Source organism: Phoca vitulina, unplaced genomic scaffold (assembly GCF_004348235.1).
Source record: "Phoca vitulina isolate PV1807 unplaced genomic scaffold, GSC_HSeal_1.0 scaffold12, whole genome shotgun sequence".
Classification (NCBI taxonomy): Eukaryota; Metazoa; Chordata; class Mammalia; order Carnivora; family Phocidae; genus Phoca; species Phoca vitulina.
In genome coordinates, this window is record NW_022589715.1 from 11,428,371 (window position 1) to 11,500,078 (window position 71,708).

The 71,708-nt window shown below is 44.5% G+C and overlaps 1 protein-coding gene across 1 annotated transcript; it reads left to right on the forward strand.

Annotated features, from left to right (window-relative positions):
• Window positions 1–16,438: 16,438 nt before the first annotated feature.
• On the forward strand, window positions 16,439–32,769 carry SLC20A1 (solute carrier family 20 member 1). Its single transcript, XM_032410482.1, has 11 exons — window positions 16,439–16,734; window positions 17,203–17,827; window positions 17,973–18,113; window positions 18,296–18,381; window positions 23,447–23,543; window positions 26,017–26,136; window positions 27,643–27,912; window positions 28,036–28,594; window positions 29,647–29,832; window positions 30,598–30,682; window positions 31,807–32,769. Exons 2-11 carry the CDS (start codon window positions 17,482–17,484, stop codon window positions 31,966–31,968), a joined length of 2,052 nt encoding a protein of 683 aa, XP_032266373.1. The 5' UTR covers window positions 16,439–16,734; window positions 17,203–17,481; the 3' UTR covers window positions 31,969–32,769.
• Window positions 32,770–71,708: the final 38,939 nt, after the last annotated feature.

Below are 71,708 nucleotides of genomic sequence, written 5' to 3' on the forward strand. Positions count from 1 at the left end.
GAGTTCCTCCCATTGCACTCGCTGCCCCGGCTATATTTTGTGCAGTCCTCCATGATTGCTCTTATCACGCCGGACTGTAATGAAAGTCTGTTTTACGGGGCTGGCTGCTCGACCGAATTCCTGGACGGAGCCTGGCATGGGAAAGGCTGTCAAGAAGGGTTTGGTGTGTGGCTGAGAAGAGATGAATGGCTGCACTTTTGGGGTCTGCAGGCGCCCATCTCTTCCTCATTGTGGCCTGGGTAGGGGGTTGCCAGGGGCTCAGGAGGGTGAGAGCAGGGAGAAGCAGGCCAGGTCCAGCTACTTTGGAGCAGGATGGGCAGGTGCTACCCAGAGGCAGGAAGCAGTGGCTGGAATTCAACAGGGAATTTACAAAACCCACTTATCTCTTCCCTTTGTATAGAAACCTCACAATTTAAGAAAGGAAGATGATAAACCTGAGCTTTAGGGTAAACTTCTACACTCAAAAGCAGGCTCTTGGGACTAGAGTTGCTGAAGAACTAATTAGAATGGCAGGTGGCAGTCAACTCAGGGCCCAGCACTGAGAGTGCAAAGGTGACCCACCTGAGTCCCTTCCCGGCTGGTTAACCCAACCCCAGAGACTTCAGAGCTCCCGCCTCTTCTCTTCTCCGCTGTGCCTCACCCTGAGCAAGTAAGTGGAACACAGGGAGGGAAGGTGGTGAATGCTGCGCCCCCAACCTCTCAATCCAACATGCTAATTGTCCTGGTAGAAAATTTCCGTGTAACTGTTGGAAATGACACAGATCATGAAACATGAGTAGTACATAAATCACATTACATTGGGAAATGTAAGTTATGCTTCTGCTTGTCCTATGATAGCGGTAACCACACTTTCACAAAGCAAGAAACAGGGCGCCTGGGTGGCTCAGTCGGTTAGGCGTCTGCCTGCAGCTCAGGTCATGATCCCCAGGTCCTGGGATCGAGCTCTGAGTCGGGCTCCCTGCTCAGCGGAGAGCCTTCTCATGCTGGCTCTTGTGCGTTCTCTCTCTCAAAAAAAATAAAATAAAATCTTTTTTAAAAACCCAAACAAACAAAAAAACCAAAGCAAGAAACAACAAACATCTCCAGCTCCATTCTGTACAGGGCCCAATACCACAGAAGGGAAGCTGGAATCTGATTCTAGAACATTCCGGCAGGTTTCTGCCTGCCTCTGGGCCCCACTCCCTTTGTGTTTTTGTTCTTTCAACTTAACTGAATGCCTTCTAGCAGGATAGCATTGTGGTGTCTCCCACAGGGGAGGAAATTTACCTTGAAGAAGGATTTGAGCAAGCAACCCTGTAGGTTAAAAATAAACGAAAATGAATTCCTCTCAGCTCTTTGCCTAGTTCTGCTTTCTGTTACACACCCAAGTTACAACCCACCGTAAGCATTGTTTGTCACACGGGAAAGAGAACCTGGCCCTCGTTTCCCTGAGCTGACCTCTCCCACGTAACTAAGGTAAAGGGAGCCGGCCGTTGCCTGCAGAGGACAAAGGTCTGAGCGAGCACTGTGGTCTTGGGAGGAGACGGACTCCTTCTGCACCCGGTTTCTTCTCATCTGTAGAAGGAGGACCACTCTACTGCTCCCCAAGGCTTCTGAGAGGAGGGGAATGAGGGGAAATATGTGGGAACAGCTAACTTTCTGAGGTGACCACGCAAGCCCACTGGCTTCAGTGCACAGAAGGGAGACGGAGGTGACCAGCCAGCCTGGGCAGAGTAGGTTTTTCCTGTTGTGAATCAGTAGGATATGAAGCTGGATGGTCCGAGGGCCGCGTCACGGAAAACCTTCATCAGCCGGAGCCGGCTGCATTTGGTCCTGTAGGCCATGGTAGCCTGTGAAAGACTTCATGAAAGTAGTGGGTTGGCAGATTAGTCTGGCCTAAAGTCTGGTTGGAAGTGGGGTGAGACCGGAGGCTGGGAATAGGGGTGAGGCTCTGGACTTAGAAGGCTGGGGGGGAGCAGGTGTGAGAGGCAGACCCCCGGAGGAGTCCAAATTGGGTTTCCAATTGCTCTGTATGTTTCCCCCACTGCTTCTTTCCTCCCTGTCTTTGCTTTTTCTCCTCCTTGTCCTTCTGTCTCCACCCCTATCCCCACCTCCATTATCAGCCCTGTGTCCCTCTACCACCTAAGGAGGCCCGCAAATGCGGCTCAGCAAATGCTTCGGATGATAAAGATGCTGCCCAGTGGGCCTCCCTGGGTAAAGCTGGTCTGGCTGGCATTGATTGGGTCATGAGCGGGGAGGGCAGACCCATGTTTTCTTTGGTATCTGAGTGAGAAAAGCTACTGCAGGTTAGAACTCACCGGAAGCTAGAGCCAAGTGACAGCACCTGACATCAAGTGCAGCGCAGCTGGGTGGGTGAGGAGAGAGGTGACAGCTCTGGGCTGCGAGGCCCGTTGCTCCTTCTACTCCAGGCCAAGGAAATCAGGTCACCCGATTCACTAGCCAGACACCAAGGGAGTGACTGCTGCCTCTGGAAAATCAACCATACAGAAATAGTCATGGAAGAGTGGCCAGGACATGGCACCTGGGTGAGGATCTCAAACTGGTGGCCACAGGTCCGTTCACCCTGCAGATGGATTTTGTTTGGCCAACTCGGGCCCCCGCACCCTCTATTATGTTACACATTGCCCTTGCTCCCTCTCTGCCTCATATATTTGCCTTCCTAGTCTCACCCCTGAGCTTATGAATTTACCAATCCCATCCTGGAAGGCACAGAGAAACACAAAGATGTTCCAGGAGCTTCCAACATTGCTGGGAAAACAAAACAAATACACAGGCCAAGAGGCTAGGATGACAGACCCAAAGTGTGGGGCAGACACTTGTATTTTGGAGTTGAGTTTACGTAGGAGATCTTCTCCCACTAAGGTCATGAGAAAAGGGTGTGTAGAAGTCAGGGGCGACTTGCTGGAAGAGACAGGTCTCAATGGAGATGAGGTAGGGATGCTCCTGGGTGGGGACAGGCAGGGGGAGCCAGCCTGGAGAAGGTGCACACACAGCACAGGACCTCTGAGGTGTTTGCACAGGGCAGTGATGATGAAGGCACAACAATCCAGGAAAGGGAGCCGGTAGGCGGGAGCTGAATTAGGGAGAAATTTTTTTTTAAGATTTTATTTTCATTTTTTATTTTTTAAAAAAATATTTTATCCAGGGGTCCTTGGGTGGCTCAGTCAGTTAAGTGTCTGTTTTTGGCTTAGGTCATGATGCCAGGGTCCTGGGATGGAGCCCTGCATTGGGGGCCCCTGCTCGGTGGGGAGCCTACTTCTTTTTCCCTCTCCCTCTGCCGCTCCCCCTGCTTGTGCTCTCTCGCTCTCTCTCTGTCAAATAAATAAAATCTTTAAAAAAAATTTTTATCCATTTATTTGAGAGAGAGCGTGCAAGAGAGCTCAAGTGGGTGGGGGAGCAGAGGGAGAGGGACAAGCAGACTCCCCGCTGACTGAGCAGGGAGCCTGACGTGGGGCTCCATCCCAGGACCTCTAGATCACGACCTGAGCCAAAGGCAGATGCCTAACTGAGCCACCCAGGTGCCCCAAGATTTTATTTTTTTAAATATCTCTACACCCAACGTGGGGCTTGAACCTACAACCCCAATCAAGAGTCGCATGCTCTACCGCTTGAGCCAGCCAGGTGCCCCAGAAATTTTGAAGATGTAAAGACTGGTGCAGGGTGGGAGTCGAAGGATCCAAAGGGTACCAGGGAAGCTTCAAAGCATCTTAGAGACGCTGCTCTAGTCACTGCGACAGGGAAGTCATAAGAAGGCAGCTGCTTGGGGTGAGGTGTGAGAAGTTGAGAGAAATTTTGATTTAAATGTGTTACATTTGATGGAAGAAGTATGCAGCTGGCATCTAGGATGGAGACGGAGGTGGTGATGGAGGGCTGCAGTGGATTAAATGGGACTCCCAAGGGAGATGAAGTGGGACAAGGTGGGGAGAGAAACCAGGGAAGGAGACTAACATGGAATTGGAAACAGATGTCAGCAGAGGAAAACAAGGTCTGTTGGCATTATTAACTACAGCGGCTTCCAGAAGAACGGAGCAGAGAAAAGCCCAGGGTTTGAAGCTAGGAGGTGACGGGGATTTCTGCTGGCGTGGAGAAGGGGACAACATATTTCAGAGTCAAGGAGAGCAGGTGGAGGGGAAGCTAACAGGTAGAGGTCGTTATCTCAAGGAGCATGTAGCAGAAAGAAGCCACAAGTAGGAACAAAAGGAAACCCACGAAAGTTTGAAGGTAGAAGGAAGGATCCAGAGGTGAGAGAAGAACTGAATCCGCTCAGGAGAACAGATAAAATGAAGAAGACAGGACCCAGAGGAGGTCGATGGAGATGCTCATCTTGGATTTCACAACTTTTGCATCTCCTTGCCCCGCAATGTTGGGCTGGGTCCTCGGTCCCCTCGCTGACCATGGTCCTCATTCTTGTGGTTAAGCAGCAGAAGGAAGTCTGCAAATGGCGAGGGGGTTCTTCCCTGGGGACTGGGACCCAGAGCACCAGCAGTTATCCCTTTCCCCTTTGCCACGGATTCCCTCTCTTTTCTCTATCGGACCTGGTCAGTCCGGGTGGCTAGATACCGTCCAGAGGGCTGTACACAGTAGTGAAGCCTCCGGCCCCTGTTTTAGGTGCGCAGGCACAGGCAGGCAGACAGGAAGTGAAAGTGGGGTAACCACGAGGAAGAGAGGGTGAGGACTGGGTTAATCATCTGAATTCTCAGCCACAAGCTCCCAGCCAGGGCTGAGATGGTGAGTGAGTACCTACAGATACAGAGTTCTTAGCAGCACGGTCTGTGTCCCTTCAGGGTCTGGTCACCTGTGCTGAGCACAGAACCACCACCACCAGAGCGAGCTGGCGGAGGTGGGAGCATCACCAAGCAAGGAGGTGTCTGTGAGGGTGATCTCACCAGAAAAGCAAACACACCCCTGGAGGGGAAGGAGGTGCTTGCTCCCTGCTGGGCTGGGGCAGGCTGTTCTCGAGAGAGTATGGGGTGGGAAGACAGATCTAAGCTGGGAGGGACAGCATGAAAGGAAAAAGGCTGGTGCAGGGATGACAAGAGCGAAAGGGGAAGGGGGGAAAGCCCATTGCTGGGGCTGAGTCAGAAGGTTTCATTTTGACTGAGCGTGAAGACTCTCTGAAGGGGTAGCTTGTGTGGATGGAGGTCTGGGTGGGCTGTGAGGCCCTGACCACGTGTCATCTGAAGGAGATCTAAAGCATCCTGAGCCCCTAAACTGTCATTTTCCTTTATATGCTGGGTGGGTGTCGATATCATAGAAAATGAAAACATTCACATAGCCCATGGCCCAGCTACTCTACTAGGGCACACACACACACACACACACGCGCGCGCGCGCACACACACACACACACACTTTATAATGGACTATTATTCATATAAGAAAAGGAAAGAAACAAAGAGCTCTATCTGCAATGACATGCAAAAGTATGTAAGACGATGTTAAGTGAAAAGAACAAGTTGTATAATTGTGCATGGTAGTATTTCAACTGATTAAAAAAAGAAAAACGATGTATATTATGTATTATAGAAAAATATGAATACCTTATATGTTTTTGCATGTGTATCACCAGGAATTTTTTTTAAAACCACTTTATTGAAGTATGACTGACATACAAAAAGCTGTATATATTTATATATATAACTTGAACTGTTAGTTGTTATTTTGGGGATTAGATTAGAAAATTAGCATTCTACGGAGGGGCATTTTTAACTAGATAGTATTCTGTGTTAAAAAACAAAATTCAGGGGCGCCTGGGTGGCTCAGTCGGTTAAGCGTCTGCCTTTGGCTCAGGTCATGATCCCAGGGTCCTGGGATCGAGCCCTGCATAAGGCTTCCTGCTCAGCGGGGAGCCAGCTTCTGCCTCTCCCTGCTGCTCTGCCTACTTGTGCTCTCAATCTCTCTGTCTCTCTGTCAAATAAATAAATAAAATCTTTAAAAAAATTCATACAACCCCTCCCCAAACTTGGGGTGCCTGGCTGGCTCAGTCAGAAGAGCATGAGACTCTTGATCTTGGGGTTCAAGCCCCATGTTGGGCATAGAGATCACTAAAGAAAAATAAATCAACTTTAAAAAGTTCAAGATCAAATTGGCTTTGTTCATCAATTCCTGAATTAGGCAGAATCCCATCTAGCAAATAGAAAGGAGCTCCAAGCAGCTACACAAAATAGAAGGATTTTATAGGCAGAAACAGAGGCAGATGGGGGGCGGGGCGGTGAGGATAGAACAATTAGCAAAAGAAAAGAAAGGATATTTTCAGGCAAGGTCTTCTTAGGGGGAAGAGCAAGGGTCTTATTAGGTGGATTACCTCATCTTCCTTTGGGGGACGGACAGGGCCTCTGTACAGATGACCTCACGGGTGTTTACCAGAAAATTCCTGGCCAACCGGTTAAGACCACATTTCTGGGGAAAGTTGGAACTGCCATTAGGTTAAGGACTAAGCCCCAGTTTGGTGACTTGGCCTAGCATAAGTGACTCCATTTAGGGCCTGGATTTTCTTTTTAATATCTGCACGGTGTGGTTTTTAATGGGAGTACATATTATTTAGCTTGATAGTTTCAGTGACCACATTTTGTGAACTAGACAGTCAGAACACAAGGCTGATACATATGAATTTTTATGGGGACAATGGAACAGAATATTTGCAAATTGAGGTCATCCTAGGAAATGAAGTACATTCTCCTTTCCTTCTCTCTCCTTTATCTGGCCTGAAAGCCTCACTCCTGTAAACAGCTTCTCTGGTTTAAATCTGGAGGGAAGAACATTGGCCTTTGAGTTATTCATTCACTGAATCCCTGCCAGTGTCCACTGTGCCAGTGTTTCAGGCCCTAGTCTCCTACTCACTCTCTGGCTGTGGGCTCTTGGACTTTCATATCCCTGTAAGATGGGGCGGTAATACTTTTGCTCTGCCTATGAAACCACTTAAAAGCATAGAGTTGAACAAAACCCAAAATGGCTGCACTAATGCTTCAGCGAAGCTTGATTTTATTATTTTTATTTTTTTTTAGCGAAGCTTGATTTTTTTTTTTTAATTTTTTTTATTGTTATGTTAATCCCCATACATTACATCATTAGTTTTAGATATAGTGTTCCATGATTCATTGTTTGTGCATAACACCCAGTGCTCCATGCAGAACGTGCCCTCCTCAATACCCATCACCAGGCTAACCCATCCTCCCACCCCCCTCCCCTCTAGAACCCTCAGTTTGTTTTTCAGAGGCCATCGTCTCTCATGGTTCTTCTCCCCCTCCGATTTCCCCCCCTTCATTCTTCCCCTCCTGCTACATTCTTCTTCTTCTTTTTTTCTTTCTTAACATATATTGCATTATTTGTTTCAGAGGTACAGATCTGAGATTCAACAGTCCTGCACAATTCACAGCGTTAGCGAAGCTTGATTTTAAAGTAACCTTTTCCCTCTCTTCTTCAAACCTCCCCTCTTCCCTTCTTCGTCATTCATTTCAGGAACCTGGTAGCATCCTGAAAATGACTAATGACTAAGGAGGCTGGCAGCATATACACAAATTTTCCCTATACCCCAACCCCACGCCCTTTCCTCCAGGCAGGCTTGCAGTCTTTGAAGGCCATAGCCTGCTGCCAGGCAAAGCAATGAAGCTATTATTATTACTCTTTATCCCAACCTCTATCTTTGCATTATATTTTGGCTCCAAAGCATGAGGTCGGTTTTCAACAACATCTATATCACACAAATGTGAAGATGAAATGAAAAAGCTTTTGGAGGTATCTAGAATCAGGAGGATAAGAGCCTTATATACAGATTTGAGGTTTTTATGAGTCATCATCAGACCATTATCCAAGGTCACAGTTAAAAAAGTTAATTCCTGGGGCATCTGATTGGCTCAGTTGGGGGAGTGTGCAACTCTTGATCTCAGGGTTCTGAGTCTGAGCCCCACATTGCATGTAGTGAATACTTAAAAAAGAAATAAGCCCAAAAACTTCAATTCCCTGCAGTAGTTAGTATCCAAAATCTATACTTACACAACTCAACACACAAAAAACAGATAATCCAGTCAAAAATGGGCATGAACAGACATACTGATGGCCAACAGACATATAAAAAGATGATCACCATCACTCATGATCAGGGGAATGCAAATCAAAACTATAGTGAGGGTGGCTCAGTTGGTTAAGCATCTGCCTTTGGCTCAGGTCATGACCCCAGGGTCCTGGGATGGAGTCCGGCATCTGGCTCCCTGCTCAGCAGGGAGCCTGCTTCTCCCTCTGCCTGCCACTCCCCCTGCTTGTGTTCTCTCTCTCTCTCTCTGCCAAATAAATAAAATCTTAAAAAAAAAAAAGCTACAATGAGATATCACCTCTTACCTGTCAGAATGGCTAAAATCAACAACACAAAAAACAAGTGTTGGTGAGAATGCAGAGAAAAAGGAACCCTCTTGCACTGTTGGATGGAATGCAAACTGGTGCAGCCACTCTGGAGAACAGTATGGAGGTTCCTCAAAAAATTAAAACTAGAATTATGGAGGTGGGTGGGGCGATGGGTGAAATAGGGGAAAGGGAGGAAAAGTACACTTATCTTGAGCACTGAGTAATATATGGAACTGTTGAATCATTATATTTTACATCTGAAACATAACATTGTATGTTAACTACACTGTTAACTATATAAAATATAAATAAATAAATAAACAAATAAATAAATAATAAATAAATAAATAAAATAGACTCACCTTATGATCCAGTAATTCCACTAGTGGGTATTTATACAAAGAATATAAAAATACTAATTTGAAAAGATATGAGCACCCCTATGTTTATTGCAGCATTATTTACAATGGTCAAGTTATGGGAACAACCCATGTCCATCCATAGATGATGAATGAATAAAGAAGATGTGGTACACACACACACACACACACACACACACACGCACGCACACACCATGCACAATGGAATATTACTCAGTCATAAAAAGACTAAAATCTTGGGGCGCCTGGGTGGCTCAGTTGGTTAAGCGACTGCCTTCGACTCAGGTCATGATCCTGGAGTCCCGGGATCGAGTCCCACATTGGGCTCCCTGCTCAGTGGGGAGTCTGCTTCTCCCTCTGACCCTCGTGATCTCTCTCTCTATCTCATTCTCTCTCTCAAATAAATAAAATCTTAAAAAAAAAAAGACTAAAATCTTGCCATTTGCAATAACATGGATGGATCTAGACAGTATAATACTGAGTGAAATCAAATCAGAGTAAGACAAATACCACATGATTTCATTCATATGTAGAATTTAAGAAACAAAACACATGAAGGAAGAAAAAAACCTAGATAAACAAAAAAAAACAGACTTCTTTTTAAGATTTTATTTATAAATAAATAAATAAATTTGAGAGAGACAGAGGGAGAGAGATAGGGAGAGAGAGCACAAGTGGGGAGGAGAGGGAGAAGCAGGCTCCCCGCTGAGCAGGAAGCCCGACCCAGGGACTGGATCCCAGGACCCTGAGATCACGACATGAGCCAACGGCAGACACTTAACTGATGGAGTTACCCAGGCGCCCCAAAAAACCAGACTCTTAACTACAGAGAACAAACTGGTGGTTACCAGAGGGGGCAGGGGTGGGTGGGGGGATGGGTGAAGAGGGTGAGGAGGATTAAGAGCACACTTGTCATGATGAGCATCAAGTAATATATAGAATGGCTGAATCACTATATTGTACACCTGAAACTAATACAGCACTGTATGTGAACTATACTGGAATTAAAAAAAAAAGATGGAAAGAAAAGTTCAGTTCCCTGCAGATGGCAAGTATGGAATAAATTAAACGGACAGTCCTGAAACGGATGTATTTGGATTGACGGTAAGTTGCCCCCAGGAAATAAAGTCACCTTTGGAAAATAAAACTAGGAAGAATCTGTGCATAATAGATGAGACCATCAACTACGGAAGCATTTCAGCCTAAAAGATGGTAAATGTAGTGCGTAGGAAACTGGGGGACACCCAAATCCAATTAGTATCCCAATGTATTGCGTGCTTGCTAAATGCCAGGTACAGCACGAGCACTTTAGTTATTCCATCCTCATAACAACCCTATTATCTCCACTTTATAGAGAAGGAGTGTGAGGCACAGAGAAGTGATTTGCCCGTGGTCCTAGCAGGGAAATGGTAGAGGCTGGATTCTAATTTCAGATCGTCTGACCCCAGAGCCTCATCTGTGAACCACTCCTCAGGAAACTGAGACTTAATATAGAAAAAAAAGGGATGCCTTTCAACGTCCAACTGAAAAAGAATGTGTTAACATAATGTTTCTAAACTTACCAGGTAACAAGAATCATTATTCTTGCCGTAATTGCTTCTCAAGCTGTCATGTACATATGAATCACGTGGTGACCTTGTTAAAATGCAGATTCTGATTCAGTAGGTCTGGGTGGGGCCTGAGACTCTGCAAACCGCCCTGCTGAGGGTCTGTAGACCGCACTTTAAGGAGCAAGGCTCTAGGCAGAGGGCAAGAAGGTCCCCGTCACTGGAAATGGATTTGCCCACTGAAAACGAAGAAACTGGGTTCTGCTCAGATCCTCAGTCTCCCATGAGGCAGCTTCCACCAGCTGAAGCCCTTCTTTGAGTCCCCAACACCTGAATTTCTGGACCTTCCTAGGCTCTGATCTCTCCCCCAAGACAGACAGCTTTTTCTTCAGCTTCACCCACGGGGCCCTGTGGGGTTCTTCTTGGCCAGCTTTCTCTTGCTGAGGTGATTTGAAGACTGAGGGGCCCTGAGCCAGCTGAGGGGGGAGCCTATGGAGAGCAGGAGGCGGGGCAGTGTGGGGGTAGACTCTGGGATGAGTGACCTGGCACTCTCTTGGGCCCTGGAAATGTTCGCTGAGAGAACAATAATAAGGGTGTACTGGAAAAGGAGCCGTGTGAGCTGGGTACAGGAGTGGGAGGTCTGGCGGGGGATAGAAGGTTGACTTTGCCTCCTTGGCTGTTTTGTCTGTGGCCAGACCTCAGTGTGAAGTTCTAGATGTAAGAAGGAGTTTGTGTTTTGTGAGGGCATGCGCTGGTCAATCTTGTTGATCTGCCAGATCTAAGGCGAATTATTTGTTGAATGAATGAACGAACAAATGAAGAGCTAGGGGAAGCGACACAGTGCCTGGAGCCCTTACCCTCTACCTCGTCCTTGGAATGGCTATGTGGATGACTCACGTCCTGCTGCCCACTCACTTTCTCAGCCCAAAACCACATGTCCTGGGGTGTGGTGGCAGTGAGCTGACCTCCTTCCCCCCTTCTGCCACAGGATCTTCATGACATACAGTTCCTGAGTTTCCAGCAAGTTGCCTTTCCTCCCTGCTTTCCCGAGAAGAGCTGAGAAATTTGGGCCTTGGAGAAAATGGAGTCCCAGTTTAGGTCTCCAGAGAGAGGTGTTTCTGAAGAAGTGTTCAAAAACACTGGGCTGTCCTGAAAGCTGGCTCGAAGGAGAACTAGAGACTTCAGAACCATTTCAAGCTCTAAGAACTATACTTGTGCCCCCTCTGTCTGGGTCCTAGGCCCCATCACACCCAAATGTATGAACTCAAAACCAAGGAGAGACCAGGCGATGAGCAGTCAGGAGGAGGCACATAAAGTCTGGAGTGGGTGGCCCTGTCCTCCACTCCTTGGGTGGGCAGAGGAATGGACCCACCCATTTGCCTGAGGCAACCAAAATCTGGCTCTTTATTGCTGAGGGACACTGGCCTGAGACGGGTCTCAACCAGTGTCTCCACATCAGAGCTTGGCTGTCTGGGTGCTTGAAAGCACCCTTCCGCTACACTCCGTCTCTGTCTGGAACTTTCCCTGGACCTGCTGGGCAGAGCCATGGATACTGGGTGCCCAGTCCTACTTGATGGGGAATGAGGAAATGTTTGAAGGCGGTGGCCAGCCATTATCCACAGCAGGTGGGAAAGTGCTGGTGGTGATGGTGATCCGTGGTCCTTACTTTATTATTATTTATTATTCATTCATTCACTTATTATCATTATCAATTTATTTATTCTGAACCTATTACCTGTAGGAATTGACTACAGGTGGGTGCAAGATAGATTTCCTTTCTTTTTTTTTTTTTTTTTAAAGATTTTATTTATTTATTTGACAGAGAGAGACACAGCAAGAGAGGGAACACAAGCAGGGGGAGTGGGAGAGGGAGAAGCAGGCTTCCTGCAGAGCCGGGAGCCCGATGTGGGGCTCGATCCCAGGACCCGGGATCATGACCTGAGCCGAAGGCAGACACTTGACGACCGAGCCACCCAGGCGCCCCTAGATTTCCTTTCTTGAGAAGTCTCAAGAGAATGGAGTTTTCAGTAACTCTGAAACATGGTCAGGCTACTGCCTTGACTTTATTTCTGGAGAGAACCTGTGCCCTTGGCTTCCTGCCTCTTCTTATTCTGGGGAAACTGGGGACAGTCTTGGAGTCAGGTCTCCTAGAAATGCCCTTTCTCTTCCAACAGGACTTGAGGAGGCTTAAAATGCAGGCAGTAAAAGCAACAGAATTAATAAAAATAAGGAGGAAAGAAGGGGGAAGTAAACGTGTTAACTTAAGTGCAAATAAGAGTTAACACCTAAGGGCATCCCATTTGCCTCTGCACTTACTGACAGCCAGGGAAGAAGCACCTACAAGCTCACAGTTTGTTAGGTTCTTTACTGGTTTACCTGTTCCTTCATTCTCTGTGCCTCAATTTGTCTGTAAAATAAGGTATATCAACTAGAGGTTTATGGAGAGCTTCCCATGAGATGATACACACAGACCACCTGAAACAATGCTTGGCACATTGTAAACATTTAATCCCAACCCTAGATATTACAACCTCATTCATTTGTGACTGTAGCCAAGTGGAAGGGAGTGGTGGGTAGAAGGGAGGTGTTTTTCCTTTATTCAAAGGTTCCTACCTTCTCTTTCCTGCTCCATTCAAGTCCTAATGGACAGCCTCTGAAATTGCCTCTGATCCTAGTCTGGCTCCACAATGTTCCCATTCCCACTGTAGTCTCTGCCCCTCCAAGTAGATTATTTCCAGGATGCTTACTTCCTGCTCATTGAACAGTGACCTCAGATGCATTTCCTTGACTGCAAGCCTCTCAGGCTCAGGAAGTGCAAAAGTGGTGTTGCCTCCTTTTGTCCCACTTCGGCAGGTCTGGAGGGGCTGGTGGGTCTGCTTTCCCAGCTCTCAGAAGCTTAACTCCATCAGGTTAGGGAGAGATGGAGACATCTCCACGAAAACTCCAAACCCATGGTGCCCAAGTTGATGTTTAGCAGCAGGTAGTAGGCTTTCTCTGTCCTTTAATGATGAGGATGGGTGAGGGACCCTTGGGCTTGCGAGCTCAGTGATAGTGACCCTGATCTACCAAAGATCCTACGGGCAGTTGGGGCCTGCGCCAGGCCCAGGCCTCCCACTCCCAGGCCAGTGAGCCCACCATGTGTCCTCTGCCACACACTGCCCCTCCCCCTCTGGCAGCAGGTTCCAGTTTTATGTGGCCCCTCATTTTCTTTTTTTTTTTTTTTTTAAAGATTTTATTTATTTATTTGACAGAGAGAGACATAGTGAGAGCAGGAACACAAGCAGGGGGAGTGGGAGAGGGAGAAGCAGGCTTCCCGCAGAGCAGGGGGCCCGATGTGGGACTCGATCCCAGGACCCTGGGATCATGACCTGAGCCGAAGGCAGATGCTTAACGACTGAGCCACCCAGGCGCCCCGGCCCCTCATTTTCTATGAGCAGTGCGAGAAGTCTGAATGAGCTCTTGGCCCAGATGGCAGCTCTGACAGCTGACATACACATAGTAGGCCTTCAGCAGTTGAATAAAGAGAGTATGAATGCCTAAGTAGTGTCAGCCACGTGTGAGAACTTTAGAAGAGTTTTATATACCTTGAGTCCTCACAATGGCCCTATAGAGTAGGGACTCTCAACATCTCCCCTTTACAGATGAAGAAAATAAAGCAGAGAATTTATTTGTCCTTGGTCACATGACTAGTGAATAGCAGAATAGGTAGTTTGGCTTTATAGTCTGTGTGTTTAACCACCAGACCAAATGGCCTCACTCAGATCCTAGAGAGTGTGCACCAACACCTTGACTCTAACAGAGAGATGTTATCCTTAGGATCTCTGTCTTCTTTCCCAAGTTCAGCGATAAGGTCGGAACCAGTGCCATTTGTGTATGACTTGGCGGTCTTCCTACCTCCTCTTTCCATTTTTAGCGCACTGTAACTTCTCTTACAGGCAGAGTCCTACCTCTCCTCCCCCCTGGCAGGATGAAGGCATCAGGACCAAGCAACTCCAGGTCTCTAAGGGCTGTACCCCACTGATGCTCTCTCCACTGGTGAGGTGGTCAGGACCCACCCCAATCCCCAACTTCTCCCTCCTTGTAGCCTGGTTGGCAGAGGCACCCTGTTGTCCTAAGGAGGAAGGACAGGACCAGCCTAAAGATGTTGATGGAATTCACCTGTAATGCAAGGGGAAGTCTCTGAATCTCTGCCCCAGGGCTCTCCGACTCCCTGCAAACCCATCCCAAGGGCCTGGGCTGCGCTCTCTTACCCTGATGGCTACTCACCGTGGCTGCCCCACCCCCTGACTCAGAGGTTGTCCAGTTAAGTATCTGCGAACTTAAAGGGCTAATACCACTGACCAGAAAAAGTATGTCCATGGACAAAAAGAAACAAAAACAAAAACAAAACACACATGCTGTGACAAGTCCTAAGCAATTCCCTTACAAACAATTGCTTTGAAATTTATTGTTTTTAAAATTTTATTATTTTTTAAATTCAAATATAATTAACATACAGTGTTGTATCAGTTTTAGGTGTATGATGATTCAACAATTCATCACTCAGTACTCATCATGGTAAGTGTACTCTTAATCCCCTTCACCTATTTCACACACATCTCCCCCAACCCAAAATCATCGTTTTAAAATGGCAGAACACTAAGGACCTTTAACAGATCAGTCCTTTTATTCAATTTTTTCATAACCTTGGAATGAATTGAAGGAGGAGGGAGGAACACATTTTAAGGTGCCAGAATTACATCAGAATTGCATTCTAGGGTCATTGCTCCCAGACATGAACTTTCTGCTTCAGACATGACCTTGGGACCTAGAGCTTTGTAAGTTACTCACAGAACTCCATCAGATGTTCTAGATAGGTCAGAGAATACTCATGTGCAGTTTAAGCCTCCATAGATGTCCCAGACAGAGCAATGATTTACAGGATCTTTGCTTCTGCTCTTCAGTGCCCTGCTACTAGAGATGGCAAAAAGGTGGAAAGGACTCTAGAACATTCTAAGCCTGGTAAGTATTTCTGGTTGAAATGCTTCAATCTCACTACAACCCTGACAAGAAAGCACGACTTTAATCTCCCGGCATGATTAGTTTTGATCTTAAGCTGCACAATAGAATAAATGCCCCCAAATGTGCAGAGCAAATCTTATTAACATCAAAACTATATTATACACCCTGTAGGAGACCAGAAATCAATGTTTACATCAAAAGAATACGAAAGCTTCTCGGATGCACAGAGACCGTCCCCTTCCACCCTTTCCTACATCCTAAAACAGGTATTTTTACATTAAGAGCAAACCGGAAATTAGCATTCTGTGCCTACTGAGTGCTGGTCACATTCGCGTACGTTAATTTAAGTCCTGCCACAAAGTAGGTACTGATTATTACATTTTACATTAGTGACAATGCAGTCTGAGAGATCTGGAATTTGCTCAAGGTGACACACTGCAGCAAGTAGGAGTCAGGACTTGAATCCGAAGCAGTGTCCTTCCTCCCGCACCACAGCCACGACGTAGAAAACGCAGGTCTACAGGAAATTAATGACCCACAGCCTTCCTGAGGCTCTGCGCCATAAACGGGGAGACAACCTGGTTCTCGTGACTCTTCAGTCTTTCTGTTTTCACCCAAGTGCATGACTGCGGGAGCAAACCGACCACGTGAGCCTTCTCCCTCCCCCGGCCAGGGCCAGTGCCTGTCTGGCCAAGGGCAAGTCACAGGTGCGACAACGTGCCAGGACTGGATCCGGAGCCCGAGGGCTCGAGCTCTCCCGCAGCGTCACTGGACGGACGGGAGGGGAACTCGGCCAGGTGTGGCCTCTGGACGCGGCAGGTCACTAGTGCGCTCAAAGGCAGGCTGGAGAAGCGGTCAGCACCGTGAAACGGGGCCCGCGAGATAGGGGGACTAGGAACGACCTTGGTCGCGGCCTCTAAAACCCCGCATGACGACCTCCGGCGGCAGCGCTAGGGTCCCCCACGGTCTCCACCAGTAACTAACCGGTGCGGCCAGACTCTACACAGACGCCAGGGCGAGGCTGCAGAGTGGGGGCTACCCCTCCCCACGTGGACAAGCTCCCCTCTGGGGGCGTGGCCGCCGGCGTGAGTCCGGCCAATGAGCGCCGCCGTCGGGCTCACCCGGTTGGGCACGCCGGCCGGTGGGGGCTGCGCCATCCCGGGGGCGGGGCTCTGGGGCCGGGGCGAGGCGCGGCGGGTCACGCGGGTCGCGGCGCCGGGCTATAAGTAGCGGCCGGCGGCGTGTACCGCCAGAGTGATGGCTGCCGGCGCGGGCTGCGTGCTTGCTCTTCTCGGCCGCTGAGGGGCCCGCGGGTGCTTCCAGGGTGGGTCGCTAAGCCCCGCCGAGCCGTCCCCGGAGCCTCCGCCCCGGGCCGTCTCCTCGTCGACCACAGGTGCGTGCGTCCGTGGCTCCAACCCACCGCCGCAGCCTGCACCTCTCGTCTCCCGCTCGGCCCTTCGTTTCCTCTGGTGAGTGGTGGCGCCACCTTGGATAAGGCTTTCTTCTCCCCGGGGCCAGGCGCCGACGTCGTGGCGCCGGAGGCGGTCGGTTGGGCCGGTGCGGGCGGTGCGGCGAGATTCTGGCTTCGTTTCTGTTCGCCTCCCTCCCCCACCCCGCCCGCCCGCGGGCCTTTTTGGCGGTCCCCGGGCGGCGCGCGCGCGCGGGAACGGCCCTTTTCCGGTTTTCGTGGGGAGGGCGCGCGCGGGCGGGCGGCGGCGGCGGCGGCGGGCGGGGGGGCGCAGGCTGGGCGCGCGCCGGCCGAGGAGGTTCCCGGCGCCACGTGCCCACCGCCTCGCGAGCCCTGCTCGGGGCGGGGGACGGTGGGCTGCGGGCGGAGGACAAGGCCGGGTTCCCCAGCCGCGTGGGCCAGCGCGGGGTGCCGCACGCGCCCCCCCAAGGGCGCGCTGTTATTGTTATTTTCTTCCCCCTCCCCCCAGGATGAACTTGCGTCCTTTCTCTTCTCCGCCATGGAATTCTCCTTGCTTTTAGCCCTCCAGAGCCAAAGAAACCCCAGACAACAGATGCCCATACGCAGCGTATAGCAGTAACTCCCCAGCTCGGTTTCTGTGCCGTAGTTTACAGTATTTAATTTTATATAATATATATTATTTATTATAGCATTTTTGATACCTCATATTCTGTTTACACATCTTGAAAGCCGCTCAGTAATTCTCTTATAATTAAAAAAAAAAACAAACAAACCACTAGTCTAGAGAATGGAATCTACCGTGACAACGCTGCCTACCAGTACTTTTGCTGCTACTGCTGCTTCTGGTCCATTGGTGGACTACCTATGGATGCTGATCCTGGGCTTCATTATTGCATTTGTCTTGGCATTCTCCGTGGGAGCCAATGATGTAGCAAATTCGTTTGGTACAGCGGTGGGCTCAGGTGTAGTGACCCTCAAGCAAGCCTGCATCCTAGCGAGTATCTTTGAAACCGTGGGCTCTGTCCTACTGGGGGCCAAAGTGAGCGAAACAATCAGGAAGGGCTTAATCGACGTGGAGATGTACAATTCGACCCAACAGCTGTTGATGGCCGGCTCCGTCAGTGCGATGTTTGGTAAGTTCTTTCTATGTATGCTCCTTAGTGGCGGGTGAGCAAATGGGTAGTTCCGTTCCTGTGCCCTCCCTTTCAGATTTTCTTCTTCAGAATGCAGTGCATTCCTAAGAATTTTGCCATTTAATAAAACTTGCCTGTGTTTCAGGTTCTGCTGTGTGGCAACTAGTGGCTTCGTTTTTGAAGCTTCCCATTTCTGGAACCCATTGTATTGTTGGTGCAACCATTGGTTTCTCCCTTGTGGCAAAGGGGCAGGAGGGTGTCAAGTGGTCTGAACTGATAAAAATTGGTATGTTTAATTCTAAATAGTTTTTAAATTTTTATTCTTGTCATGTGCTACCATGGCATTATATGAAATATATGGTGTAAAATAGAAAATTTTGAAGATAGAATATTAAAATTTAAGGTTTTTTTTTTTGGGTTTCTGATTTTCATTAATAGACATTTTTTTTTTATTGTGTTCTGTTCCAGTGATGTCTTGGTTCATCTCTCCACTGCTTTCTGGTATTATGTCTGGAATTTTATTCTTCCTTGTTCGTGCATTCATCCTGCGTAAGGTAATCTTTCTCTCCCCTCTTTTATGACCTTTGATGGGTCATACTCACGTGGTATTCAGACTGTTAGCATTCTTCCAGATGTGATTGGTGTGGCCTTAGAAAGTTAAAAAATTTATGTTCTGTATATCTCTTGTATGTTGCTGAGTTCTCTGAAAGAAACAAATTTTCAATAACCAAGAACGAATGCATTCAGGAAGGAAAAATTGAATGAGTACTACGGTGTGCCAAGAAATAGGAGAGGCTGGGAATGAGAAAATAAGGAAATTTATTCAGGGTGGCTTTGTACAGGTGTTTGCTGATTACTGCTTTACCTAAACCATCATATGCAGACCAGTTTGACTTATAAGCCTGGGGTTCAATAAGTCACAATGTCTCTTGCGGCTTTTTTTTTAGCTGATAGTTAAATTGAGTAGTTTGGGTCTCCACGTAGTTACTTCTGTAGTGCTGATTATCATAACCAGTTTATAAGCTTCTAGGTGGGGACTCTACCTCTCACAGTGACTTGACTCTAATTTCTTAGGTAAAAAGAGCCAGTAAAGGTAGTTTTTGTTTTGTTTTGTTTTTCTTGGCAAAAAAAAGGTTTCCAGACAGTCATTTAATTTCCTGTCCCATTTGAAAATCCCTTTTGAGTGACCCAATAGCATTTCTTTTATCAAGAAGTCTGATGCTGGCTCCAAAATAAATGTAGACAACAAGGGATGTTGTCATTGGACTGAGTTACTTACTGAGTAAGAATAAATGCATTTTTCTCAGGAAACAAAGTTGTCCTTTTTCTGAGGGGACTGGCTCTTAACGGTCCATTGTAAGTTCTTAAAAATGCTCCTAAATGGTAGAAATCAGAGTGAACGGAGATAGGTAGCTTAATCGCAAGGGGTAAGAATATATTCAGACCCACTTGTTTGGTCTAGTTGTAAGCTTCTGTAGGGAAGGATTTGTACCTCTGTAGAAATACCGTTGATTCATTAATCACTTTTCCTCTGACCTGAGTCTGGCAGAATATAGCAGTTGAAAATTTGAAACATCTATAGGTTGATTATAATTTGAGAGTAAATAGTTCATTGTTACTACTAATGGCCTTGAAGTTTGGTATGGTTGTACTTAGCATACAGGTATGATGAGCACCTACCTCCCAATCCCCAGAACTGTTGTAGCATATGATAACATGATGCTTAGATTTGAGGTGTACCGGTAGTCACTGATCAGATTTTTCAGTCTTCTTATTAGAGCCATATAGCTTGCTCCATACCAGAGAACCAGAAGAATTAACAGGATCCCCTGTTAGGGATTCCTGCTTTATAAAAGTTTACATTGGGTCTTTGTTGATTACTGGGAAGCAGATTGTTCTGATTCTGGAGAGGCTTTGTGTGTCTCAAGACAAAACAAACTTGTCTTCTTTCTTGGAGGGGGAATGGTGGTGCTCTGAAGTGTGAGGAGGGATTTTTAGTGCCCAGAATCTCTGATTTGAGAAATGCATGGGCAGGTATTTTTTACCCACAGTTGAGAACTTGAGTTAAATATATTAACTTCTTAACTATATATTCTTTATGTGGGAATGAGGATGGACATGATTAAGAATGATTGGAATTGTGTTTATTTTTTTTTAAGATTTTATTTACTTATTTGACAGAGAGATAGCGAGAGCAGGAACACAAGCAGGGGGAGTGGGAGAGGGAGAAGCAGGCTTCCTGCCGAGCAGGGAGCCCGATGCGGGACTCGATCCCAGGACCCTGAGATCATGACCGGAGCCGAAGGCAGACACTTAACGACTGAGCCACCCAGGCGCCCTGGAATTGTGTTTAAAACAATACTGACTTTGAGAACCTTCTTGACCTCCAAACCCCCCTTTCCTCCCTATGACCCATATATATCCTTGTGCCCAATCTATCAGTGAGTCTTTAGGTGATGAATGTGAATAGTTCTGGTTACCTTAGGTTTTAAATCTCAAGAAGACATCCTTATGCTGGTAATCTTTGGGGGTCCTGGCTGTTAAAGTCTGAATATTAGATCATTAAGATGCTTTCCAACGTAAGATTCTGTTTTGGAAATTAACATTAAAATTTCTTTTTAAAAATTTTCTGTTTTCTCAATGTCTGTTTCAAGGGTATTGGGTGGTCTAGTAGGAAAAACCAGAGTGGAGGTGAGGTACTTCCCTTTTAAGGACTGGGGACAATAAACAAGGAATAGGGGATAAGGGAAAGTTTTCCTGTTGGGTATTTAAATGCTAGTTAGAGAAAACAGGTCCCTCTGCTTTCTCCCTTTTGTTAGGAATCACATTAAATCTAGGACATCTTTTCAAACTCAAGAGGAGCCTTTTTCTTTAGACAAAGGTTTATGGGAACATCCAGTATGTAAACAATGGACTATTGTGGTTAAAGATGGGGAGTTATGAAGACCCCCCTTTCACATCTCACATAACTGGATGGTGAGATATTACATTATTTCCAGGTAAAGATTCAAGTGTGTGTTACATGGGTCATACAGTAATAAAAATTTTATGAAGTTAGCCTTGGTTACCTCTTGCGAGTGACTGAGAGGAGTCTGGAGGGAGTTAAAGGGAGAACACAGTTTGTTTTATTCCCCCTGGCTGATTTATGAACCTAGCCTTTTTTTAGCCTATGAGCCTGTATTTCTTTCTTTCTTTCTTTTTTTAAAGATTTTATTTATTTATTTGATAGAACGCGAGCTGGGGGAAAGGGAGAGGCAGACTCCCCGCTGAGCAGGGAGCCCCACTAAATCCCAGGACCCTGGGGCCCCTGAGCCTGTATTTCATAATAAACCATTAGTAGCATCATTCATTCCCTACCTTCCCCCCAACTAATTAATTATTGGTTACCTTCAGGGAATACATAATTGGGCTATACAGAAAAATAAAAACATAAGCTACTTCCTCCCAACTCTAATTAGCTTGATTTGATACCATATTACCAAATAGTATTTGAAAATCTGTTAAGAGAAGTCCCTATATAATGTTTATAGAACCCTAATGGGTTTTGATTTTGGGGAGGATCTTAAAACCATGGATAGTTCTTAGAAGAAAAATACATATATGCATCAGGTTTATAACTTTATTGACTGCCCTTGGAGTGTGACACACGCTGTAGTTATTCCGGGATGCTTAACAGTTTCTGGGTGTAGAATATAGTTCGTAGGCATAAGCTATTGTTTTTATTTTGGCTATTTCTCTTTGTGTAGTGTTTGTTTGTTTGTTTGTTTATTTATTTATTTTAAAGATTTTATTTATTTATTTGACAGATAGAGACATAGCGAGAGAGGGAACACAAGCAGGGGCAATGGGAGAAGGAGAAGCAGGCTTCCCGCCGAGCAGGGAGCGTGATGCGGGGCTCGATCCCAGGACCCTGGGATCATGAGCTGAGCTGAAGGCAGACGCTTAACGACTGAGCCACCCAGGCGCCCCTGTGTAGTGTTTATTTATTTGTATATTTATATATTATATATTTAAAGTATAGCTAAAATTCAAAGTGGTTTTCAGTGAGGGCTCATCTCTACTGATTTGGAATGGCATCTTCTGTTGTGTTCATCTTCAGCCACTGCCTCCTTCTTCCCAATGAATTGATTGTCTGTGAAGCTGTATTTATTTATTTATATTTTAAAGATTTTATTTTTAAGTAATCTCTGTGCCCAGTGTAGGGCTCAGATTCACAACCAAGGTCAAGAGTCACGTGCTCCACCGACTGAGCCAGCCATGTACCCCTAGTCAGAAACTCCAGAATCACTTTGGGTCTTTCTCTTCTTTCTCAAGATTTTCTTTTGGATTGTGATCAAGACAGCATTAAACCTTTAGGGTAATAGCTTCATAGTTTAGTCTTCCCTGTATACTCAAATCTGTGTTCTCTTTAAGTGTTTGACTTCGATGTTTTCCTGTAGAATTAATACATATTTGTTGTAAGTGCAACTCTTCTTATTTCCAGTTACACTGGCCTTTGCAGTTCCTTAACCATCTGGAGTTTTTGCACTTGCTGGTATCTCTGTCTGGAATACAACACCCCCCCCCCCCCCCCCGCCCCCCCCCCCCCCCCACAGGTGGCTTGCTTTTTTTTCCACCCTTAGGAATGCACGTGGCTTGTTGGCTTACCACATTTGTGTCTGTGTTCCACTGATACTCCGCAGTGTACCCCTCCTTCCGTCACTGCCCCTTACCCTCCTTTATTTTCTTCATAGTATTTATTGCTACTTTTTTCTGTACTAGAATGTAAATGTCAGTTCTCTGAGGCCAGGAACTTTGTCTCATTCATTCCCACATTTTAGGGCCCACAGTAGTGTTTGGCACAGTCGTTGAATGAGGAGGTGACTTAGTGTACAGTTGATTTTTATCTTAGCACTTTGGTAAATTATTAATAATGACATATTTATTGATGTCTAGAAAAGATGGTTGTTGCAGGTAAATTCTGCATGTTTTGGTTTTAAGAAATCTTTCCAGGGGTGCCTGGGTGGCTCAGTGGTTAGGCGTCTGCCTTTGGCTCAGGTCATGGTCCCAGGGTCCTGGGATTGAGCCCTGCATCGGGCTCCCTGCTCAGCGGGAAGCCTGCTTCTCCCTCTCCCACTCCCCCTGCTTATGTTCCTGCTCTCGCTGTCTCTCTGTCAAATAAATAAATAAAATCTTAAAAAAAAAAAAAAATCTTTGCAGACATGGTGAGAAATGTCCTAACATCTCATAATCCATTTCTTGACATCTTTTACAAATGTACATCTCAGATGTATGCTCAGATTTACATCTGGACATCAGATACCTTAGAACACTGGGTGATAAAACTGATTAATTGGGACATTACCAGTCACTGGGATAGGTAGCCTTGTTAGAAATAGCAAACCCCTCCCCCCCACAAAATAATAATAAACCAAACACAAACTTAAATTCAGGTAGATGTAAAAGATGAGATCAGCCTTAGTAGGGAGACTTCCAGGAACAAGGCCAACTGGGCTTTTCCTACTGCTTGGAGACCATTAACTGGCACTGTAATTCCCGAACCTGCCCTTTTACAAGGTTCTATGGAAATGAATTAACTTCAACACCTTTTAAGGTATTGATCTTAATGATCTTTTACAGGCAGATCCAGTTCCTAATGGTTTGCGAGCTTTGCCAGTTTTCTATGCCTGCACAGTTGGAATAAACCTTTTTTCCATCATGTATACTGGAGCACCTTGTAAGTACATATCAAAATATTTAAATGTGAATTTAAAGTTGTTTATAAAACTTGCATTAAATGCCCAATTTACCCCTTTTTGCTTTACAGGGCTGAAATCTCCTAGAAGGTGGCTGGCCTGCGCCCATTTCAGAAGGCTGCAGGCTAGTGTATGCTGAGTTAACCTAGATAGTTTTTCAACCAAAGAGACCTGCTCAGATTCTAAATCACTACAGACCTTTACTCTTTAGTCTTCACAGGATCCACCGATAATATGACCCTTCTCCCTCCCTTTCTCCTATCTATGCTAAAAATACTGGAAGTGATATTGACCTCAACTACTGACTACTGAAGAGTCATTAGTTATATTTGGTCTTCAATAATCAGTCATTTAGGACTGGTTTGCTGGATATTCTCATTTTTCTCTCCCAAATGGAGCTACCTTTGTTTCTAAGCACTAAATTTACTTCCCTGAATCTGCTTGAATGAGAAGAGTTGGGATGTTTAACAACTGGTCTAAGTGCACTTGGAAGAAGAACTCATGCAGCTAAGAGGAAAAATAATTTGAGGATATAAAGATTGAAATGATTGCTTTTATTTTGGGACTAAGGCAAAGCATGGATTAAATTATGATACGTGTTCAATTTAACAACTGAAAAAGATCAATCACTTGTAACTTACAGGACAGTACATGCTTTGATCAGTTCAGTTTTGCTATCTAGGGTATTTGACTTGATGGTCAAGTGAGTGGCTTTTGATCTTTTGACTGTGACCTACCGGAAAAAATACATTGTACATTGCTGCCCAAGACACCCATGTAGAGAAAGAGAGAGGAAGGAAAACCAGAATAGTATGTTGAAGCTATTTACCCTTACTGTGTGCTGTGCACTCATATTTTCAGATAATTCTCTTTAGTTTTTAATGTTCATTGGGGCCCACTAAATTGATTACTTTTCTGACTAATGGATTGTAACTTGCTTCTTAAACTTCACTGAAGTAGTAAGTCACTGACCAAAAATGGAATTAGCTAAGTATTTATAACCTAGTCTTTATTCTTAGAATAATTAGGAAGGAAAATGGACACCTTTATGAGAATATTGATCTTACTTAGGGGATACCAGACTCCTTGCTAAATGGTACAGGCAAAGAAAAGCATGCATGCTACATTTTTGTTCTATTTTAAATTGAGTTGTTTCTTTGTGCTAAACCTTACAGGAGAGGCTCTAAGCACTGTTTTATCTGGTAGCAGCAAAGCTCATAGTTCAGTGAAATTAGAAACTGAAACTTTCAATCATTTTTGAAAAAGGAACTTGGGATATTTTTGTTCTGTTCTTTGTGGATCATTTACCAGAAAAATTTCCCCTTCTTGTTTCCCCTTTTTGACCTGGAACACAGGCAAATTTAAATTGTAATAGAGATTGATTAAATTTCATATATATTTTAGTTTGTGTGACTAAATACATGGCTAGAATTGATAGAAATTAAAATGGAAAGATTTGTAGTCACTATAGAACTTTAGTTTTGAAGGGACCACAATTTATATATGTTTTTTAAATATTAATCATTGGGGGGACAATAGATTTTCCATTTTATAAGTAATTTAGTTCCTAATCAGAATAAAGCAAAAGAACTGCAGGTAGCCAAGCTATTCTTGGATGAACTATAGATCATTATAACATCTTTTAGGCTCAAATAGAATTCTATAGTGCTTTGCTTCAGTCATTAGTCTAGGCTAGTGGCTTGGAGCCTGTTGGCATTTAAATGATAAGCAGATGAGGACTGATAGTAATGATCCCAGAGCCAGGTGAAAAGTAGGCAAGTCTCTAAGATACGGCTTGTTAATGAAATTACCACTAAACTATGTTCCTTTTGTGAAAGATAGCCCTTTGAACTATTCTTACTTTTTGATAATATTCTGGTTTTCTGTATCTAGTTTGATAATGTCGCTTAAGAGATAATCTTGTTAAAGGATTTTACTGGAGGGTAATACAATGGATGTGATAACTTCCACAGAGAATTCTGTCAGTATGACAAATACGACTCTTGGGGCCCCTTTCTTTTTTAACATCAAAATCTGTATGTGCAAACATAATGTGTGGCAGCTACCATCTGGAGGCTTAGGGAGTGGAAGGTTTCCATTTTTTCATAGCTAGTTGCAGATCCTCAGAGTATAGTTGATCCTTATTATCTTCTAAGTAAAGAAAGGAAAACTCGTTTTCGAAGGAGCTTGGGAGACTTTAATCTAATCTAGCAGGTGTGGACAGTGGGCCAGAGGGGTGGAGGTGTGGGTTTCAGATGACCATGGGATTTTTCTCCCCTCCTGAATTTGTGTAGTTATGAGCACAATAAAAACCCTGTGGACCTAAGGCTGGCAGCAGTTATAAAGGGTGATGGGCTGGCTTGGGGAACCCCAGAGTCCCCAGAGGAGGGTTTACACATTGTTGCAGGGGGCTGTTGCCCTGGGGTTTTCAAGATGCACCATTTTATCTCCTAGTGCTGGGCTTTGACAAACTTCCTCTGTGGGGCACCATCCTCATCTCGGTGGGATGTGCAGTTTTCTGTGCCCTTATCGTCTGGTTCTTTGTATGTCCCAGGATGAAGAGAAAAATCGAACGTAAGTAACAAATTGTAGCAGAACATTTTAACTAGCAATGTGCTTGTTTTTTCTTGTGTGATCACTAAATAAAAACCCACTATTTGGATAGATTGGCAAAGTAAAAAATTTAAATGAGATTTCAGGAGATGGGTTTATTGTCCGAACTATGTTTTTATTGACTTGACCTGGGACCTACTCCTAAGGAATAGTTGACATATGCTGGGGACAAACTGGTCATTCAATCTACTTTTTACTGTATCAGTTGCTGGTGACAGAAATACAGAGAGAAGTAGCTTAACATTAATTGGAAGTGTGAGGATATCTTAATGTGTAATAGGGGGTAGGTACAAAATATTTTCAAGGAGAAAACTTTATCCTAACTACTTCTGTGTGTGTTACTTCAGATTTAGACACGCAAAGCTAAGTCACATATTTATATCTGACTTTAGATTTAATTCTCAGAATTGTCGCACAAATTCTAGAGGTAGATATTTTCCAGTGTTAATATGAAGGAGTCATTTAGACCATTACTACACACAGCAGTAGAGTGTAATTAAATACAGGATAAATTTCGTTAGTATCAGTCTTATTTAAATCTTGTATTTGTTTCCTTACTGGCTTGAGATCTGTTCAAGTGATCTTTTTCTGCCCTTTTCATCTGCAAATGCTTGGTTAGTGATTTCAAGTTTGTCATTGGGAAGTGGAGGGATGCACATACTGCTGGGCACTAGGAAGAGTGCTGCGTCATGCAGCTGCCCTGAGCCCTCTCTGAGAGGCTCTAGTCTGTGCTAGTCTGCTTGTGCCGTGCGCACAGTGGGAATGAGGCTTGCATGACATCCTGACCTCGTTTTTCCCCCAGTCTGGAAGAAGAGGAGACAAGTCTTGCTAATGTTTTATGGTTCTACTCTATAGCATGGTTGTGCTACCTGAATGAACGTGTAAACGTACTGGGCATTGGTAGACTGGGCAGAAGATATTCCTGCCTAGGCAGGCATTTAGCACCATAAGGCAGAGCGTTAAAGTGAATCTCTGTTTTACAGAGGTGGGAATTCAAGTTGTCATCTTTAGTCTTGAACTCCTGGACTGGAATTTGGGGGCATTCCTTTTTTAAAAAGAACATGAATTATTAGATGCAGTGTAAATTTTCAGTTTGTCCACCTCATGCTTTTTGGGTACCTTTCACCTCAGAATGGGTCAGCAGGGAGCTAGGAATAGTTTTTATCCTTGTAAAATCAAAATCTTTGTTTTATAAAGGAGAAGAATATACAACAGAGCCCATAAAGCCTAAAATATTTTACTGTCTGGCCCTTTACTGAAAAAGTTTGTGACTTCTGAAGCATTGCTGATTTCTTCCCAAAGGAAGGATACGAGATACACCAAGTGAAGCAGACAGGGAAAATTATCCTGAATTTTCACCAAAATATATTACTTTGAGATGGATTTTTTTTGAGATGGGGAGACGGGAGATGTGGAATGAGTTAGTTGGGTCAAAACCAAACCAAAAAAAACCCCCCTTTTTTCTAGGAGAAATAAAGTCTAGTCCTTCTGAAAGCCCTTTAATGGAAAAAAAGAATAGCTTGAAAGAAGAGCACGAAGAAACAAAGTTGTCTCTCAGCGATATTGAAACCAGGAATCCTGTTTCTGAGGTAGGGTCTGCCACTGTACCACTCCGGGCTGTGGTGGAGGAGAGAACAGTCTCGTTCAAACTTGGAGACTTGGAGGAAGCTCCAGAGCGAGAGAGGCTTCCCAGCGTGGATCTGAAAGAGGAAACCAGCATAGATAGCACCATGAATGGTGAGTGGAGTTTCTTCAGTGGGGAAGATAAGAGTTTGACTTTGTTACCTATACTGGGGAGGAGGCTCACTGTTTGGACCTGATGCTGTTTGTTTTTAATGTTACTGTTTTGGTCTTGGCTAGGGGCAGTGCAGTTGCCTAATGGGAACCTTGTTCAGTTCAATCAAGCCGTCAGTAACCAGATAAACTCCAGTGGGCACTATCAGTATCACACCGTGCATAAAGATTCTGGCTTGTACAAAGAGCTCCTCCATAAATTACATCTTGCCAAGGTGGGGGACTGCATGGGAGACTCTGGCGACAAACCCTTGAGGCGCAATAATAGCTATACTTCCTACACCATGGCAATTTGTGGCATGCCTCTGGATTCATTCCGTGCCAAAGAAGGTGAACAGAAAGGTGAAGAAATGGAGAAGCTGACATGGCCTAATGCAGACAGCAAGAAGCGAATTCGAATGGACAGTTACACCAGTTACTGCAATGCTGTGTCTGACATTCACTCGGCATCTGAGATGGACATGAGTGTCAAGGCAGAGATGGGTCTGGGTGACAGAAAAGGAAGTAGCGGCTCTCTAGAAGAATGGTATGACCAGGATAAACCAGAGGTGTCTCTCCTCTTCCAGTTCCTGCAGATCCTTACAGCCTGCTTTGGGTCATTTGCCCATGGTGGAAATGATGTCAGGTCAGTTGACTTGGAATCACAGCATCACGCTTTCTATTTTTGTATCACCTTATCCCTTTTATAAGGCTGTGCTTGTGGCTTTGGTACCATACCGCCCCGTGGGACACGGATAAGCTAGAGAGGGTGAGGTAATAGCAGTTATGGACTTAATAAAACAGGCAGTAAAATGTGTTTTATAAGGGTGCCTGACTGGCTTAGTTGGTAGAGCACACCACTCTTGATCTCACTTGTAAGTTTGAGCCCCATGTTGGGTGTAGAGATTACTTAACATCTTTAAAAAAAAAAAGAAAGTTTTTTTTTTCCTTTAGATTACAAAGAATGTTTTTGTTTTTGTTTTTTGTTTTTTTAAAGATTTTATTTATTTATTTGACAGACAGCGAGAGAGGGAACACAAGCAGGGGGAGTGGGAGAGGGAGAAGCAGGCTTCCCGCGGAGCAGGGAGCCCGATGTGGGGCTCGATCCCAGGACCCCGGGACCATGACCCGAGCGGAAGGCAGACGCTTAACAACTAGCCACCCAGGTGCCCCAAAGAATGTTTCTGTAGATGAGAAACACAGATATTCTTCATGGAGAGGTCTTGTCAATCAAGATAGGATCCGTTTCTGTGATAGTAAATTCGGTGAATACTGAGATGAAAAGCTTAAAAATCACTGCCCTAGGGAATGAATTTGGAGGTTGTTGGCTGTAGTTCTGTCGTTTGTAAACTGGTCATTGGAACCAGAGTTGTTCTAGGCTACCTGTTGGATGATAGGCCACCAAATGCATGGGATTCTTCTCTGAGAGCAGCTTTCATTTTCTTCTGCTATGTATGTTGGGGTCCCATTTATTTCTTTTGAAAGGACTGTTTGCTAAATGAGCTTGACAGCTTTGCTTTAAATAATCTAGTAGGTCTCATGGAACACTACATCTAAAACTAAAGATGTAATGTATGGTGATTAACATAACAATAAAAAAATTGAAAAAAATAATCTAGCAGATCATTTAGCAAACTGGATCTTGCCAAGTTCTAGTTCTGCCTGAAAAATCATCTTTGTCCTCTTTTTTTCTTTCAGCAATGCCATCGGTCCTCTGGTTGCTTTGTATCTGGTTTATGACACAGGAGATGTTTCTTCAAAAGTAGCAACACCAATATGGCTTCTGCTCTATGGTGGAGTTGGTATTTGTATTGGTCTGTGGGTTTGGGGAAGGAGAGTTATCCAGACCATGGGGAAAGATCTGACACCAATCACACCTTCTAGGTAAGTTGGTAAAGCAGGTCTTAGGCTAATGCTCATTTTCTTAGGATACATAATACTGTGTAGTGTTATCACACAAAATCTTTAGCTAATGTAACCCAAGCTTGTATGAGGTCCTGATGTTACTCTCATTATTGTGAACTTTTTCGATTTTACATATTGTCTGGCCCTTAAACATAATTTTGGTCAAATATTCATCTCCAGTGGTCTCTTAATAATGTAACTTTTCTGAGAAAGGTGTGTGTGTGGAGTGAGTAGCTCTGTGTACTTGTCCTTTATTTGTCTTTACTTGAGAGCTAAGACTGATGTTTATTAAATTCTTCCAGATAGAAGTGCAAACTTTAATAATGGGCTTCTAGGAACCCTTAAAACCTCAAAAATGTTAGAGAAGAGGGAAGAGAGCCTGATTTAAATTAGATTTCAGGGGCGCCTGGGTGGCTCAGATGGTTACGCGTCTGCCTTCGGCTCATGATCTCCAGGTCCTGGGATCCAGCCCCACATTGCGTTCCCTGCTCAGTGGGGAGTCCGCTGCTCCCTCTCCCTCTGCCTCTTCCCAGCCCTCCACTTGTGCTCTCTCTCTCTCAAATGAATAATGAATAAATAAAATCTTAGAAGAATAGATTTCAGGAGCTACAGCAAATTAAAGATGTTAGGTTAGTGTCAGGTTTTGTCACCGAGTAGAGCACAGTAAGATTGTGTTAACTTTGAGGTAATGTTAGCTTATAAAACAGCTTCCATTCTTGACAAGTAATCTTTTTATGTCTACAGTGGCTTCAGTATTGAACTGGCATCTGCCCTCACGGTGGTAATTGCATCAAATATTGGTCTTCCCATCAGTACAACACATTGTAAAGTAAGTGTAATGTATATGTGCTGTGTCTATTGAATGGTTCTAGTAATATGGAGAAGTTTTTTGTTTGTTTTTTTAAGTGTGGTAACTGTAGTTTAGAAAGTTTTATGCAGTTGGAGTCCTGAAGAGTTCACAAATTTAGGACAAATGACTACAGTAATGTAAAGGCTTACAGTTTACAATTCCTTGGGTCTAGTACTCTTTTTTCAAAAAATTTTTTATTGTTATGTTAATCCCCATACATTACATCATTAGTTTTTGATGCAGTGTTCCATGATTCATTGTTTGTGTATAACACCCAGTGCTCCATGCAGAACGTGCCCTCCTCAATACCCATCACCAGGCTAACCCTTCCTCCCACCCCCCTCCCCTGTAGAACCCTCAGTTTGTTTTTCAGAGTCCATCGTCTCTCATGGTTCGTCTCCCCCTCCGATTTCCCCCCCTTCATTCTTCTCCTCCTGCTATCTTTCTAGTACTCTTATTATTTAAGCCAATACTGTATGTTCTCCCTAAATGATGGCAAAAGTCCTTTTACACATAGTTAGCCTGTCTGTGAGGCTTGTTGGGCTGTTGAAGGGCAGCGTTATTTATAGAAGGCATATATTCATAGCCTCAGAATTGAAGTACAGAGAATCTTGTTGAATTCTGAAGTTGCTTGATGGCCATGTAATAACTAGAAAAAAAAAACTGGCTTCCTTAAGGCAATTTAAGTTGGTTCATCATGGAGCCTGTGAATCATCCTTTTTCTTCTAGGGTATCTCCAGGTGATTGGCTATGAGGTTTAATAACTGTCCTCCTCTAAAATGATGTTTGGAAAACCTGAAACTTCAAGTAATTTATTAAAACAGTTCATTATTAAAGCAGTTGATTAAAATTCCAGTAGCTCAGGAGAGAGAAAGGAGATGTTGTTCTCGTATTTTACCCCAGTTACCACAGATGTAGTGATTGGATTTTTACATTGCCTTCATCTTCCCATGAGTGATCTGCTTCTTATCCTGTTACAAACCATCTTTCATGGAATCAGTCTCATCAGCTGTTGGGCTCCTTACCTACATAAGATCATGTGTCTGTTACCAAAATACCATTGGCCTTTACTAACCAGTTTCCTTGATCCCTTTCTCTGCTAGGTGGGCTCTGTTGTATCTGTTGGCTGGCTCCGATCCAAAAAGGCTGTTGACTGGCGACTCTTCCGCAACATTTTTATGGCCTGGTTTGTTACCGTCCCCATTTCTGGCGTTATCAGTGCTGCTATTATGGCAGTCTTCAAATATGTCATCCTCAGAGCGTGAAGCTGTTTGAGATTAAAATTCGTGTCGATGTTTGGGGCCACCTTACACATTCCTGCTCCTTTGAAGAAGGATCACAGTGTTACAGAAGACTGACAAGAGTCTTTTTAAAGTTTGGGAGCTGTGGGAGGGAAGTGTTACTTGTGCTATAATTGCTTTTGTGCTAAATATGACTTGTCTCAAAATTAGCTATGTAAAATAGCCAGGTTTCCACTGGTTCCTATTGAGGTCCCTTTTCCTTCTGGGCTGTGAATTCCTGTACATAATTCTCTACTTTTTGTATCAGGCTTCAATTCCATTATGTTTTAATGTTGTCTCCGAAGATAACTTGTGATTTTTTTTTTTTTTAAACAACCATTCAGAGCCATTTGACGCAGTGTGCTCTGCTTTGGTGGTTTCACCAGCTTCTGCCCTAACATGCACAGGGACTGAACAACAAACATAACCGAAGCTTCCCTTGTAGTCTCTTAGAGGAATAGAGCCATTTGTACTCTGCCCTCCCGTCGGTAGTGGCAGGTTCCATTGGCATATGTGGGAACTTCTTACGGGGACGAGGTTCTTTGGACACAGTGAAAATTTAAGTTAGTAGTAACTTCTTTGCCAGCAGTTCATTGACTATTATTGCTAAAAAGAAGTAGGAAGAAAAAGCCTTCTGGCATTCTTGGTTATTTCTTTACGATTTCTGGCAGTGTGGGATGGATGAATGGAGTGGAATATGAACTTTGGGCAAGTTAAATGGGACAGCCTTCCATGTTCATCTGTCTACCTCTTAACTGAATAAAAAAGCCTACAATTTTTAGAAAATTTCGTTTTCATGGTTTTTGTTCATATTTGAAGCATCTGGGCTCCAAATCAATTAGCCCTGTGCCATTCTTACGAGAGTATCTTAAATAACTACCGACCCACTTAAACTTCCCCACTCCTCCCTGTTAAGTTTCTTGTGATCCCAGAATATACATGACTTAACTCCATAAGTACTGTTGTAGCTGTTTGGCATTTTTCCTTGTAATAGCACAGCCTAGACACTTCCACATTAGCATGTATAAGTGTATTCATTGTTTGACAGCCACAAAGTTTTCCTGTTTGAATGGACTGTTTTACCAGATCCTTACTTAGAATGTTCCTCGCTTTGCTATTATGAAGGATGTTAAGATGGGTGGGGTGTATATGTGTGTGGCTAGCTCAACTTACTTAATTCTCAGTGTTGGGTTCTTCAGTCTTGACCCATTATCTCGTTTACCCTTGATCAGAACAGTTAATGAAAAGTGCATTGCTTTGCAAACTAGGTAGATGATTACTGTTCTGAGAGGTGTTTTAGGAAGATGCTTTTAGAAGCCACACTGTACCACATAAAGCTATGCCTGCCTGACCTATGCCTGAGAGAGATTAGATCACTGGTTGGGTACATGCCATAGACTTGCTCAGGCAGTGTTCACCATTTAAGGTCAGGTACTGTGCTAAGCTTTTTATATACATTTAATCCTCAAGACCTCTTCGAATAGGTCTTTACCCCCCTCTTACAGGTGATAGACCCAGCCTGGGGAGTTGTATCTTTCCCAGTACTACATCTTAGCAGAGAGTGGACATCACTTGTAGCCTTTGGGGCTGGCTGAAAGTAGCCTTGTGATTTTTTTTTTTTTTTTGAGGAAGGAGGGAGGGGGCTCTGTATGGTAAAGGAGAACTTAGTATTAATCCCTGGACTGAAGGTTTTGGAGGAGACGCTCTTGAGTTTCGGTATTGGTTTCCTTTCCTGATGCTATGTGTCCTCACACAAGCCTCGATCCTGTCTTCCCTGTGATTAAATGAATAGTAACCCGCCTCAACATTTCCCCCTTGGCTTGGGAGAAAACAGCTGAGAAAATACTTGAATCAAGGATGTGTTTCTCTAGGAAGAGCAGCTAGATGTGGGGAAGAGGAACCCCAAGAGCTAAGAAGAGACCAGAGGGGGTTTGTACTTCCATATATAGTAATACCTACCACAGGCTGGGGATACGTTCTCTGGAGAGCTTTGGTCTATGTTTCTTGGGCATAGAGGTTGCTTTTTTTTTTAAACAAGTTTTTGAAATCAAGGTTACATGTGTACATGTTAAGGAGTCCTGTGACTCAACAAGGCTTATAACAGAAATGGGTCTCCCACCACCATTTCTCCCTTTCCTGATGCTGTGACACAGTCCTTGTGGTATTTATCCCAGTGTTGCTGAATGCTATACATTTGTGCAACTACTTGGCCCTTCCAGCTTTTGGCTCTTGACTTCCCATAGTGGAAAATGATGTGTAGTTTTAGTCATCTTCAACTTTTACCATACACTGACCCTAACCTCCCACTTTCACTGTATAATTGGGTCTTAATTTTGCTAAGATAATATTCATAGTATTTAAAAGTTATTACTGAGTTGCTGAGTCTTAACAGTTAATACACTGTAATCACTTTTCTTGTACAACTTTTTTTTTAAAGATTTTATTTATTTGACAAGCACAGCGAGAGAGGGAACACAAGCAGGGGGAGTGGGAGAGGGAGAAGTAGGCTTCCTGCTGAGCAGAGAGCCCAATGTGGGGCTCGATCCCAGGAACCTGGGATCATGACCCGAGCCGAAGGCAGATGCTTAACTGACTGAGCCATCCAGGTGCACCCTTGTACAACTTTTGGTATTTCCCTGGAGTAGTCTTTTTTTTAGGTTCTTGTCACTAATCTATCCCGTACCAGTTCTTTTTTTTTTTTTTTTTAAAGATTTTATTTATTAGAGAGAATGAGCAGGGGAAGGGAGAGGGAGAAGCACACTCCCCACTGAGCAGGGAGCCTGACACGGGGCTCGATCCCAGGACCCCAGGATCATGATCTAAGCTGAAGGCAGATGCTTAACGGACTGAACCACCCAGGCACCCCACTGTACCAGTTGTCTTAATTTTCTCTTAGGACTGTTGAAAACATCAACAGGAGTGTTACTGATGTATTGGGGAAGCCTCCCTCACAGCTTATCTGTTCCAGTCTAGACAAGTTTCACATCTGCATCCTAAAATTTTTCCTTCTTTCCTTCCTCCCTCCCTCCTTCCCTCCCTCCCTCCCTTCCTTCCTTCATGGGAGAGGAGGGAGGGGCAGAGGGAAAGGGAGAGAGAGAATTTTTTTTTTTTTTTATGATTTTATTTATTTGAGAAAGAGACTGAGCAAGCAGGGGGAACAGCAGGCAGAGGGAGAATCAGGCTCCCCACTGAGCAGGGAGCCCGATGCAGGACTCCATCCCAGGACCCTGGGATCATGACCTGAGCTGAAGGCAGATGCTTAACTGAGCCACCCAGGCACCCCTATTCCCTTGTTTTCACGGGGAACACCTTGTAGCAGTTTCCTGGGAAGAGTGTTGCGGAGGATTTTTTTGGGGGACCTTGCACATCTGGACATGCTTTTATTCTATCTTCACATTCAGTTGAAAATTTGAGTATAGGATCTAGGTTTGAAATAATTTCCCTTGAGTATTGAAGGCACTGCTTTCAGTGCTACTGTGGAAGAAGTCGGACTTTTTTTTTTTTTTTTTAAGATTTTTATTTATTTATTAGAGAGAGAACAGAGGGAGAATAGGAGGGAGAAGCAGACTCCCGCTGAGCAGGAAGCCCGATGTGGGGCTCGATCCCAGGACCCTGTGATCATGACCCGAGCCGAAGGCAGCCTCTCAACAGACTGAGCCACCCAGGCGCCCCTGGACATCTTTTTGATGCGTACATGACCCATCTTTCTGGAAGCTTGTTTGGATTTTTAGTCTTTAAGTGTTGGAAACCTGACAGTGAAGAGTTGGTTTAATTTTCAGTTGATTGAGTACTTCACTGAGTCTAGAAAATAACGTTTTTCAATTCCAGCAGCTTCCTGAATTATTTGGATACCTTTTTTTTTTTTTTTTGAGCTTTTTAAGCTACCCAACTGGCCCTAATTTCTGAGTGTTTTACTCGGTACACTTTTCTGTTTCTCTGATTTTGTCCTTTTTATTTTTTTGAGAGATGCCCTCAACTCTGTTCTCTAATCCTAGGTGGCTCAGTCGTTAAGCGTCTGCCTTCGGCTCAGGTCATGATCCCAGGGATCAAGCCCCACATCGGGCTTCCTGCTCGGCGGGAAGCCGGCTTCTCTCCCACTCCCCCTGCTTGTGTTCCCTCTCTCGCTGTGTCTCTGTCAAATAAATAAATAAAATCTTAAAAAATTCCTGCTTTCTGATTTCCAAAACCTTAAAAAAATAGCATCCTATTAATGGATACAATCAGTATCTCTTCTTTGAAGATATTAATGGTAATTAAAATGTTTTTCTTTTTGTTTTTCACTCTAGTCTCTAATGCCAGTGACTTTCCTTAGCGGCCTGGTGATCTCTGGTCATCTCCTGTTTATAAGAGTGAAGCACTAAAATGCTGGTGGGAAGCTCTGAGTGTGTGGGTTGGACTGTGGGGCCTTTGTCTTGGGCAGTGGTTCTCCCACCCCCAGTTTATACGGCAATACTTGATTCGAGACATTCTTTGTTGTCACAGTAGGGGAGGGGGTTGCTACTGGCCAGAGATGTTGCTGTAAAAATCCTACAGTACACAGGGCAGCCCCTGACAGCACAGAATTACCTGATCTGAAATGTCAAAAGTCTGAGGCTGAGAAACCCGGGTTTAGGGTGGTCTGGTTAGACTGTTTCCTTGGGAGAATCCCAGAGAAGCATCGGAAGGGCAGAGGCCTGACTGTTCAAAGTACTGGCGCTCAGTGGGGAAAGAGGTCACTGTGTATTTTAATCTCTTTGTGTCCACTACAGGCAGTCCTTGCTTTGTGTGGCTCCGATATACACGAATCGGTTACTGCAGTGTAGGTAAATAACAGCAGTCTCCCAACAACACGGTTCAAATTTCAGTTGCTGTGGTATATTCACTGTTCGAGTAACTGCATAAAGGACAAACTCGAATGCTGGCCCTTCAGTCCACAGATTTCATTTACAAAAGCACAGACGTGCAGCACCATCAGTGGCTTATCAGATGACTTCTTTCAAAGTCTGCTGGTGGCTTGCTGCTCATCTGTTGCTCAGTTTACTCACTGAAGACAGAGCTTTTGATGGTGTCGCCTCTTTATCTCCTAGTGGTACAGAGACATTGTAAGCTTTTAGCACTCCTGTTGGGTTATGCTCCACATTCTCTTGGGCTTTTGAATGAAAATGTGAAAACTTGTGTTTTTACCATCAAACCAACTTCATTGATCAGCCAGTGGACAGGTTCATTTCAGCTTCTAATGGACTTTTGGACGGCTACTGATGCTACAACTGGAGATTTTGCAATTTCTGTAGCTGAGGTTTGGAAGAAATGGGGAGCATCATGGCAGAAAGTAACAGTAATATGCAGTGTGGTGGAAACGTACTACACTGCAAATAGCCACGGGATTCAAACTGATCATGAATTGCATTGTATTTGACTATGGGAAGGTTGCCGCTGCTGTTTGAGAGATTCTAGACCAGCAGCTAGGGGACCTTCATGAAGGGGAGCTTCTCAGCATAAATGAGCAAGTGATTGTGATGAAAAGGGTACAGATGTCCCAGAAGTGATGGTGGCCACCACTTCACAGTAAGGAAATTCTCGGAGATATTTCACAACATTCGATAAAGGCAAAATGTTGGAAGCTGATCCCAAAACGTTGAATCCCAATATTTCTTTAAATTAGTGGGCTAAATAAATAGTTTGACTATTTTTTTCATTTCTGTATACATTTATAACTTTTTTTTTTTTTAAAGATTTTATTTATTTGACAGAGAGACAGTGAGGGGGGAACACAGCAGGGGGAGTGGGAGAGGGAGAAGCAGGCTCCCCACTGAGCAGGGAGCCCGATGCGGGGCTCGATCCCAGGACCCCGGATCATGACCTGAGCCGAAGGCAGACGCTTAACGACTGAGCCACCCAGGCACCCCTATAACTCAGTTTTTAATGTTTTGACAAATTTTTAGAATTGACTGGACAACCATCATTTTTCCTGTTGATTATTAGGTTGTTTTGCATGGTTTCAGTTTGCATTGTCAGTTTTAGGGACCTACTCTCTACCCGTCATCCAGCTCCCAAGAACAGTCAGTATTCTGCTGTTGTTTCACCTCTTCTTGAAATGGCTTACTGGAGTATTTTATTTATTTATTTATTTATTTTTAAAGATTTTATTTATTTGACAGAGAGACACAGCAAGAGAGGGAACACAAGCAGGGGGAGTGGGAGAGGGAGAAGCAGGCTTCCCGCTGAGCAGGGAGCCCGATGGGGGCTTGATCCCAGGACGCTGGGATCATGACCTGAGCTGAAGGCAAACACTTAACGACTGAGCCACTCAGGCTCCCCTATTGGAGTATTTTAAAGCAAATTCCAAACATAGCTTCTTACCTGTGAAATACTTCGGTATATGTCTAAATGATAGTGGGGTTTTGTTGTTTTTAAATGTTACTGCAGTGTGCCTTAACAGCTTCTTAGGCTTAATCTGTCCGGTTTTAACCCCTTTTTCATGGTGTCTTCTGGAGGTACCATTTTCTCAGATTTCTGAGCCTTTTAGTGGCCAGCTTAGCTTCAGCCTCGTCAGGTCTGCCACGGCTGCTTACCTTGCCTAGCTCCTATAGTTTGGTGGTTTTGAATTTATTTATTTATTTTATTATTTTATTTTATTTTTTTTAAGGTTTTATTTATTTGACAGAGAGAGAGAGCGAGCGAGAGCAGGAACACAAGCAGGGGGAGTGGGAGAGGGAGAAGCAGGCTTCCTGCTGAGCAGGGGCCCCGATGCGGGGCTCGATCCCAAGACCCTGGGATCATGACCTGAGCCGAAGGCAGACACTTAACGACTGAGACACCCAGGTGCCCTGTTTATTTGTTTTTTAAAGATTTATTTATTTATTTGACAGAGAGAGAGAGCGCACAAGCAGGGGGAGTGGCAGGCAGAGGGAGAGGGAGAAGCAGGCTCCCCGCTGAGCACAGAGCCCTATGTGGGCATATGCTTAACCTTAACCAACTGAGTCACCCAGGTGCCCCAGTTTGGTGGTTTTGTATCCACGCCAGTTGTCTGTCTCTACAGTAGTCCCTTACTACTAGCATTTTGGTGATATTTCAAAGGGAGTGAAAGTTAATATTTTAATCTTTGTTTACTTAGGAATTCTTGACTAATTGATATTTTAATAATTTTTTTAAAGCGAAAAATTTATTGGAATGTTTACATTGAAAAGGTTTTTGAACAATTAAGCATAGAAGGTAGAGAATGAAAAGAACCTCAATTGCTTTCCCCTTTCCCAACCGCAATCCCCAAAGGTAGCTGTCAGTAGCTTGCCTGTCAGCAATTTGTGGTTACTGTCAAAAGTTTGCATTTCTTAGGCACTTGGCCTATGCACGTGTGCACAGGTGTGTATGCACACACACACTTGAAGAATCTTTCTTTTTGAGAGATGAAGCTGTTTACTCCTGTAAAGCCCCTTTGGTGTCTAGAAGTTAAAGAGTGTCATTCACAGAATAAACAGGACAACGTTGAGTCACCTGGTTAACCTACCGTTGTACCGTTGTACGGAGAACTAGATAAATGTTACACAATTGTACTTGTGTTTACTTGCAAGTTGCTAGGTCCTCTGCAAGCTGGGCTAAGCTTTAGGCAAAGCTAGTGCTTTCAACAGTGCATTTCCTGACTGGCAGGAAATAAAAGGATTTGTTCTCACCCTCCTTCACTCCTTCCCCTTCAGGCAATATAAAGCTGCTTGGAGACAAAAGGTGACAAAGTTAAGATTGTTGCTCATTAAAAGCTGGGTTGTGTTCCCTATAAAATCTAGTGGTGTGAGGATACCTGGTCTATTAAAACCCTTTCTCCACTGTGTGCAGTGTGTAAGATTTTCATATCTTTTTTTTTTAAGTAGGCTCCACACCCCCCCCCTTTTTTTTTTTTTAAGGTAGGCTCCACACCCTGCATGGAGCCCAATGCAGGGCTTGAACTCACCATCCTGAGATCAAGAGTCAGACACTTAACCAACTGAACTGCCCAGGTGCCCTGATTTTCATATGTCTTAATTGCTGATGGTTCTCTCTTGCCTCAAGCCAAAATTTTGTTCAGTGCTCCAAATTTTGGTAAGGTTATTGATCTCCTGCCTGTGGCGTGAAACTTGTTTCTCTATAATACTGTTTTCTGCCTTTCTTTTCACCTCTACTTGAGAGATCTAAATCCTATTCATTGTTTCAGCTGAGACACAGATATTTGAAAAGCTGAGAGGGGTCGGCTGGCTGTAGATCGCTGAGGTGTTTATACCAAACTATTCCTTTTGTGACAGATGGAGACTTTTGAGAGTTTATGAATAGATTTTTTAAAATAACTACTAGAAGAAAACACTGGAGCTGCTCATTGGCAGTAGTCCTTGCCTTTCTAATGATTGGGTTTTAGTGTAAACCCCTTCTGTTACATTCAGAGATGATGCTGGATTTCTCTCATCTGAACATACTGCGGTGCAGTGCGGAATGCTACTTATTAAGAGGACAAGATGGTTATTTTCTGGGGACTCCTGGTGGAGCAAGGTCTCTCCTCCCAGAGGATTATTGCTAAAGACCTAGATAGCAGGTTTCTACTTCCCATTCATTCTATTTCTAGAAGCAAGCAAATGTTCTCTAATTGCAGGCTTGGGCTGAATGCCTCAACAGTGTTTCCCACTGTGCTAATTGGAAAAATATAATTCTCAACTAACTGTGTCCTGCTTTGCAAAATAATAGTTGGCCGCTGAGTTGCCAGTTTGCTTCCTGAAGTGAAGTGGTGCTTTTTCGGTTAGCTCTAAGGATAACGGGCCTTTGGAGATTCCAGGGACAGCTTATGCTGTGTACAAAGATCATTAGAGATCAAGCTTCAGCCTATGAGAACTCAGTGCCTATTGATTTGATATCTTTTCCTAGGAGCCGTTATTAAATTTAATTTCAATTAAAATTTTTTTGGGGGGCCAGGTTCTGGAAATATTAGTCGATATTTCCGATTAGTCGAACAGTCCTATGAGGGGCCTTGTGTGTACCTTATTGATTTGGAAGGGAGATAATTTTCTTTTAGCTGAGGCCTTGGCTCTGGCAAGCTCTCCATCCACATCAAATATGGTCGGCCTTGTCAGCTTTTTGGGCATCCTGCCAGCTGGTGTGTATAGAGTTGATGTGACACTTCTGTTTAGAATCTTTGGTTGTTCTCCGAGTTCCCCGCAGAATCACTGTCTAGTCTAGAGAAAGGCTTTAAAGTCAAAGTTTCCATTGGAATCAGGTCTTTGAGGCAGTTGATTACCTCATGTATACAGTATAGTGTAATGGTTAAGAACGTGAGGTCTGGAGCCACATTTATCTGGGTTCTAATCCCAGCTTTAGCGCTTGCTAATTGTGTATCTTGGAGGCTGTTTAATCTTTCTAGGCCTCAGTTCCCTGTCTAAAGATTGGTGAGAGTAATGGTACTTACGTCACAGGATTTTCACGAGGTTTATATGAAATAGTGCCTGTGAAGTGTGTAATGCCTCACACTTCCTAAACACTCTATAGGGTTTATTAACTGATCTCATTCTCCAAATAAATATATGTTATTTTCTTGATATGGTAATGTTCAGCTTGACATTGATACCTTTCCTTGACTGGTGGGACAAATAATTTTCCTTAACTAAACCTTTCTTTCTTTTTTTTTTTTTAAAGATTTTATTTATTTATTTGAGAGAGAGAGAATGAGAGACAGAGAGCATGAGAGGGAAGAGGGTCAGAGGGAGAAGCAGACTCCCCACTGAGCAGGGAGCCCGACGCGGGACTCGATCCCGGGACTCCAGGATCATGACCTGAGCCGAAGGCAGTTGCTTAACCAACTGAGCCACCCAGGCGCCCTGAACCTTTATTTCTTAAGTCTGAAAGGACCTAACTTTGGTGGAGTGTCTTTGAAGAAAAGTATATAGGACTCTGTATAAATTGGGATTAGGTTAAACTGAGTGACGGAAGGGGCGCCTGGGTGGCTCAGTAGGTTAAGTATCTGCCTTTGGCTCAGGTCGTGATCTCTGAGTCCTGGGATCAAGCCCCACATCAGGCTCCCTGCTCAGCAGGTAGTCTGCTTCTCCCTCTCCCTCTCCCCCTGCTTGTGCCCTCTCTCTCTCTGTCTCAAATGAATAAATAAAATCTTTAAAAAGTTAAAAAAAAAACCAAAACTAAACAAAACAAAAAAACCCCCTGAGTGATAGGAAATCCCAAGAACAGAGAAGAAAGTTTATTTTTTCGCCAAGTGAAAGAGGCCCAAGGGCTGTTACAGTGGCATCATGGTCATCAGGGTAGAAAGACACTCTTTCTATCTTGCCCCATCTTCAGCATGTGATTACTATCTCAAGACTTAAAGACCCAAACATGCCAGTTTTCTCATTCTTGGTAATATTAAGGTTGATCACTCAGTCCTGATGACCAGGAAATGCAAGTAGTTTAGATGCCTTAGTAAGATATGGGTACATGCTGGGGAGTGGGATATAGACTCCACTCTTGGTACTAATTTCTGCCTCTGAATCCAGTCAGAAGACAGAAATCATAGGTGGTTTTTTGTTTGTTTGTTTGTTTTTTTTTTTTTAGAAATCATAGGTGTTTTAACAGAGAGTTTAATAAAAGAGCTAATGAGGTATAAAGTGTTAACCTGCACCTGAAATGGCAAAAGGCAGACACAGCAGTGTCCTAGACGTAGCAGCTACCAAGGCTGGGGAAACAAAGATACGATGTTGGAAATACTGAAACTTGAGAAGCAGAAGAGCCCCCGTGAAGCTGAAACTCAGACCTCTGAGGAACGGTTGCTGTTGGCTGCTGCAGGTCCCCAGCCACTGAGGAGAGCATGCTGGCAGCTAGTGACTAAGGTCTGAGAAGAGGCTGATTCTGTGAGGGCTGCTGTATAGGAGGGGACTGGGGCTGCCCCAGTGAAGAAATGTGAGGGTGACCTTCACAGGAACAGGAAGCAAGCAAGGAGTAAGTTCCTTCCCTGAGGTCTCCTCATAACTCCCCCTCATGGCAGACCATGATAGGGAAGCCGCTGCAAACGTGCTTGGGCGAGTCCCCAGCCCCAGTGTCACCACAAAACTTAAGACGCTGAGATATGAGAGCTTAACCAACACAGGGGTACTTGCCAGATGTTTCCATTTTATTTAAAAATTTTTTTTTCAGATTTTATTTTTAAGTAATCTCTATACCCAACGTAGGACTCGAACTTAGAACCCCAAGATCAATAGCTGTGTGCTCTACCGACTGAGCCAGCCAGGTTCCCCAGATTTCTCCATTTCAGAAGAATCTTTGGAATTAATACCTGATCAGTGGAGTGAAAGTGAGATTGTGTGAATATCCTATGCTCTAGTAGTCTTTCACCCAATTGCCTTAGTATCCACTGGTGAATCTAGCCTGAATCAGTTATCACTAAGACGGTTATAAAATGGTGATTTTGGGGGCACCTGGGAGCCTCGGTCAGTTAAGTGTCCAACTCTTGATCTCAGCTCAGGTCTTGATCTCAGGGTCATGAGTTCAAGCCCCATGGGCTCCATGCTGGGCGTGGAGCCTACTTAAAAAAATAAAAAAATAAGAAAATGGTGACTTTTCTATTTTTCTCATTCCTTGTACGTTTATGAGTTGGCTTTCTTTGGTAAAGGAGAGCTTTCTCTTCTCGCTCATCCCTTGCCCTGGGGATGCGGTTTTCCCTTGCGTGGCCGCATACTCAGCTTGGAGCTGGAGTTGTAGTACTAAGAGCTGGGGTAGAACACACTGGCGTAGGCAGCTAGCGGCGCTCTGCCACAGTTCCTGGCCTAAGCAGTTTTCTTGCTGCAACTGGATGTATAATTGACTTGAATTATAAAAACATTAGAAAGAATAAGAAGGAATTAATTTGTGTTTTACATATGGAAGGATGAAGGCAAACAGCTGGAATTCACAGGTGGTGTCTGGTGCTTCAGGGTCCTCATTCTCCTGAGAGGACCCCATAGGCCAGTGGTTCTCCGGCAGGGCTGCATCCGGGACTCACCTGGAGAGATGAGGCCTGGGTTCCAGCCTGAGGCGTTGGGATTTCATAGGTGTAGGTGTGACCTGGGCATCAGGGTTTTTAAAAGCCCTCCCGTGGATTCCAGTTTGCTTCTGGAGTTGAGGGCTCTGAAACAGGCAGCCTAAATTGGTCACGTGGGGTAAAACAGAGAACACATGGGGTGTTCTCTGTTCCATTGCACTGGATGGGAACGAAGGAACTGAGCTAGGTATATTGGCACGCCTTGCTTTCAAATCCGCACTGCCAAAAGTCTGCCCACCGTTAGCGTTTGACCACATGGCATGTTTGTAAATTTGACTTCTCGCCTTCAAAAAGAAAAAAAAAAAGTTGACGGTTCTCAAAATCCAGTCTGGCCCAGCTAGTCCAGATCCAGGCAACCAGATTCAGAGTGATTCTCGTGACTTTAGTCATAAATCCATTTGAGTTTCTGTAAAAATGGAAACACCTTTTTGTATCTTATGCGTGGAGTGAAGGAGAGAATCCTGAAGGTGAGTAAACCTAAGGAGTGGAAGGTCTGAGTGGAAAGGACAGAAGTTGTTACATATACGGAGCCTTTGCTACATCCCCAGCCTTGTGCTACATACTTCAAAGAAAGTAGGTCTTTAAAGCTTTTAAAATTTGATGTGAATTATTTATGACATGGAAAAGGTTATATAAAGGATAAAATAATGCACACTCTTGTACTCACAATGCAGCTTAAGGTTCCAGGGCCTGGATTGTTTTCCCTTTGTTCCATTTAGGGCCACTAACTACTTGTGTTCATAATTCATTATGTAATAATAGATAACCAGAGCTATAGTCACGATAGAAACTGAAGACATTTCTTATTCTTCATGGATCTGGAAAAATAAGTGTATTTAACGCATGTCAAAATTTGAAATCCACCCAATACGACTATTTGGGGTTTACTTTTCGCATGTTCTACGAATAGCACATTTATAAAATCACCTACTCATGACTCCCAATCTACTATTTCCATTTGTCCATGTTCTGTTCTAGTCTTTGCTTTAATGAAATATTTAATTTCTAATTAAATATGCAATTATGAAATAGATGCGATTTAGATTTCCCATGTCCTAATTCTTAGATGGATTTGGTCAAGGGGAGATCACTCAGGGTGGTACAAAATTAGTCGTAGTTCACATTAATTTAGCACTGACTTTGCTTTAACTCATTTAATACAATAAGTCAGGAAGTTACATACTACAGATAAGACTAAGGCCTTCTAGGGGTTAGGAAACAATTCAAGATCACATAACCAGCACACTAGGGAATGTGACATTACAGTAATGGAGAAAATTAAAGTACAAGGGACAGTTTCTCTGGGGCCTATACAGAGAACACATTCATCATGTGAGGCAGGAGCATTTCCAGATCAGAGATAAATGGACTGCTAGAGGCCAGTTGGACTGCCCCTCCTACAGTGACTGAGTGCTAGGGAGGTGAGTTAAGGAGTGTGCAAACGACGTTGGCTCTATGCTTTGGCAGTAGCTCCTTCTGTAAACTGCAGCCAGCAGAAGAGCTGATCCCATAAAGGCGACCCACGGAGACTTGTGTGTGTGCTTGGAGAAAAGTGTCTTTACGAAGAAACCATGACCTGCGCTTTTAGGGTCCTCAAAGCCCATAAAAATAATTAGGTAATTGAAAGAAGGAAACTAGGGGCACCTGGGTGGCTCAGTTAAGTGTCCGACTCTTGATTTCGGCTCAGGTCATGATCTCGGGGTTGAGCCCCAAGTTGGGCTCTGCTCAGTGGGGAGTCTGCTTGAGATTGTCTCCATCTCTCTCTGTCCCTCCCACTCCGTGTGTGTGCGTGTGCTCTCTCAAATATATAAATCTTAAAAAAGAGGGAAACTAACAGTGAGTTGGTTGGCTTAGTAGATGGTAGAGATGCCTGTATTCCTCACCTCTGGGGTTTTGGTCCTGGGATCTTGTACTCTTGGTAAGGTCTACCGTATCAGTGAACCAAGGTGGAGTGTTGGATTCAAAACAGTCTGATCTGCAGGCATAATTACAATGATACTGATAATGCTCCCATTTTCTGCATGCCTGGCATGCAGCTCTGGCATTCCCAGTGCAAACCTGTGGCCAGTAGCAGCTTGGTCTACCCTGACCACAGGAGGAAGCTTGAGGCCTGATGGTGTCCTAACAGGCTAAGCCTGGTTTGCCCCCACCCTCACCTCGTAGTACTTTCTGTCACATGGCAGAATTCATGGATAGGAGCCACTCATCTACTTGATGACCCCAAACTGCTGGGTGAAGCAGATGAGAAACCTGCTTTGGAAAGAGGCTGTTCCTGGAATTGCCTTCATAAAGCTGCTGGGCTAACACCAGAGTGGGGCTGGCTTCTTTGCTTGGTTCCTCCTGAGCAGCCCTCTTGGCACAGCCTAGTATCTCAGGATGGATGGTGGCAGTGGCAGGCAAGCTTGCATCCCCAGGGCCCTTTTGCTATAATAGTTGCAACTTGTTTCCCACACAAAACACTGTGACCCAGCCCCCATCACTTAGAGCTTGTGTGCGCCCTTTATTGAGGGGCTGGCTGGAATAGGCAGCAAGAACCTGGCTCTGCCTGCTATTGGGGTTCTAGTTCCTGATTTAGGTCACATGCATTTCCTGGGCCTTTGTCTCTTTAGCCTCACAATGGGGCTGACAGGGCTTTTGAATCCTGAACTTTGGAAGAAATTAGAAGGATGTTATAAAGACAAGTGATGTTATGAGTCCATCTAAGATTTAGGAGAAAAATTTCCTCCAATGACACAAGTATTTCTCTCCAGATTTCAAGATCTAGGCTCCAGGCTGCTTTCCTTCCAGTTCCTTCAGGAAGCAGGTGCCAGGGATACTCTCGGACATCTCAGCAGCCTCTCCCTCCTCCCTTTCCCCCTTCCTAGCAGCTCCAGATTCCTGCTGGAGGATGTAAGTGGTTCCAGCTCTAAGCCAATCAAGACAAGACAATTCTGTCTTCCTCTGGGACGGACATGTGAACCAGTGTGGTCTAATCAGAGTGAGTCTCAGGATTGCTGGGAATTTCTGCTGTGTGATTATCACCAGAATCCGAAGGGAAGCATGCGGTAGCCCCAGGTATCCAAGCAAAGATGCCGCTAGCAATGAGAACGTGCAGAGCCAAGGACAGAAACAGATCCTTGTAACATTACTGAACTACTGGAGGAAGCCTCCCTGTGGACTCTTCCACTCTCTGCGTCTATAAATTTCCAGTATTGTTTAAGCCAGGTTTTCTGCTTCTTGCAACTGAAACCATCCTAACTGGTACCCGTGGGATGCCAGTTACAACTTTGATCTGAGCTGTTATCTCTGGTGTAGAGAAAGGGCAACTTGGGGATCATGGCCTAGGCCCTTCTGAGAATTCTAGAACTCCAGGGCTGTAGACTCATGGGGGAAGGCAGCCCTGACTTGTTCATCCCAGTAGTCCTAGTAGAGGTGGAGCCCTCCTTCCCAGAGGCGAGGAGGACCTAAGTGCCTGGTCCTGAGGGAGTTTACCATCAAGGAGTCATGCCCATATGAATATGGTCTGCCCAGTGGGCTTAAAGGACTAATTCCCTATAGGGCTATATTCAGTTCCTCTGGAACAAGGGAAGTCTAGCTACCCTGTAAATAATCACAACTATCCCATTCTCCGTCCTTCCCCTATACTCACATAATAATATCAGCAGCTTGGGATGCCTGGGTGGCTCAGTTGGTTAAGCGTCTCTTTTTTTTTTTTTTTTTTTAAGATTTATTTATTTATTTATTTATTAACTAATTTATTTATTGAGACAGAGAGCACACATGATAGGGAGGGGCAGAGGGAGAGGGAGAGAGCGCCTCAAGCAGACTCCCCACTGAGCACAGAGCCCAACGTGGGCCTCCATCTCACAACCCTGAGATCATGACTTTGAGCCAAAATCGAGATTGGACACTCAACTGACTGAGCCACCCTGGCAGCCCAACTGTCTGACTCTTGATCTCAGCTCAGGTCTTGATCTCAGTGTCATGAGTTCAAGTCCTGCGTTGGGCTCCATGCTGGGCCTGGAGCCTACTTTAAAAAAAAAAAAGAAAAAAAAATACAGGCAGCTTAAAACACTGTCCCCTCTTCTGTTTTTGTTTTCTGTCACTCCTTCCCTTTGGGTCTCACCAGATGATCCTGGGGATGTGGCTTCCAGGTGCTATCAGACGCCCTTTCTCCTATCAGCCTAGGCAGCCCTGTGCTTGCTGCCCCACCTACCCTAGGACTCCTTGACAGGAAGGCAGGGCTTCCTCTGCCCCAGATGCTGCTTGGATCTCTTGTTCCTTTCCCACCTAGTTGATCAATAAGATTAAGTATCCTCTAGGAAGGATTTAAAGAGTTTGGGAAAGGGAGATCATAACTGATTAAAAATTAATACAAAACCGCAATAACAGAAACAGTTTAGTGCTATTTTCTATATGGTCCAAGAATAGACATCAAATCATTGGAAAGTCCTGAAATAGACCCAAGTGTATATGATATATAAGAATTACTGTATGATAAAAGGAATATTTCAAATCACTGGGGAAATGATAAATCAATGGTTCTCAAAGGGGGGGTGATTTTGTCTCCCAGGGGGTACTTGGCAGTGTCTGGAGACATTTTTGGTTGTCATACCTGGAGAAATGATCCTGGAATTTGGTAGAGGTCAGGGATGCTGTTAAATATTTTACAGTGTACGGGCAACCCCCACATTAAAGAAGTATGTGGCCCCAAATACCAAGAGTACCACTTTTAAGAAACCTTGGGTTTAATGAGGTAACTGGAAAGATTGGCTAGCCGTTCAGGAAAAGGAAATGGAGTTAGATTCTGAATCATATCACAGTAGAAATAATTTCAATTTAGATAAATACATTTTAATAAGTAGAATCTTTAATAAGACCTTTAATAAAACTTAGAAGAAGACACAGATCAGTTTGTTCTCTATAGTTAAGAGTCTGTTTCTTGATTTGTCTCTCTTTTTTTTCCCCTCTTTGCTTATTTGTTCTGTTTCTTAAATTCCACATATGAGTGAAATCATGTGGTGTTTGTCTTTCTCTGACTTATTTTGCTTAGCATAATACTCTCTAGCTCCATCTGTGTTGTTACAAATGACAATATTTCATTCTTTTTATGGCTGAATAATATTCCATTACATATATTTCAATACATATATTCCATTATATGTATATATACACATCTATACATATATATGTACATATATACACATTATGTATATATTCCATTGTGTGTGTGTGTGTGTATCACATCTTTTTTATCCATTCATCAATTGATGGACACTTGGGCTGCTTCCATAATTTGGCTATTGTAGATAATGCTGCTATAAATATCAGGGTTCATGTATCCCTTTGAATTAGTGTTTTTGTATTCTTTGGCTAAATATCCAGTAATGCAATTGCTGGATTGTAGGTAGCTCTATTTTTTTTTTTAAAGATTTTATTTATTTATTTGAGAGAGAGAGAATGAGAGACAGAGAGCACGAGAGGGAAGAGGGCAGAGGGAGAAGCAGACCCCCTGCTGAGCAGGGAGCCCGATGTGGGACTCGATCCCGGGACTCCAGGATCATGACCTGAGCTGAAGGCAGTCGCTTAACCAACTGAGCCACCCAGGCGCCCAGCTCTATTTTTAACTTTCTTCTTTTTTTTTTTTTTAAAGATTTTATTTATTTATTTGACAGAGAGAGAGAGACAGAAGAGCACAAGCAGAGGGAGTGGCAGAGGGAGAGGGAGAAGCAGGCTCTGCACTGAGCAGGGAACCCGATGCGGGACAACTGACACTGTTTGTTTCCATATCTTGGCTATTGTGAATAGTACTGCAATGAACTTGGCAGTGCAGATTTCTCTTCGAGATGCTGATTTCATTTCCTTTGTTTTTTTTTTAAGATTTTATTTTATTTTTAAATTTTTATATATTTTTAAAAAGATTTATTTATTTATTTTAGAGAGAGAAGGTGGGGGAGGGGCAGGAGGGGGAGAGAGAGAGAATCTCAAGCAGACTCCCTGCTGAGTGCAGATCCTATGACTCTGAGCTCATGACCTGAGCAGAAATCAAGAGCCTGACATTTAACCAACTGAGCCACCCAGGCTCCCCTTTAAGATTTTATTTTGAAGTAATCTCTACACATAACATGGGGCTTGAACTCATAATCCTGAGATCAAGAGTCACATGCTCCACAGACTGAACCAGCCAGGTGCTCCTAATTTCATTTCCTTTGGATCTATACCCAGAAGTGGGATTGCTGGATCATATGGTAGTTCTATTTTTAATTTTTTGAGGAACCTCCATCCTGTTTTCTATAATAGCTGTACCAGTTTACATTCCCACCAGCAGTGTACAAGGGTTCCTTTTTATCCATAACCTTGCCAACACTCCATATTTCTTGTCTTTTGATAATAGCCATCCTAACAGGAGTGAGGTGATATCTCATTGTAGTTTGGTTTTGATTTGCATTTCTCTAATGATTAGTAATGTTGAGTACCTTTTCATATACTTATTGGCCATTTGTATGCCTATTCAATGCCTTTGGCCATTTTTAAATTGGGTTGTTATTATTATTACTATTGAGTCGTATGACTTATTTATATATTTTGGATATTAACCCCTTATCAGAGATATGGTTTGTAAAACTTTTCTCTTGCTCTGGAGGTTGCCTTTCCACTTTGTTGGTTGTTTCTTTTGCTGAGCAGAAGTTTTTTTAATTTGGTGTAGTCCCATTTGTTAATTCTTGCTTTTGTTGCCTGTGCTTTTAGTGTCATTGAAAAAATCATTGCCAAGACCAACGTTGAAGAGCTTATTCCCTATATTTTCTTCTAGAAGTTTTATAGTTTTAGGTCTTATGTTTAAGTCTTTAACCCATTTTGGGTTGATCTTTGTATACACTATAATATAGGGGTCCAATTTCATTCCTTTGCGTGTGACTATCCAGTTTTCCCAACACCATTTGTTGAAGAGACAATTCTTTCCCTATTGTATTTTCTTGGCACCTCTGTTAAAAATTAATGGACCTTAAAATTGACTAGAAATTAATTGACCATTAATTGATCATATATTGGGTTTATATCTGGGCTTTGTATTCTGTTCCTTTGGCCTATGAGTTTGTTTTTATGTCAATACCATACTGTTTTGATTACTTTAGCTTTGTAATATAGAGTGAAATCAGGAAGTGTGATGCCTCTAGCTTTGTTCTTCTTTCTCAGGATTGCTTTGGCTATTTGGGGTCTTTTCTGGTTCCATACAAATTTTAGGATTGGTTTTTATTTTTATTTTTTTTTGGTAAAAAATGCTTTTGGAATTTTGATAGGGATTGCATTGAATCTGTAGATCATTTTGGGTAGTACTGACATTTCAACAATATTAATTCTTCCAATCTATGAACATAGGATATCTTTCCATTTATTTGTGTCTCTTCGATTTCTTTCATCAGTGTGTTTTAGTTTTCAGTGTATGGGTCTTTCATCTTCTTGGTGAAATTTATTACTAAGTATTTTATTCTTTTTGCTGCTATTGTAAATGGGATTGTTTTCTTAATTTCTCTTTCAGAGAGTTCATTGTTAGCGTATAGAAACACAACTGAATTTTGTATGCTGATTTTATATCCCGCAACTTTATTGAATTCATTTATTTGTTCTAAATATTTTGGTGGAATCATTAGGTTTTTTCAAAATATATAATATCACATCATCTACAAACAGACAATTTTACTTCTTTTCTGGTTTGGATGCTTTTGTTTCCTTTCCTTGTCTAATTGCTGGCTAGGATTTTTAGTACTATGTTGAATACAAGTGAGCATCCTTATCTTGTTCCTGATCTGAAGGAAAACTTTTCAGCTTTTTACCATTGAGTATGATCTTAGCTATTGCTTATCATATAGGGCCTTTATTGTGTTGGGGTACATTCCTTCTATACCCAATTTGAGAGCTTTTATCATGATAATGCATTCAGTTTTGCCCAAGTGCTTTTTCTGTCTCTACTGAGATGATTGTATGTTTTTTTTTCCTTCATTCTGTTAATGTGGTGTATCATGTTTATTGGTTTGTATATGTTGAACCATTTTTGCATCCCAGGGGTAAATCCCACTTGATCATGGTGTACAATCTCCCCCTCCCAGCTTTATTGAGATATAATTGACATATATGTATGATCTTTTTAATATGCTCTGTGGAATTTGGTTTGCTAGTATTTTTTTTCTTGTGTTAAGAACTTTTAAGATTTACTCTCTTAGCAACTTTCAAATATGCAATACAGTATTATTAACTAGAGGTGCCATGTTGTACATTACATCCCCATGATTTATTTATTTTATAACTGGAGGTCTGTACTTTTTGACTCCCTTCACCCACTCCCTAATTTGTTCTCTGTATCTGTGAGCTTGGCTTTTTTTTTTTTTTTTTAAACTCAACATATAAATGAGATCATACATTATTTGTCTTTCTCTGTCTGACTTATTTCACTTAGCATAATACCCTCAAGGTCCTTCCATGTTGTTGCAAATGGTAACATTTCACTCTTTTTCTTGGCTAATACTGGATATTGGTCTATAATTTTCTTTTCTGGCGTCCTTGTCTGGTTTTGGTATTAGTCTTAACATATAAGGAGCTACTAGAAATAATGAAGTAAGGGGAGCCTGGGTGGCTCAGTTGGTAGAGTGTCTGACTCTTGATCTCAGGGTTGTGAGTTCAAGCCCCACATTGGGCATGGAGCCTACTTTAAAAAAAAATTAACGAAGAAAATGGTAACAGACTACAATAAAAAAGTGAGCAATAGAAATGGATGACTAGGACAGTTATTAAGAAAAGAAATCCATGTAGTCAATAAGCCCCTGAACAATGTTTAATTTTAGCAATAAGTGGAGAAATACAAATTTAAGGGTAGGTACTTAGTTTACCTAGGAAACTGGAAAAGAGGAAAAACTGATAACCTCCCATTATCCCATAGATAAGGGTTGAAGAAATGTAAAGTTACATCCTTTCGGGGGGCAGTTGTCAATATTATAAAAACCTTAAAAAGAGAATGATCATGAAAGTATGCAAAAAAAGAGAAAAAAAGAAAAAACCCTGCAAGACTTCTCATTGTAGCACTATTATAATACATAAACACTGGAGGAAAAGTCAATGCCCAATAATCAAGAGGCAGTTAAGCTTCTGTTAGAGAGAATACCATGGCATCATGAATGATAATGTAAAAATTGTGTAAAGGATATTTCACTTGGAAGAATTTTAGAATTTAGAAGAATTTACTATGTATTCAGGGGGAGAAAAAAATCACAAAGTTTGTAGTACTGCCACATTTTTGTAAAAGAAAGAAAATAAACATATTTTCTTGTGAGTAGAAAAAAGACCATGTAAAGACAGCAAGCAGTTGATGGGATTATCTCTGGTCGAGGGGACTGGATTATGGATTATTTTTTTCTGTGTATTTTCAGAAATTTCTAAAAGGTGCTACTCTGGGATAAGAAAAGAATGCTATTTGAAAATTTTAAGCAAAGTGGTCTTAACCAGGTGCTCTGCCAGGGGTTTGCAGACTTGGCTTCTGGTCTTTGGGCCAGACCCCTTCCCTCCTCCTCTGGGGCCTTGGTCTTCTCATCTGTAAAATGTGGGCTGGATGATGTAGACTCTCAGATGCCTATAGTGCCCAGCTGCTGCTGTCAAAGGCTGATGAATCCTTGAGGATTTTGTGCCCGAACATTCCCTCATTCTTCTTCTTCATTAAGAGTTTGGCGTGTGCCTTCAGCTCGGGTTGCGAGCCCCTGATCTTGGGATCGAGCCCCATATCCAGCTCCTTGCTCGGTGGGGAGCCTGCTTCTCCCTCTCCCTCTGCCTGCCGCTCCCCCTGCTTGAGCTCTCTCTCTCTGTCAAATAAATAAATAAAATCTTAAAAAAAAAAAAAAAAGAGCAGTGTGGGGGGGGGCACCTGGCCGGCTCAGTCAGAGGAGCATGTGACTCTTGATCTTGGGGTTGTGAGTTCCAGCCCCAGGTTGGTGTAGAGATTACTTAAAAAATAATAAAAATCTTATAAAAAAAACAACAAAAAAAAGTTAGCAGCGTGGGCCTTGCAAGTTTATGACAGATAATTTATCTACAAAAGACTTACAAATATGTTTCTTCCAACACTGGGATTTTGGCCAGATACAAGGTAGAGAGGTGACAGGGCCCATTTAGAGCTTAGCAAGCTGAAATGCAGAGAGAGGGACATCACTTAGGTTTGATGCTTTCCTGTCCAGGAGCGTTTCCTGGACTCTGCTAACCTCAGGGCCTTTGTATGTCCAGGGAGCACAGAGCTCCTTTACTATTAAGTCACTAAGGAAAGCTGGGGAGAAGGAATCTGTGAGCTGGCAGAACAAAAGCAGTGTTATCAATGTAAAAGCTAATGGAGAAAAGACGTTCAGGAGAGGCCACTGGAACAGAAAAGTCCGGAAAATTCCTGGGGAGAGGATTATCTGTTATTGCTGGTGGATCATCAGGGGATATCGCTTAATTTGCTTCGGGTTTCAGTGTCTTCATCCTCCTTGCTGGGGGAGGGAAGGTGGATTTGGATGACCTGACACTTTTAGCTGAAAAATTCCAACATTTTTATGTCGGTGCAGGACTTTCCTAGCCTTCCTGGGTGTGCCCATGTTCTACGAGGCGCAGAAGAAGGAAACAGAAGAAATCCCATTGTAATAACTGTCTGTCTGAATAGCTCTTTATGGCGCCTTCTTGGTATTCTAAACCAGCCCTGCCCCATAGAAGTATAATGCGGGCCCGGGTGTCATCGTAGCATTTCTAGTGACCAATTTGGAAAAGTAGAAAGGGGCTCCTGGGTGGCTCTGTCGGTTAAACATCTGACTCTCGGTCCCAGGGTCATGAGTTCAAGCCCCATGTTGGGCTCCTTGCTGAGTGTGGAGCCTACCTAAAAAAAAAAAAAAAAGTAAAAAGAAAGAGGTGAAATTAATTTTAATAATATATTGGATTTAGGCCAATATCAAAAATATTATTTTAACATATAACCAATAGAAAATTATTGAGATTTATATTTATTTTTTGGTACTAAGTCTTTGCTATCTGGTGTGTATTTTATACTTAGAACACTGCTCAAATCAAACCAGCCACCCCTCAAGTTCTCAGTAGCCCCACAGGGCTAGTGGCTACCATACTGGATAGTGCAGCTCTTAGCTCTAAGCTCTATCTATGAGGTGGGCATATTTCCCCTCTTTTACAGCTGGGAAAAGAGAGGTGCAGAGGGTCCACAGGTGTGCCCAGCAGAGCAGGGACAGACCCAGCCTTCCGTCTCCTCCTTAGCTGTTCCTCCCATGATGCCCACTCTCCTCCACAGCCCGTGGTGCAGTCCTGGCCTCTTTGGAGCTCACAGGCAGGCTGAGGGGACAAAACCAACTCAGTTCTAGTGCGATGACAAGCCGGAGAGTGCAGCGGGGTTCTGAGGAAGGAGGGGCCCCTGGAGGCTGGAGGAGACAGGTCAAGTTATTTCCCAGCAGCAGGATGGCCTGGGCTGTTGGTCTCTGGTGAGTAGGTCCCCCAGATGACAGATTCCCAGAGGCCTTCTCAAGGACCCACCTGCCAGTCTTCTGTGACCCTTGATGTTTATCTGTGCACAGCATTTTGCGTTTCTATGAGGCTTGGCCCCTCCACAAAGACCCACAATGCCCAGTAGAAAGAAGAGAAGACATCCATAAAAATAATGATGATAATATTAATATTTTACGATGATAATATGTGCACATTTATGATGTGATGATATGTTTATGTTATCATACAAGGGTAGCCACCTGGGTACTCTGTCCCCAGCATTCCTGGGAGGCAGGTTGAATACACATTATTCCCTGTATCAGAGGACTTCTACTGTTCCCAGACCCTGTGCTGACCTTCAGGGGGACCGTCCCCATGGCAGGGTCCTGCTGTCCAGCTGGAGTCTACAGGCTGGTTTTCCCTCGGTGTGGCCAACCAAGAGATTATTTGATGTGATCTATGAATTTTGGTGATTTTTGTAATGAATACTTTATTATGACAAAAGCAACTACCTACCAAACATGAGCTCTTAGCTCCAAAATGTAAGCCAGGAGACAGAGCAGGGTGTGGGTTAGCCAGGCAGAAAGAGTGCTGGTGAGCAGAGGAGGGGGCCTGGAATGGAAACACCGTGTGGGACCAGCCCTACCGCTCACCAGAGACCTTCCACGATGTCTCCATGAATGTCACAAAGATCCAGATAATCTAGCCAAACAGCATCTGTCAGTGAATTAGATCCTCAAAGTGCTTTTCTGGATTGATATAAAATTTTACAGCATGATCTTGAGCCTGGATAATAATATGTTCTCTGTCTTTAAAGTTGCTGTGAAGATCAAGTGTAATAATTTAAGTGAAAGCCTGTAAATCCTAAGGCTATAAGTACATGTAGGTTGCTATTGTGCTTAATCAGCATTATTAATTTTCTTTTAACCCAGCTGCAGCTGATGTTAATCTTTGGAGCTTCTGAGAATATTCCCATCCAAAAGCCCTTGCAATCTTAAATTCTCTGGATAAAAATATGAATCTGCCCTTGGCCTAGAGCCCATCTTCTTGTTCTAAGATATATATATAGCATAGATATGTATCATATACATATCTATATCTCCACGTGACGCTGACAGGAGCTGGCTGGAGTTGGAACTCGGTGTAACCTCTCCCTCTTGGCCGCTCCTCTTTTTACAATCAGGTGAGAAAGGTGTTCCTCACATTCTTTTAAAAACTTTATTTAAATTGAAGTATAGTTGACATATTAGTTTTAGGTGTATAACAGGGTGATTTGACAATTGCACACATTCTGCTCTGCTCCCCACGGTTGGTGTAGTCACCATCTGTCACCATATGAAGTTGTTACAATCTTGTCGACTATGTTCCCTATGTAGTACTTTTCATCCCCATGATTGATTTCTTCTATAACCGGAAGTTTGTACCTATTTTTCTGTATTGCTCCACCTTTCTAGATGTGCTGCCTGAGCGAGCACCCCCACCGCTTTTGAAGTCAGGTGTTGAAGACAGTTCCTGCGGGGCTGCCCTGCTTCTCGCCCCAGGACCTGGAGATCAAGGATAGGTAGGGCCTGGTGCAGGGCTCTGGCCCTTGAGTGAAGAGGGATCGAGTGAGTGAGTTGAGGGCAAGGGCCTGGGGCCTCCTTGGCTTTTCTCCCTGCCCCCCCCCCCCCGCAGGGGTGTCAGGCCGCTAACTGTCGTGGGCAGAGGTGTTCACTAGGTGGGTTGCCCAGGGAGATGGAACGTGGAGCTGACAGTGGCCGTCATTATTATTACTTTCTTGGGACCTGCTTTTCATGATGTTGCTCGCCTATTTCCCAGTAGGGATGAACACCAAATCTTGAAAATAAAATGGAAGCTCTGGCCAGCCCACACACCTGATGATTTCCTGATGAACATGTCCCGAGCTCAGGGCCAGGCAGTTGGCCCTGTTAAGAGCAGTAATCAAGAGAGAGTCTCCCCTCTTTTCGTGAGAGGGTAAGGAGAGCCTGGTGTCCCTTGGTGCGTGGGCTGAGGATGTGGAGAGATGGATAAAGGCTCTCTTTGCTCTTCTCTCTGATGCTTGGAAGCTTTGCCTCCTCTGGTCCTGCCCTGAATCCAAATGGGCAACCATGGGAGTCATACCTTCCATCATTCATTCATAAATACCACCAAGCATGTACATTGGTGGAAAGGTACCCTGGCATATCAGGTTCTCACTCAAAACCCCCTCCTCTATTTTTAAAAATCAAGTTTATTGGGGTGCCTGGGTGGGCTCAGTTGGTAAGCGTCTGCCTTCCGCTCAGGTCATGATCCAGATTATGAAAACCTGGACACAACAAAGGAATAGTTCAGTAGAATGTCGAATAGCCCTGGGGACACCTGGGTGGCTCAGTCAGTTGAGCGTCTGCCTTCGGCTCAGGTCATGATCGCAGGGTCTTGGGATTGAGCCCCGCTTCAGGTTCCCTGCTCGGCGGGAAGGCTGCTTCTCCCTCTCCCACTCTCCCTGCTTGTGTTCCCTCATCTCACTGTGTCTCTCTCTGTCAGATAAATAAATAAAATCTTAAAAAAAAAAATCAAGTTTGTTGAGGTATACTTTGCATACAATAAAATGCACCCATTTTTTTTTTTTTTAAGTAGTCTCCACTCTGGGTGTGGAGCCCAGTGCGAGGCTCAAACTCATGACCCTGAGATCAAGACCTGAGCTGAGATCAACAATCAGATGCTTAACCAACTGAGCCACCCAGCTGCCCCTGAAATGCACCCATTTTAAGTAGTATGATAAATTTTGACAAATGTAAATGCCAGTGTAAACATCAGAGCAAATTCCCATCACACCAAATAATTCTGTCTTCCGTCTTTGTGGTCAATCTCTCTCAGTCCTGCTTTCTGTCACCATCGTTTTGCCTTTTCTAGGATTTCACATAAATTACACCAAGCGGCTCTTTGTGTGCCCGAGCTGGTTGCTGGCAGAGGTGGGAGTGCTGCCGTGCACCCCTGCAGCAGGGGGGAGGCTGGCCGGCGCTGTCTGCTCAGCTTCCTGCCGGAGGCCCCTGGTCCTTGCAGGCTGGCCCGCAGCGCCATGACGGTGTTTTAACACGTGCGCCGGTGTGTTACCCTTGACCGAAGCATGATTGTTCTCGAAGCCTAGCTGGGCAGTGCCCTTCCACAGATGAGGCAGGAATCTGGTGACTGAAGGGCTGACGTTTGGAATTTACCCTCTCGGAGAAGTGCTGGGGGGATGTCCGGCACGTCTGAACGGCTCCCACCACTTGCATGGACAGAGCGCCGGGAGAACTGAAGGCAGCGTCCCTCCTCCCCGGCTACCACGGGTGTGCGAACACAGAGGATGTCTCCTACCTGGTGTTGGGCAGATCCCAGGAACTTTCCATCTGTCTTCCCTGCATTAACCTGTGCGGGCCTCTGTCAACTTCCTGGAGGAAAAAAAAACTGCTTAGAAATGTTGAGATACTTAAATATCATTTAGACTACTTTGACTTCTTTATCATAAACATGTACTTGGTTTATCAAAAGGATTCCAATAAAATATTTTAAAGCAAAAAAAAAAATTACATCAAGCAGTGCTTTTGTGTCTGTCACTCAATCTGTTTGTGAGATTCTTCTGTGTTGCTGGATCAGTACTATTTTTCTTTTTGTTGCTGAATAATATTCCACGGTATGGGTATACCACAGGTTTTAGAATTGCTCTCTTATTTTTGACTTTGCAAGAGATGGCCTTTGTAGTTGCCCCCTCGGGGCCACTGGAGGCCTGTGTATGTACTGGATCTTTCTCTCCCACCTCTTCCTGCTAACCTGAGCCCTTTCTCCCTATACTTGCCCCTCCTTTGCCTCATGTCTGCTGCAGGGCAAGCCATTCTTCTGGTTGTTTCAGGTTATGTTAAAAATAACCATTTATTGCACAAGTAATATAAAGTAACAGCAAGAGATGCCAAATAAAAAACTAAAAAAAAAAAAAGTGTGCACTCCTGACAGCCCACCAAATTAAGATTTTCACCTGATTTTAGCAGACTACCAACTCCTCACCACATGCTTCTTCAAAAGGCTACCCTTTTTGCCAGAATGCATATTTTACTTTATTTCTTTTCTTATGTAGACACTCTGACATATTTGTGGATGTATCACATTTCTTTTTTAGGTACTTATTTTAAACTGTAAAAACATTTAAAAATAATATATGAATATGGCAAAACCAGATTCAAAAGTACAGAAGAAATGTCAGATGAGAAGAAGTCTTTCTCCCCAGGTTGTCCTCATTTCCCAGGGCAGCCACTGGGAACGCTGGGGCGAATCTCCCCCCACATTGACAATGTCCGAAATGCACCCAAATAAAACCAGGCCTCCACGTTCTTGCCTTACCACAGTGATCTGTCTGTGAGAAACACAAACGTGGCCTTGCATTTGAAAACTGCGTAGGTCTTTACTGAAGGTCTCTTGAGAGCAGTGGGGAGAGAGGTACATGGCATACACACGTGTCAGGCAGGATTCTTGGTTGTGAGCAAGAGAAACAAACCACTGTTTTCTGTGGGACAACAGTAGGGGCTCACATAATCTCTGCCTAGCTCATGGCTGGGGGCCTCTGCAGGCGAGGCCAATGACCCCAAGCATGTCAGGGAGCTGGTCTGGTTAAAATAGCCTGACCACCACCTCGGGTGCGGGTGGCCACAGTTCGTGACACCACAGCGCCCCCTCTGGCCGCAGCTTGCCAGCCGCCTGGGCCAAGGCTACCGCCGCCCTGGGGAGTGAATGTGCTGCCCCGGAGGCCGCCTGGCTCCTGAGCAGGGTTTCCAGAGTGCATCGTGTCACTGCTTTGGGATTCAAACGCTGGGTGAGCGCATCTGATCGGCGGAGCCGTGTGTCCATGCTCCGTCTGCAAAATGAACCGGGAAAGAGAGCCCCTGGCATCGGCAGCTTCCGTTGGGAGGCGGATTCTACCTTCCAAAGAGGGGGTTCCCTTAACATAGAGGTTCAGATCCTGGATGGCCCAAAGGAAGGAGAACTGCTTCTACAATACTACCCTGCACAACTCCCTAAAAATGTCTTCTTTCATCTGTGCCCCAAAGTCTCTCTCTCTCCTTCTTCCGGATTCTATCTCCTTAACTCCATCCTGCTCATCCTTCTCCTATCGCCTGAGGAGCTCCCTTCTTCCGCCTTAGGGGCTGATGGGAAACTCTGAACGCTTATACTTCAATAATTTTATCCCAGCCACATATTCATGTGAGAGGGACCAAAATATGTGTGCATTTTTTATACAAGTGATGTCATTCTCTGCACAATGTTTGGCACCTGCCTTTCTAAAGCATAGCTCAGAGATTATTTCATTGTAATACAACTAGAGAGCTGCTGTATGCGTTTTGTTGGGTGACGAGTGAACGAACTATGATTTACTTAATATATCACTCTTTTTTAAAAGATTTTATTTATTTATTTATTTGTCAGAGAGAGAGAGAGAGCACAAGCAGGGGGAGGGGCAGAGGGAGAAGCAGGCTCCCCGCTGAGCAGGGAGCCCGATGTGGGGCTCCATCCCAGGACCCTGGGATAATGACCTGAGCTGAAGACAGACGCTTAACTGACTGAGCCACCCGGGTGTTCCTTAATATATCAATCTTGATGAACATTAAGTCATCTGTCCTTAGGAATTCAAGCAGTGCTGCATCCTTGTGCTTGCATATTACCCCACTGTGTAAGCAGGGACGTGGCTGGGTCCAGCTGGGAAGGAATGCTAGCCCTTCATACTCCTGGGGCATGAAGTTACGGGGGGCTGGGTTGGGGCATGAAGTTACAGGGGGCTGGGTTGACCCCCGGGGGGCTGCTGCCAGTGAGGTCTCCATATGCCTGTGGGTGGGTGTAGGCACCTGAGTGAGGCTTGGCAGGAAATCCACAGTGAGAAATGTCACAACCCAAACAGTAGCTGGATCTGCAGAGTGCCACATTTCTTATTCGACTATGACCAGCCCTGTTGTCTGGAGCTCGAAGACTTGGACGAAAGCCCCAGAAATGATTGTTATATTAAACGAAGTGCCTGGGACTTGTTTGGCAACCTGGCCCAATATCTTTTGGACATTTTTATAGCCACGGAGCGACTCAAAGCTTCATTTTCAGGGATAGATTTGCAGGCTGATTCTTCACCGTCGGACCGGAATGAAGATTTTTGGTTCCCTGTCCCCTTGAGTTCACTCTTTCTTCTGGATGCAGCAACCGCATTTCCTTCCACGTGTCCAAGGTCAGGGGCGTTCTGGGGGAAGCGGCCCTCACGAGCTGGTGTGAGGGCAAGTGACTCTCTCTGGACTTTGACTCCTGCGTGGAGGGAGGCGAGAGCCGGAGAAACGTGGCTGGTGCAGACTTGGGCCAGAGGCACGTGGGCCAGTGCCCGGCCGCTGCTTGCTCTTCTGGTCCCCGTAGCTGCCCTTTCTCCCGCCTTTCTGACTTTGGTTTCTGCTCTTCCATTCTGTGATCCCATCTCCTCCTCATTGCCTTTTTATGTTTGCCACTGTTGGTTCTATTGCCAGAAACCAGCAAGCCTGGACTTGACCTCAGGCTTCCGCAGCGAGACTGCGACAGTCATCACAGGGACCCCTGACCCCAGTCCTCCGAGTCTGTGATTGCCCAGTTTCCCTTGCTTTGGTCCGGCAGTCCCCGCACTCTGTGTCTGCAGTCTGCCCAGGCCCTCCAGTGTCGCCAACTCCCTCTTGCCTGCAGCGGGCCCGCTGGGCCCTCCGCTACTACCCTCCCTCCGGCACCCAACCTGGGAGCTGTGGCCAGAGCTAGCCTTGGCCTTTCTGCTGCATCATCTCCTGCCTGAACCCGCTTTTGCTCTCCATCCGGAGCCTCAGTGTGTCACCCAGATTAGATGCTGGAACCCTCTGACCAAGAGATTGGGCTCAATTTCTCTGGAGGCTCTCCGCTGGTCACCCTGAGGGCAGGTAGGCGGGTCCTGGTGTGGTGAGGCTGGGCGGGGAGTGGATGGGCATGACTAAGCGGCAAGGTAGAGGGAGGGTGAGTCACTGGGAGACGGAGCAGGAGCCCCTAAAGAAGGAAAGGAGTCACAGATGTGGGCCTGAAGGTTCAACTGGTGAATTCTGAGCTTTTGTGGTTTGAGGGTACTAGAAAGTTCTCCCTCCTTAGCACTAACTCTTTTATCAGCCTGGGTTAATACAGGATCTTTGGATTCCTTGTGAAATGAAAATAGTGAAATTGTGAACCCATGAAAATCTGGACATTTGGGTTTGTTTATCATTAAGTCCCAGCAAAGAACAAGCACAAGAGGATTAGGCACAGATGTTTTAAGAAGAAAGAAAAACAAATCAGAAAATCTGCATTTGAGATCCAGCTCCCCACTTACGACTGAGCAGCCTACACAGCGTATTTGAGCTTTCTGGACACCAGTCTTCTCATCCATAACAAGGGTGTGATAATTACCCGTGTCCTCTATCTTATAGGATGCCTCGGGGGAGGGGGCAGGGAATCAAATGCTATGGGAGCTTTGAGCCGCTTAAAGCAGGAGACGGAGATTAGTCTTTGCTGCTACTTTCCTCCTGGGAGGAGACACAAGCCCTCTGTCACCGGGCAGGCGGGTTTTTCTGGGTGGGCCTGTTCAGACAGGGTCGAGAAAGAAGAACTGGGGTTTGGATTCAGACTGGGAGCCTGAGACGAGACCCCAGGATAAAAGCCACAGGGCCGGTTCTTTGTGGGTTCTGTCTGATGCTTCCCAGCCTCTCTCTGTTTTTCTCAGCTTCCAAGTTTAAGTTCATTCTGAAGCTGAAAAGCTGTGAATGGACCCCGAGGTTCAAAAGGGGGATGCCCACAATGCTCAGATTAGAAGCACCTAGAAAGGCCCCCTCTGCTCCCATTTTATGTGCACCTCAGACGAACACTTGCCCGCCTGCTGTCTGCCCTTTTTGGGACAATGATGGTGGCAGAGTGCCCGTGCAAGATCTGGGAGGGCTCAGGGAGCGCCAGGGCTTGAAACAGGAAAGACTTGGTGGCTTCAAGGAGTACAAGGCTGGGATGGGCTGGAGAAACGTGAGCCAGGGGAGGAGGGGTGATGAGGTGGGAGAGGCCAGCAGGGGTCCTGGGATGAAGAACTTGAAGCCAGTTTGGGGGGTGAGGCTTGGATACACTCTGGCAGCCATCAACTCTTCTTTGGGTTTTGAGGTCTCTCCAGCTCTGTCGGGAGAATGGGTCAAACCCGGTAAAGGGAGCTACGGCTGCGCCGGTGACCTGGAAACAGAGCTGGGAGGAGAGGTAGCCCCTCACTCACCTCCTCGTTCCCAAAGAGCCCCCACTTGTGTCTCCACGGAAATGAGGCGTTGGGCCTGAACACGGGCGCTTGGGGTTTCCATTCCCACGCATTTGTGGTTATTGTGTAGATAGAGTAAAGACCCAGTAAACTTGCCAAGAGCGAGCATCTCTGCAACACCCCGCTGGTGGGAAAGTAGGTCGCAGGGGAACAGGTGAAACGAGGTAGCCTCCGCAGAGACCTGCTTGTCCTCCGGGACACTCATGGGACCGAAACGGGCTGAGATGTCCTATTTAACGAGAAATCCGGTCGCCGGCTTTGGAAATCCACTCCGCTGCTGGTGGGTCCCAAGCAGAGCCTCGCTCTGAGCTGCTGCGGCAGGTCCCAGTGCCGGGCCGGCAGCCAGCTGGGCCTCGGGCCCCCCCGCAGTCGGCCAGCCAGGTAGTGTCTTGGGCTCTGGAATGGCCGTGGGGCTTGAGGAGGGCCTGGGGTGTTGACTGGGGTGGGGGCAGCGGCCGCCGGCTGTCTGGTCAGGAGGAGTTCATGCTTCCCAGGCTTTCGTGACTCTCTCTCCTCCTTCCCCAGGAAGGCCCCCACGGACAGCAGTTTTTTTTAACAAATGGCTAATGCATTAAAAAAAAAAAATTGATCCCTGGGGCGCCTGGGTGGCTCAGCTGGCTAAGCATCTGCCTTTGGCTCAGGTCAGGATCCCAGGGTCCTGGGATCGAGCCCCACATCAGGCTCCTGGCTCGGCGGGGAGCCTGCTTCTCCCTCTGACCCTCTCCCCTCTCATGCTGTTTCTCTCTCTCTCTCTCAAATAAATAAGTAAAAATCTTAAAAAAAAAAATCCATCCCTGCCCTCCAGGAATTTGCAATCTAGCAATCGTTCTAAGGAGAGAAAAATATTAGACTTTCTTATTAAGATAAAGTGAGATTTAAAAAATTCAATACTTTTTTTTTTTTTAAAGATTTTATTTATTTGACAGAGAGAGACACAGCGAGAGAGGAAACACAAGCGGGGCAGAGGCAGAGGGAGAAGCAGGCTGCCCGCGGAGCAGGGAGCCCGATGCGGGGCTCGATCCCAGGACCCTGGGACCATGACCTGAGCCGAAGGCAGACGCTTAACGACTGAGCCACCCAGGCGCCCCTTAGAAATTCAATACATTTTGTTATAAAAGTAATACATGCCATGTGGAGAAATTGCAAGTCCCTCGCTGGGGGATGTAGGACGGCGCAGCTGCATGGCAGAGGCTCCTCGAAAAAGGGCGCCCGAATGGAGACTTACCGGGTGATCCTGCAAGCCCACTAGTCAGGGTGTAGTTAGAAGAATTGAAAGCAGGGACTCGAACAGATAGGTGTACACTCATGATTATAGCAGCATTGTTCACAATAGCCGAAAGGTGGAAACATCCACATGTTCACAAGCGGATGAATAGACAAAATGTGATAGAGCCACTCAATGGGATACTGTTCAGCAGTAAAAGGAATGAGATACTGACACCCGCTGCTTACAACATGGATGAACCTTGAAAAAACTCTAAGTGAAACAAGAAGGACAGATACTGAATGATTCCACTTACATGCGGTACCCAGAATAGGTAACTTTATAAATTCAGAAAATGGAAGTTCCCAGGGGATGGAGGAAATGAGGATTAGTGTTTAATGGGCATAGAGTTTCCCTTTGGGAAGGTGAAACATTCTGGAGATGGATGGTGATGATGAGCGCACCTCGATGTGAATGAACTTGGTGCTGTTGAAGTGTACACGTACGAATGGCTAAAGTGGGGCCACCTGGGTGGCGCAGTCCGTTGAGCGTCCAACTCCTGGTTTCGGCTCAGGTCATGATCTCAGGGTCGTGGGATTGAGCCATGCGTCAGGCTCCGATCTCAGCGGGGAGTCTGCTTGAGGTTCTCTCTCTCCCTCCCCCTCGGCCCCTCCCCCCCCTCTCTAAAATAAAAAATGGTTAAAGTGGTAAATTTTCTGTTCTGTATATTTGACCACAGTAAGAATAAGCAAAGTAATACATTCACAAGGTAAGCATAATTTATTCAAGAAAGGAAATGTTTTCCTAATGGTCTTCCCCATCTCCTCCCTCTGCCCCCAATCCTGGTCTCACTCCTCGGAGTGACCCCTTGTTAGCAGATGCAGGTGGATCCTTCCAGACATTTTCTCTAGACATGCTGTCCTTCATCATGTTTTGTCTTTATACAGATAGAATCACGCTGTTGACTATACCACAACTTGTTTTCCCCTTGCTAATACCACAGCCATGTTTCTGTTTCAGTCTGGACGCATCTGCATCATTCTGCAGAGGGTTGCATTTTAGAATACTCCACAGTTGAACCCGTTTTCTGCTGATTTTGGTAGCTTCCAGCTTTTTGCTTTGCAAACTGTGCTGCACTAAATATCTTTATATGCCACATTAATTACCTTTTACATAGCTATGGGAATATATCTATCTGTTGGTACATTCCCAGACCCATTCCTGGGTCAAAAGATGTGTGTTCAGTGTTGCTAGATATTGCAAAATTGCCCTGCAAAAAGGGTGCATCAGTTACGTTCCTGTTAATGAGTTCATTGGTCCTTCCCCCTTGCTTCCTCCTTTCCTTCCTTCTTCCTTATACCTAAGAAACAGAGAAGCAAAAACTTTGCCTTTTCCATAGTAACATAACAGGAATAAAAATGAAATGTACATCACAGTTTCTCATAGTTTGGTGGTTCAGCTGATTCTCTGGCATCTAACTACTGGGTATAGTCATCACTTTTGCTTTGTCACATCACCACATTCCATTAGCATTTGGCGTGCTTATACGGCTTAAATTATCTTGCAAAGTTTGGGTCTTATGCATTTGTCTTGTCCCTACTAAGTTAAAAATACATCTTTAATTCTATTTTTTTAAAAGATTTTGTTTATTTGACAGAGAGAGACAGCCAGAGAGGGAACACAAGCAGGGGGAGCGGGAGAGGGAGAAGCAGGCTTCCAGCAGAGCAGGGAGCCCGACACAGGGCTCGATCCCAGGACCCTGGGATCATGACCTGAGCCGAAGGCAAACGCTTAAGGACTGAGCCACCCAGGCGCCCCTACATCTTTAATTCTAATAACGACTTGTGCTCAGGGTATAATTTTGTATCTGGTTGTATTCATACTTTCTTTATATGATCATCTCCTTGTAGTTTTTACTTCCCCTTTTGAATAAGTAAGAAATGTACATGGCTCATAATCCAAAAATACAAGCCAGTGTATTGGGAAGTTTTTTCCCCTTATTTCCCATCTCTAATTCCTCCCACCTTCTCTATCCTCTAAAATCCTATTTTAAATTTCTTAGTATTCCACAGTTTCTTTATAAAACACAAGCAAATACAAATATAGATTCTTACCCCCCCCCTTTTTTTACACAGAATGTCACGCCCTCATTGTTCTGCAACCTCTTCTTCCTCCCTAGTTATCGGTATACCTTGCCGATCTTTCCTTATTAGTAGATGGAGAGCTTCTTTATTCTTTTCCATAGTTCCATGTATAAGGTATTCCATTATGGAGGGAACTTACTTACTTAACCAGCCCTCTATCGATGAGTATATACTATTTATTTCACTATTATGAACATTGTTGCTGAATTGTACACATGGACGTGTACAAGTCAGTCTTAAGTGTAACAGTGGAGCTGCTGGGTCAAAGGGTTTTCTCTTAATTTTGACTGACGCTGCCAAATTGCCTTCCCAAAGGGGCGGTATCACTTCACCCTGTCACCAAGAATGTATGAAAGCTCCTTTTTCTACAGCCTCACCAACAGGGTAGATTATCAACTTGTTGGATTTTTGCCAATCTAATAGATGAAAATTGGTATCTTCAGTTTTATTTGAAACATTTAAAATTATTTATTTATTTGAGAGAGCACAGCAGGGAGTGAGCAGGGATCCTGATGCGGGGCTCAGTCCCAGGACCCCTGAGATCATGACCTGAGCCGAAGGCAGACGCTTAACCAACTGAGCAACTTGGGTGCCCCTAAAACATTTTTTATTACCATATGAATGTATTAATTTTATAACAAATGATAAGCATTTCTAATATGGTTTTAAAAATCACGGGCCTAAGGAAACTGAGGTGGAATTTTGTACTTTTACACGGAAGAATGTCCAAGTTAACAAATGATTTAAGTTACTGAATAATAATATGCATACCATAATTCTGTGCATATAATGTGCATACATGTGTCTATGTAGTTGTACATAGAAAAAGGTCTGGAAGGATAGAGAGAACTTAACAGTGGTTACCCCTGGACAGTGAGACTAGGGAAGGGCCTTAGTGAGGGAAATTTTAATTTTTACAATATATTCTTTTGCAGTTCTTGCCTAGTTCTTAAGAAATTTAATTTATTTAAATTAAAACAACAAAAACAGTTCACCTGTTTCTCCCACCCCTAACCCCTACCTCTGGCAACCACCAATTTATTCTCTATATCTATGAGCTCAGCTTCTTTTCCTTCCTTCCTTCCTTTCTTCTTTCTTTCTTTCTTTCTTTCTTTCTTTCTTTCTTTCTTTCTTTCTTTCTTTCTTTCTTTCTCCTCTTTCCTTCCTTTCTTTTCTTTCTTTCTTTCATTTTTTAAAAAGATTTATTTGTTTATTTTAGAGAGAGAGCGAGAGCGGCTGTGGGGAGGGGCAGAGGGAGAGAGAATCCTCAAGCAGGCTCCCCACTGAGCATGGAGCCTGACATGGCTCGATCTCAGGACTCTGAGATCATGACCTGAGCCGAAATCAAGAGTCAGTTGCTTAACCGACTGAGCCACCCAGGTGCCCCTCTTTTTTAAATATATATACTTTTTAGATTCCACACAGAAGGGAAATCAGATGGTATTTGTCTTTCTCTGACTTATCTCATTAGAAAACTTCCCTCCAGGTCCTGCCATTACAAATCCCGTTTATTCCATTGGTTCCCAAATTTATTGAATTATATCCCCTTTGCTTCGTGGAAACCTAGTCACACCCTGCTGGTCTCTGGTTCTGTGGGACACTCCAGGGAGCCCAGGAAATTGCGCTAGTCCACCTGGATGTGGCTCAGGCACCAGGAGCTTGTGCAGGTGATCAAGCATAGTGTCCCGGACTGGGGACTCAGTGACACAGCGTCCTATGCAGATGTGCTGTGAATACTGCACTTCTCCAGGGCCTTTCGGATTTTGCCAGGGGGTGGAAGAGGCCTCCAAGAATGTGAGCCTCCCCAACAACCCCAGTAGCAGGTTCCTGATGGTGTAGACCACCCTCACCACACCCACTTATCCGGGACATTCTATATTCAGCACCTTTGCTTGTGTAACCCAGCAATCGCTGTGGGCTCCAGGCGTATCTAGACAGCAGCTTGATTTGAACTCCATATCCCATGCCCTCTAGAAATCCAAAGCACTCCCCAGCGTCCTCACCGAAACCCTGAGGATTGTGTTCTCATGTTATCTCTGACTTCAACTCCTGCCCCCATCGGTGCTGTCTCCGTTCCAACTCATCCAGATGGTAAATGTCAGCCCTTTATATTTCTACTGAGGGACCTGCTCACACCGAGCATGTGGGGTATGGGAGGCATTTCTGAAGATTTGGAGCACATGTAGGGATGTGAGAAAGACAGAGGAGGGGTCCTGGCGGCCAATGGCACAGTAGGCAGCCCCATCTCTAAAGTGCCCCATCTTGGGGGCACCATTGGCTTCCTCCGCAAATGTTGCTTTCCCTCTGTCTCGTTTTCTCACCGTCTATCTTCCTCCCAGGAGCGAGACTCCTGACTCATGAAAGAGAAGTTCAGCTCTATCTTTTGATCTCACCTTCCTGGAAGGGGTTTCTCTGGCAGGCAGTCACGAGCAGCATCCGCACAACATGTGAGGTGGCCTGGCTTGTTGGAGCATGAATTTTTTTTTTCTTTGTAACTCTTGCTATTTGTTTTTCTTGGGGTTTCCAGTGCTTTCTGGAAATTCTGCTTTCTGAGACTCTAGGTATGAGAGGGCATCGTAATGCGGGAGCGATGGAGGAAGAGGATTGACATTGTTCGAGAAAGGATTGGGAAAGGACAATTAAAGGCAATATAAGCACAAGGAAAACAATTCAAACTGTAGAAAACCGAATAGAGTGACAAGCAAGCCTCTCCCCTCTACCATCAGTCCTGTAGTTTGCTTTCCTAAAATAACCACTGTTACCAGCTTATTGATTTTTTGGAGATATTTTATGCATATATAAGCATAAATTATATGTATCATGTATATGTATTCTTTCTCATTTAAAAATAAATGGTAGCCTGCTATACATAAGGCTTTTTTTTTTTTTGTGGCTATTTATTTATTTATTTATTTAAGTAATCTCTATACCCCACGTGGGGCTTGAACTCATGACTCTGAGATCAAGAGCCTCGTGCTCTTCTGACTGAGCCAGCCGGGCACCCCTTCTTCTGTCTTTTAAAAATTTAACAATATATTTTTACTATTTTTAATGGAGCTACCTATAATTATATACACCTAAGCATACACACAAACATGTATTTTTTCTTGTATTTGCACAAAAGGCAAACCTAGGTCACCTTCATCACCTTCATCACCCCTGGGGAAGGCTTCTAGGGCATGGAGTTTCCAGCACGAGGAGGGATTCTGGTTGCCGAACATTCCTGATGTGTGATTCAGTGCCAGGAGGTGATGAGGAATACCCAGCCTTGTTTCTGAGGGCTCATGGCTGTGGTCAATTGTAATTTTGTTTCCAGGTGTTTTCTGTCCACTCCCTAGGGGATTCTGTCCCCCTTCCCCCCGAAGGTGATCTTCAGTGTGTCCCCATGGGAGGAGTGGACACGTCCCCTCCTTGGCATCAGGCTTGGCCACATTACCTCCCTGGGCCGATGGAAGTGAGTGGGGGCGACGCCTGCCATGTCCAAGTCGGAGCCTTCAGAGCCATGGTGGACTTCTGCTCTGTGTCTTTGTCTTTGGACATGAGAACAGAGAGCGGGGTCATTCTGTCATCCTGGGTCCCGGAACCAGAAGACATTTGGAAAAAAGTCACAGTTGATCCACATCTTATGAGTAATGTGGGTGAGAAATAAACCTTGCTTGCCGTCAGCCCCGAAAACTCTGGATTGTTTGTTCCAGCAACCTCACCCTGTGAAAATTGACTTAGGCTGGGCAACAGTGCCGGGCTGTGCTCAGTCACAGGGTCCAAGATGGTTCTGGGGAGCTGTTTCCCTGCTAACATTGGCCTCTGGGTTTGATCTGGATTTACCACCAATTGATAAAGAAGTTCTTCGTTACAGGACCCAAGATATGCCATGGGCACTACGAAATCCTGTACTTTCTAGAGGCAGTACCAGTTGGCTCGAATGTTCAAAAAGCCATTTGGCAATGTATAACGAGTCCTAAAATAATTTTTACTTCTAGAAATCTAGGCCAAGAAAATAACTGGAGATAAGCAGGGAGTTTCATAATAGAGTTATTTGAAAAATTGGAAACAACTTAATGCCCCATCACAGAATAATAGTTTATACTTTATTCTATATGATGGATACTATGCAGTCATAAAAATCCAGTAGCTGGATATTTAATGCAGGGGGGGCATGCTTACCTTTTAATACTGAGTGAGATAAACAGGATACAGAAATATATCCGTATGACAATCTTAATTTATATAACAAATACGGGATCATGCTCTCTATAATTTTGTATATTTTTTCACTTACATCATGTGAATAAGCATTTCCGCCAAGTGTCAAACATGTAGATATGTATAGAAAAATACTGTGAGGAAATAAGCAAAAATAGTGGTTATCTCTGGCTTGCGTTGTCTTTTCTGTGCTTTCTGTATTTTCCACATGTTCTACGATGAGTATGGACTACTTTTATAATCAGAAGTAACTGCTATTTAAAATAAGAATTATTCTGGTCGCCTCGAGAGCTGTGCCTTCAGGCTGTGGCTGCCCAGGGGCCTTAACTGGGGCTCCTTGTCTAAGAATAAGGCCAGGTGTGTAATTAGGTCAGTCTCCTGCTGCCCTAGAATCTTCGCACGGAGCTCAGC

Coding starts and splice junctions, on each gene's coding strand:
- SLC20A1 (XM_032410482.1), top strand. CDS start 17,482: ATGGAATCTACCGTGACAACGCTGCCTACCAGTACTTTTGCTGCTACT. Junction 17,828..17,972: donor CTCCGTCAGTGCGATGTTTG/GTAAGTTCTTTC, acceptor CCTGTGTTTCAG/GTTCTGCTGTGTGGCAACTA. Junction 27,913..28,035: donor CATAGATAGCACCATGAATG/GTGAGTGGAGTT, acceptor GGTCTTGGCTAG/GGGCAGTGCAGTTGCCTAAT.